The sequence below is a fragment of the Myotis myotis genome, unplaced genomic scaffold (genome assembly GCF_014108235.1).
Source record: "Myotis myotis isolate mMyoMyo1 unplaced genomic scaffold, mMyoMyo1.p scaffold_m19_p_17, whole genome shotgun sequence".
Classification (NCBI taxonomy): Eukaryota; Metazoa; Chordata; class Mammalia; order Chiroptera; family Vespertilionidae; genus Myotis; species Myotis myotis.
Genome location: NW_023416321.1, coordinates 7,859,980 through 7,920,927, shown reverse-complemented (window position 1 = coordinate 7,920,927; position 60,948 = coordinate 7,859,980). Strand labels below are relative to the sequence as shown.

At 52.9% G+C, this 60,948-nt stretch overlaps 1 protein-coding gene and 1 long non-coding RNA gene across 9 annotated transcripts; one reads left to right on the top strand and one right to left on the bottom strand.

Moving 5' to 3' along the window:
• Positions 1-4,146: 4,146 nt before the first annotated feature.
• On the bottom strand, positions 4,147-26,550 carry TNS4 (tensin 4). Of its 5 annotated transcripts, none has more exons than XM_036339054.1 (13): positions 26,414-26,550; positions 22,447-22,974; positions 15,946-16,369; positions 14,336-14,760; positions 11,387-11,473; positions 10,987-11,112; positions 9,722-9,814; positions 9,550-9,627; positions 8,155-8,235; positions 7,144-7,312; positions 6,566-6,634; positions 6,290-6,316; positions 4,147-5,777 (listed from the first exon to the last, which is right to left on the bottom strand). In XM_036339054.1, the coding sequence occupies exons 2-13, from the start codon at positions 22,877-22,879 to the stop codon at positions 5,636-5,638; spliced, it is 2,154 nt and encodes a 717-aa protein (XP_036194947.1). In that variant the 5' UTR covers positions 22,880-22,974; positions 26,414-26,550; the 3' UTR covers positions 4,147-5,635. The 5 variants fall into 5 exon arrangements, with proteins under 5 accessions (XP_036194947.1, XP_036194949.1, XP_036194950.1 ...); XM_036339056.1 differs by lacking the exon at positions 26,414-26,550 and adding an exon at positions 17,735-18,057 and having other exon boundaries at positions 22,447-22,582; XM_036339057.1 differs by lacking the exon at positions 26,414-26,550 and adding an exon at positions 17,807-18,057 and having other exon boundaries at positions 22,447-22,582.
• LOC118671207 lies at positions 23,820-49,399 on the top strand. Of its 4 annotated transcripts, XR_004972658.1 has the most exons (7): positions 26,528-26,621; positions 27,589-27,671; positions 34,332-34,407; positions 34,911-34,970; positions 45,964-46,040; positions 46,746-46,866; positions 48,605-49,399. It is a non-coding gene; the product is annotated as an uncharacterized LOC118671207 (long non-coding RNA). The 4 variants fall into 4 exon arrangements; XR_004972657.1 differs by lacking the exon at positions 48,605-49,399 and having other exon boundaries at positions 46,746-46,959; XR_004972656.1 differs by lacking the exons at positions 26,528-26,621; positions 46,746-46,866; positions 48,605-49,399 and adding an exon at positions 23,820-24,302 and having other exon boundaries at positions 45,964-46,225.
• Positions 49,400-60,948: the final 11,549 nt, after the last annotated feature.

The following is a 60,948-nucleotide window of genomic DNA, read 5'->3' as shown; positions in this document are numbered from 1 at the left end:
GTGACTGGGGATCAAACCCACAACCTTGGAGTATTGGGACAATACTCTAACCAACTGAGCTACCTGGCCAGGGCCCATAACCATAATTTTATGGGATGGGTATTGCAATTGGGGAAAATGGAGGCTCAATGTCCAGAGGAGTGACTTGCTCTTAAATCAGGCAGCTGGTCAATGGCACAGGTTCCTGCTTCCAGATCTGGCTGACTATAAAGGCTTCTCACTCTTGCTGCAGAAGATGGAAGGTGTGCATGTGCGTGCGTGGGTGCGTGTGTGCACAAGTACATGCACAAGTGGGAGTGAGCTGAACTAGGGATATGTCCCGCCTCAGTATTCACCCGGTGTCAAATCTGATGCTGTGGAGGACAGAGCATCTCTCCTGGGGCACATTCAGGCTCTCCTCCATCTCCTGGTCAACCCTGGGGTGCCTCATCCACTGTTCATCTGGGAGCTCAGCACATAGTTGGTGAATGAATGAATGAGCAAGTGAGTGACACTCTCCCTCTCCTCCCCGTCTGGTTCCCTCCTCCTGGCTCGTCTCCTTTTCCCAGAGGCCTGTTCCAAGCCAAGCTCCACTTGCCCTCCTTGGCAAGATCCGGCTGGAGAGGGGTAAAGGCTGAGCTGCCTTCCACAAAACAGAGTTATAATACAATTCCTGGCTGGCTCCAAGGGCCCAGAGTCAGGAAGAAGGTCTGCTTTGCTGTGGGTTGAGGGCCAAGCCTGGTCTGCACTGGGACTGTCAGGGTAGGAACATGGCTGGGGAAGGAGTAGGGGTGCTATGGATTGAGCTGTGTACCCCAGATTCACATGTTGAAGCCCTAACCCACAGTGTGACTGTATTTGGAGATAGGACTTTAAGAGGTAATTAAGGGTAACCTAGGTCTTAATATGGGTTCCTAATCTGATAGGATTGGTGACTTTATAAGAAGAAGGGAGAGATCTCTCTCCAGGACACACACTGAGGAAATGCTGTGTGAACAGTGAGAAGGTGGCCTTCTATAAGCCAAGAAGAGAGCTCTCACCAGAACCCAGAAAACAAATATCTGTTGTTTAAGCCACCCAGTCAATGGCATTTTGTTATGATAGCCTGATTAGACTAATACCAGGGGAAATGGGTAGAGTAATCTTGGTTATAGGTCCTTGCTGTTCATCACTTTGAATATTTCTTGTCACTCCCTTCTGGCCTGCATAATTTCTGTTGAGAAATCAGCTGACAGTTGTATGGGCATTCCCTTGTAGGTAACTAACTGCATTTCTCTTGCTCCTTTTAAGATTCTCTTTTCGTCTTTAGCCCTTGGCATTTTAATTATGATGGGTCTTGGTGTGGTCCTTTTTGGGTTCCTCTTGGTTGGGACTCTCTGTGCTTCTTGGACTTGTAAGTTTATTTCTTTCACCAGGTAGGGGAAGTTTTTTGTCATGATTTCTTCAAATAGGTTTTCAATATCTTGCTCTGTCTCTTCTTCTGACACCCCCATAATGCAGATGTTGGTATGCTTGAAGTTGTCCCAGAGGTTCCTTCCACTATTCTTCATATTTTTGGATTATCTTTTCTTTTTGCTCTTCTGGTTGTGTGTTTTTTTGCTTTCTCATATTTCAAATCATTGATTTGATTCTCTACTGTTGAATTCCTGTATATTCTTTATTTTAGTCAGTGTATGCTTACTTTCTAACTGGTACTTTTCCATTTTTTTGGAGGTTTCTAGAAGATTCTTGAGTAACCTTATAACTGTTGTTTTAAACTCTATATCCAGTAGTTTTCTTTCTTCCATTTCTTTCATTTGTGACATGTTTCTTTGTCTCCGCATTTTGACTGCTTCCTTGTGTTTGTTTCTGTGTATTGGGTAGAACTGCTATGTCTCCTTGAGTTGGTAGAGTGGCCTTGTGTAGTAGGTGTTCTGTTGGGCCCAGTGGCTCAGCCTCCCTAGTCACCTTATCTGGGAGCTCTAGGTCCACCCCTTTGTGGGCTGTGAGCACAGTCTTGTTGTAGTTGAGACTTGATTGCTGTTGGTGTCACTGGGAGAAACTGACCCCCAGGCCAATTGGCTGTAAGGACCAGCTGTGGCTACAGTGGGAGAGCTGCTGCACAGGAGACACCCTGTTGGTGCTCACTGAGTCTGCCTCTTGAGTGTGTCGCTTATGGGTGTGTAGAGTTGTAATCTGGTATGGTTTGATACTGACCACTGGGTACACTGGCTCTTGGGTCTCCAGGAAGGTGCAACGTCAGCCACTGCATGGGGCTACCTAGTGGGAACTACAGAGAGATCTGAAGATTCCTCCTCTTTGTATCGGGTTTGGAAGTGCCCAGATGAGGCCCAGCTATGAAGCAAGGCAGGCTGGTGCTGGTGCCAGGTCTTGGGTCTTTTATTGATAGGTTTGGGATTCCCTGACCCAGCTGCAGCTTGTCTGAGAGATTTTACCCTGAGCAAGAAAAGGCCATTCATATGCAAAAATTGCTGCATGCAGCTTGGGTGGGTGTTGTAAATTGGATGAGGCGGAGTCTTAGGGAATCACCAGGGTGGAGCAAACAGAAATGGTTGCCAGTCAGTCCTGCAACCGGGGAGATCCCAGGATAGGAACAATGATCCCTGTGAGCACCTCTGTTTGGGAGAAAGCTACCCTGGAATTCCTGCCCTGATGCCAGACAATCCAGTTCCTCCTCATATGTGTCTGTGTTCCCTAGAGCCTCACCCTGGTGCTGGAGCTCAGAGGAAGCATGACCTTGTAAATTCAGTTCATGGTGCTGGCCTTTTAAGAGAAATAGCTGGGTCTCCAGCAGCCTCTGTGTCACTGAGCCCCAATCTGCACTGGTTTTTACAGCTCATAGTTCTTACTGCCCATAGGGACTTCTTTTCCTATTTCTGGGACCCTGGACTGGGAGTCTGGTGTGGGGCTGGGACCCCTTACTCCTCTGGGCGGCCTCTGCAGGGACCATCTCCCACTCAAAAAAGTGGCACATGTGGATGCTGGACCAGCCCATTCAGTGCCTCTGAGCCTCCTACCAGTCTCAGTGTGCTTTCTTCTTTACTTCTCTATTTGTAGGATTTCCATTCAGCCAGCTTTCCAGTGGTTCTAGCCCAGCCGTGGGCAAACTACGGCCCGCGGGCCGGATCCGGCCCGTTTGAAATGAATAAAACTAAAAAAAAAAAAAAAAAGACCGTACCCTTTTATGATGTTTACTTTGAATTTATATTAGTTCACACAAACACTCCATCCATGCTTTTGTTCCGGCCCTCCGGTCCAGTTTAAGAACCCATTGTGGCCCTCGAGTCAAAACGTTTGCCCACCCCTGTTCTAGAGGATGGTTGTTCTGTATTTTAGTTGTAATTTTGATGTGGTTGTGGGAGGTGGTGAGTACAGGCATTTACCTATGCCGCCATCTTCCAATCAGTACCCGGGGCTCTTGATGAGGCAGCTCCTGCCTCTTTCTTCTGATTCCTTTCACCGACTCCTTTGGGTACCATGTACTTTAGCTCCACTAAACGTGATACCCTTTCATACCCGTGTGCTTCACACACAAGTTCATCTACCTGCTTGTCTGAGAATGCTGAGACAGTAGAGTGGGTACAGCTTTGGAATCCTCTTTCTCTGCCATTTCCTAGCTAGGTGAATGTGGGCAAGCTAACCCTAGGAATCTGTTTTCTAATCTGTAAAATGGAATTAAACATACATGATGTGTCTCACATTGTACTTAGTACACAGGACTCCCCCGCCCCCCACCTCCCAATAAAAGTTGATTTCTCCCCTTCTTTGCATGCTAAACTCCTCTTCATCCTTAAAGACCCAACTGGAATGTTGTCTACTTGGTAACATGGCCCTCATTCTTTCCAAATGGGTAAAGTCTATCTTCCCTGTTTCTACCCTTCCTGCCCCGGGACACAGGGGAAATCCCAACTCTGTCTTCTTGGTGGAGTGACAGGAAAGGGGTCATGAAGAACAGATGTGTTGGACACGTGCGGGACACGACATGGTTTGAGTGATGGTTTATGAAGTGGATGCCAGTGGAGACTGTACCGCTGTGGTCAGGGGTGTGGGAGGGAGTGTGGCACAGGTGGTCTTCTCTAAAACACAACTACCACCTGCCAACTCAGGCTCCCTTCTCTGTTCAGGTCTCCATCTCTGGGGGAACAGTCTGAATGCCTCAGAACCAACTGTTATGCAAAAACAGACACTTTATTTTCAGTGCTGGGAGCTACACAGGCACCCATGGGTATATGGAGGGCTCTCTTCCAGCCCCCAGGTTTTGACCTTGAGAACTTGAGCACTGTAACCTTGAGAACCTTGTCTAGCAGCCTGCAATCTCCAGGGGTGGGGCAGTGCCCGACCACAGGTTGGGTGGGCTGGTCTCAGCCGGTTCCGCCAGCACAGGGCCGCTTCAGTCCAGTTTGGTTTCTTGGGTTGAAATCATAATCCCCCAGGCCCAACTTTGGCCAAAGATAATGATGCGCTGGCAAGGTCCACAGCTGGGAGGGGGCAGGTACTTGTTCCTCATGGAGCAAAAGCAGGCTTCTCCGAGCCTCCCTTTCCATCCTCATGGCGTGGTTTCCTTAGAACCCCAGGCCTGCTAGAAAAACCATCCCAGCTTCTGGAGAATTCGGAGGGAGGGGGGTTGGGACTGGGGTGGGAAAGACTGCCCAGTTTCTCTAAGGCTCTTGGAGTGGCTGCCTGTTTGCATTCCTGACGCTCTGCTGCCTCTTGGTGGCTGTAGGCCTAGTTGATGCTACACCACTATAGAGGGCGCCCGCGTGCGTGCGTGCGTGCGTGCGTGCGTGCATGTGTGTGTGTGTGTGGCAGGGGACTCGGAAAGAGGGGAGCTGAGGCAGAACTAGAGAGAGCTGACCCTTGTGTCTGCCCTGGAGAGCAGGGATCTCGCCGTGTCCATGACAGGTGTGGGTTACACAAGCAACACTAGGGCAGCTGTGACACCAGTGAGAGGACACTTGCTTACCAGAATGCAATAGAGGGGATTAGACATCAAGGATGCGAGGAGGGCTGTGTCAGCTCTGCCCACAGGGGCAAGTTCTTGCTAAGCTACTCTAACAGCCATGGCTACTTGGCCTAGAGAATCCTGGGAACAGCTGCCCAACAAGCCTTTAGGGAAATGGGGAAAGGAACAGCTATGGAGGGAAAGAGAGTCAGTCCATCGCTCCTTTGGCCCGAAATCATTGCATCCATCTGCTCCCAGACCAGCCCTGGCCAGGGCCCTTTGGTCCGACCCAGCACCTGCTGTTTGCCATGAAACAGGGCCAGGTCTCTAACTCAGGCTGCTGTGTGGGTAGCGTCCAGGCTGTGATGGAGTCAGGTGTCCTCAGAGGTTGTTTTCCTGTGGGGGTCCTCAGATGAGGGTGTGCTTCAGAATCACAGGGAGCTTGTTCGGATCCCCCCAGAGTCTGAGAAGAACAGCTGACCCTGTCTACTGGCCTCCTTTCATGGATGAGGAAACTGAGACGGGGGGGAGCGGGGGGGAGGGCCTGGATGAAGGTCACTGATGAAGGTCATATTGGGTTTCAATGTAGTATCATTCTCCTTCAGTTCAATGCATCGGTCTATCAGTGGGGCTACGACCACTTGTCCAGGGGGTGAAGGGGATTTCTGAGCAATTCCCTTGGGATATCTGGGAGCACGTGCAGGGAGAGCCCCCCTACATCCTTTCTGTGTCCTGCAGCAGGGCACCCACCAGACTGATGACCTGCGAGGCTGGCTGGACCGTGTCATACTCCGCGAAGAGGTGGCATACATTCTCCTGTGAGTTGGTCTGGCTCTTGGCCACAAACCCAAAGATCCTGATGGGAGAGGACAGCCTGAGTGAGGAGGGGGCCCCAGAGAGGCACCAGGTGGGGAGGGGGAAACTCAGCCCACAGTACTCCACCCTGTCCCTTCCCTAGCCAAGTGGCCCCGGCACCTCCCTACAATGGGAGCTCTCTGAGAAGGGGTGTATGGGTCTCCCCGGCCAGACTGGGAGATCCCTGCGTTCAAGATCTGGGTTTTCCTCATTTTGAAATTGGGCCCCCTGGGCACAGAGAGGACCTGTGTATTCCCCATTAGAGTGGGGAGAGCAGAGACATGTTTTGGCCACCAGACAGGAGCCTCCCTACAGATTAAGGGTCCCCGAAGTCAGAGCCGTGCCTCCCCCATCAGACTGGAGACTCCCTGAGGGCCAGGGCCTGTGCTGCCCCCATCAAAACCATGGGCTTTTAAGGGAAGGTGGGGCCTCCCTCCTTCTCTAATTCCCTCCCCATGTCGGGTTGGGGGCCCTGCCTCAGGGAGACTGACTGAGCAGACAGGAAGGCCTTACCAGGAGGGCTTGCAGTACTTCTGCCATCTGTGGGAGGGAATGCGGACAGTAGTGAGTACTGAGGCTTTGCTCCATGCCATGGACTCCAGCTAGCAGGGGGAGGATGGCCAGCTGTGTCCCCACCCCCACCGTACCCCGCCTTCCCCTCCTCCTGTTGCTCCTGGCCCCTGAAGTTCACAGGCTCTGTCTGGGATCCCAATCTAGAGCCAGACAGAAGCTTCAGCGGGCACCTCGGCCCTGTACAGCCTTCTCCATTTGGTCCAACCTTGAACTTACTTGCGTTGCTCGGGGTCCATGCCACAGAAGCGGAGGGTGCTGAGGGGGTAATGGCGCCGGAAAAACACCCTGGGAGAAGGCAGGAGAGAAGGGGAACTGGTAAGAGCCCATCCTAGGGTGTTCTAGCCCTTTCTGCTCCCCACCCACTATGTCTGAGGATAGGAATTACATCTTGGTCATCTTTGTTTCTCCAGCCCAGGACCAGGCTCCTGCTCTAGACTGTAAATCCCTGCGCCCAGGGAAGGCAGCACCGCATCCCACTGAGTCCCAGTGGTCAGCCAGAGCGGCTGGCGGATGTTCTATCCGTGGGGACAGACTTAGTCAATGACCAATGAATGCTGGTTGAGTCCATCTGCATCAGTCACAGTGAAAGGACACTTTGGTGGCAGGAGGTCATGGGAGGGAGGCTCAATGAAGGCAGAGGGCTTGCCTGGAGTCACTCAGCATGTCATGGACCCCGCCGCGTCCCGGACACTGAACTCTGCCTTCCTCACTGATCCATAACCACCTTGGCCACCCCCTCCAGCTCACCCTGCCCAGCCCCGCCCTGCCACCCCAGGGGAAGGGAAGTCCCTTACTTCCTCTGGACGTCGGTCAGGGTGATGCCCTGCTCCGTGACTTTGAAGTGGACCACAGTGGGCGTGGGGAGGACGTCCCTCTCCAAGATGGTTGAGATGGCCTTCTGCACAGCCAGGGCTCCGGTCAGGGTCTCCACACTCACAGAGCTCAGGTACAGAACATGGCAGCCTGTGGGATGCAGATATTGCTCTGGGGGTCTGCCAGGATCCATGGGATGGGCGAGGTCACCCAGGCCCTGGTCCTTCCTCTGCCCAGAGCCAGGGGACAGGGTGGCCTTTCTTCTTCAGAAATCCAGGAGGTCTCCTCTTTGAGTCACCAGGCAGATGGACAGAGACTGTGTGGGTGATTGTGATTTGTGGCCAACCCCAGAGGATGCTGGGATCATTTGTTGCTTAGCATCGCCCTGGCCCCCGGCCTTCCAGGTTGGGGAGTGGGTAAGGGAGGGAATGTTGCCTGGGTGTAGGATGTCCAGGCAAACCTTCCTTCTGTCCTGGCCTGTGGCTGGTGCTGCTTCCACCTCCACCCACCCTTGGAGCCCTGGTTCATTGTTGAGAGAAGCAAGAGAAGGCAAGAATGGGGAGGGGACCATTGTGCTCAGGGGCACAGAATTGGAGCTGTCACTCAGACCAGTGCTGATCTGTGATTGGCCTCTGGATGTGAGGAAGAGGGACCTTCTATGGAAACCCCAGGACCCCACAGAGGATGGCAGACACAGGACAGCCTCCAGAGCAGCACTGTAGAGACCCCAGAACATCTGCATGTGCCAAGAGTGTGGAGGATGGGGTGTCAACCTCGCCAACCCCCTCCTCTCGGGCCCCTCTTCCCCTTGGCCCACTCCCTGCAGCCTCTGATCTCCTGGTTTACAGAGAGGGGAAGGAATGTGGCACCTTGTTAAAGATGAAGAAATACAGCTGTGATGGGAAACACGTGTGGACATGCGTGTGCGTGCAGGGCTGGGAGGCGCCCTCCGGGGGTACAGCCAAGCCTGGAGCCTCCCACACACCACTTACCCGCAGATCTCGCAGATCTCTTCAGGCTGGAGGCCCTGCTGTCTGTAGTGGGGTCTGAGGCTCCCTCTCCGCCTCCCAATTCTGAGCCAAAGTAAAGGAACAGGCCCCAAGGGGCCGGGGGTGGGGTGAATGGACCCCTCTCAGAAGAACAGGCCTCACAATCCCTTTGAACATCTCCACCCCCACCCACGCCTCCAGGAAGTGACTGGAGGAGAAACCAGGTGTGATTACCGTAATCAGGCAAAGGGGGGGGGGGGGGGGGGGGGGGGGGGGGGGGCGCCACTTTGGGCTCCCCAGCCAGCGCCCAGCTTGCAAGCCCTTTGATCCTGCTTCCCCTCCTCACTCCTCCCTCCTCCCTCCTCACTCCTCCCTCCTCCCTCCTCCCTGGACAGCTGCAGTGACCCCCCCCCCCCCCTCACTTCTTTCCGGTCCACACCAACCCCAGGCCTTTCTTTGCTGAAAGTAGGGAGAATGTCGCCCTCACTCCACCAGAGGCTCCCTCATTCTTTCTTTTCTTTCTTTCTTTTTTTTAAATATACTTTATTGATTTTTTACAGAGAGGAAAGGAGAGGGACAGAGAGTTAGAAACATTAATGAAAGAGAAACATCAATCAGCTGCCTCCTGCACACTCCCTACTGGGTATGTTCCCGCAACCAAGGTGCATGCCCTTGACTGGAATCGAACCCGGGACCCTTGAGCCCGCTCTGTCCACTGAGCCAAACCGTTTAGGGCAACTCCCCCATTCTTGCTTCCTCTCCCAGCAGCCCCCTTGCTGCTCCCCCTGCACACCCGAGAGGAGATGACCTGCTCCATCGGGGGTGCAGCTGGGCTCTGAACTCTGGAGGGGGCTTCCTGATCTGGGCGTGAGGTCTGACTCTGTGCCTTTGAGTGAGTGACTTAACGCCCACCACCGGCTTTTCTTATCTGCGAAAGGGGAGTAACAGCAGCATCTACCCACAGTGAGCTATGGGTGAATGAGGGAGCGCTCAGTAAATGTTAGACCTGGAAGGAAAAACCCCAAACCTCCCCAGACCGGGGGATGAGTGCTCCTTTCATCCTCTCAATGAAAGCTGCTTTCTCTCAAACATCCACTCGGTGCCAGGCATCGTGCTAAGAGCCTGCCCTGAATGCTCTCGTTTTATCCTCACACCAGTCCGATAGGTAGGTATGATGATGGCTGTCCCCATTTCACAGATGAGAAAACTGAGGCTCAGAGAGAGAAACATTCTCACAGCTAGGAAGCGGAGATGTTGACGGGCCGCGGAGCACGCGCCGCCGTTAACTGTGACACTAACATCATCCACGTGTAAGGAGAGACGAGCCACTAGGAGCCTTTCTAGTGAGAACAAGCAGCCCCAGTGCCCTGATGTCGCCTCCGTGGGGCCCAGACCCACCTTTTTGCGGGATGGTGAGTTTGCAGGGCAGGGCCAGGGGCATGATGGAATGCTGGCACACAAAGGCAGAGAGGCTCCCTGCGAGGAAACAGGCGGCCCTGCGTGAGAAGGCCTCTCCCACCCCGCTCCCAGCCCAGGACGGCCGGTCCCACCCAGGGGCCCGAGGGCTCACCAAAGTAGGGCTCCTCGTCTGCTCCTTTGAGATGCACCCCTTTGGCGGAAGACTCGATGAGGAAGTGGCGGATAAGGTCACTGCTGTCCTCTCCTGGACAAAGAGAGAAGAGAGCGTGCAGGTGGGTGAGAGACCCAGAGCCCAGTGGTAGCCCTCCTGACCCGCCTCCTCCGGGTCCATCCCAGGTTAACTGCCCGTCCTCCTGCCTCTGGGAAGCCCATCTCTGAGGCCTCCCCTCCCGCAAAGGAGGTGCCAGCCCTTCTGCTCAGAGGCTCCCGCATTCAGTACTGGTCCCTTCAGCAGACCTTTCTCTAGGTCTGAAGAGCTCCCAGGGATGGTTTTCGATGACTGTTTAGGTCAAATCTCTTCAGCCTGGGTCCTCTCTCCCCATCCGCACTCCCTCCCAGGCCCCATTATTCTCCACCAGATGGTCCCTGCCCGAGCCCAGCCAGTCTGGGAGGCTGAGCAATGGCCCCTGCTGGGACTAGAACCCACCTCGCCCGCTGGTCGCCTCTCTCTGGCTCCTGGGCAAGGCTTCCTTGATAACCAACACCACCCGGGGGGCACACCCTTATGTAGTCGGAGAGACACAGGGTAGAGAAGTCCCGGTTGGGTTTTCATCCTTGGTTTTTCACTCTCTCACTTACTTGTTCTGGGGGGGGGGGGGGTCACCCACTAACTCTTGGTGCCTCAGTTACCTCATTGGTTTGCTCCCCCATCAGACTGGAGACTCCCCGAGGGCCAGGGCTGCCATCCTGGGGTTTAGGGAGGGGCTGCCACCCAGGAACCTCACACTGTAATGACCTGTTTGTGGTCTCCTTCCCCAGGGCGGTACCCTGGTGCCTTCCACGGTGCCTGGGGCAGGTGGATGCCCACCGATGTGTGCTGCGCGTGTGAGACCCCGGGAAAGTAGGCCATAAGCTGTCACACACGTTTTACATTAGTTCCCCTCGTGATAAATCCGGTCTGGGAGGAGGTGGGCTCCCAGAAGGGAGCAGCCGGGAGAGGGCCTGGGTCTTCCTCCTCCTCTTCCCACCATGAGATGATGGGGAGGCGGAGGCAGCTCAGATCGCTGTGAAAGGAGCCGCTCCCAGAGCCTGGGGCGCTGGAAGGCAGCTGGGAGGACCGAGGCGGACCCTCCCCCAGGAGTCACTGTAGGCCTGGCCCAAGGACACCCGGCAAGCTAGCAGCTGAGCTGGGACTAGAACCCACCACACCCCCTGGCCTCGGAGAGGCCTTGAGTGAAGACAGAAGCTGGTGCCTACCTGGTCGGTTCTGGGTAGGCGCGGGGGCCTCCTGCACCTTCAAGGCAAGGCCGAAGGAGCCTCGGAATGAAGAACTGTCCCTCACGACGAAAGCCCCCGGCTCCTCCTTCCTCAGCAGCTCGATTGCTGGAACAATCCTTGGGTCAGAGACAGTTCCCGCCCCACGTGCACAGCCCCCGTCCCCTGGCCCAGAGGGTCATCAGACAGCATAGGTGACAGGATCACCTTTTGTTCTCAGGAAGTCCCTTCTATTGTCTAACTTCCGCCATTGCTGCTGCATGAGGTCTGCAGGACACTGCCCTTCCCTGGACCTGCCACGGGCCATCCCCTCTTCTGCCCCAACCCAAGGCCCTGACCTGATTCCCGAGCCTCATCCCCTGAAACACTGTTTTTCCTTTACCTTGCTCTCGGGTGATGCTTGGCTTAAACCAGTACTTAGAGGTGTCCATCACAAACTTCATGGTGGGCTGCATGTCCCTGGCGGGACCTGGAGACGAACAGAGAAGGGGAACCCTGTAGGCTGGACAGAAGGGAGCTGAGAGACCCTCCTCCATCCCCTGCCCATTGGCCCCATTCAACCCACCCTCTCCTACCCCAACCCCATTGTATCTCCAACTACCTAACGAGCCAAAATCCAACAGATGAATTTCAGGGCTTGGCGCATCTAGGATTTAGGAGTCTTCCCTTGTATCCTTGGTATCAAAGGCAAATAGATAAAAATCTCAATTTAATGAGCAATAGTTTCTCACATCTAGTGTTGCCTGCCGGGGACTGAAGTAAGGGATTAATAGGTGAATCTGAGATGCATCATTTGTTTGACTTCACACTGTCTTCCCCCTTACTAGCCCTATAACTTGCTTAGGGGTAGATTCAGTTTGGGAAAGAAAATGAAAGAAAAGGTGAAGGAAAGGAAAACAGCAGATCTGGGCAGATGAGCGTGTGCTCAGAAGCCAGGAGATGGATTCCTGACTCTGATTTGGGACAAGTGTTTCGCCCCTAAAGCCCAGAGGGGACTGAGTGAACCACAAAACCTCTGAGGCCTGGCCGGCGTGGCTCAGTGGTTGAGCGGCGACCTATGAACTAGGAGGTTACGGTTCAATTCCTGGTCAGGGCACATGCCCAGGTTGCGGGGTCGATCCCCAGTGTGGGGCGTGCAAAAGACAACTGATCAATGATTCTCTCTCATCATTGATGTTTCTCTCTCCCTGTTCCTTCCTCTCTGAAATAAATATATTTAAAAAAAACACCCCAAAACAAACAAACAAAAAAACCCCTCGAGGTTCTTTTATGCTCCAGTAGCCTATGAAGTTACAATGGGTTTTGTTGTGAGAATATATTGCAGAATCTGATAAGATCCCAGGGTTTAATTAGCGATATCCTGGGGCATCACCAAACCCGGATGGGACTCTCACCACACTGAGTACATGTGCTCTGTGAGATGCCAAAATGCCCATTTTCTGGGTCCCGAGGGCAGAGAGCCGTGGTTCTTAATTTCAACATCTTGAAAATGTGTGTTGTGGCCAGTTGAGCGTAACTCACAAAAACTGTACTAAAATCTGCAAATGATTTGTCTTAGGAAAATGGTCAGAGCAGATTCAAGGGCATATGTGTCGTGTAATTTGCTTGCATTGACATGGCTTCATGAGTGGGACTGAGCAGCCTGCGGGTCAGAATCCCCCCCCCCCCCGCCCCCTCCTGCCAGGAGTCACCTTGACACCCATCCTGTGGCAGAGGGAGGGCTGAGAAGCAAGCCCTGGGAGGGTGATGGCTGAGCGAGGAGCGACAGTGTCCCCGGGGCTTGGCAGGGGGCTCTGTTCACGGGAGAGGAGCCCCCGGGGTGCTAAGGCTCAGCCTGTGTTTACTGCTTTGGGTTCTGGTTGGTTTTGCTCTCTTGGATGCCTGCAGTCACAGACTCCGGGAAGTAGGGTGTTTGCTGGTTTGTGGTTTTCGCTGTCTGAACAGAATGCATTGTCTCCGTTACCCTGTCCCCCCCCTCGATCTGCTCTGCTCGTCACCCACCAACGTCAGCGTTACGACTGACTGACTCTCCCTCTCTCTCTCACGAGTTAGTCATGGAGCCTGCTGCTTCCCTATCCGGAGGGTCTCCTGGCTCTGTCCCCTCTCCTCCACCCCTGCCCCGCCCTGCTTCAGGCTCCGTTTCGACTTGTCTGGATCACATCATCATAAAAGTCCAAACAGAACCAAATAGAAACTGCTCTCCCTGCCCAGGCCAGGCCCATAATTCATCTGCCATGCAGCTGCCAGCATGATCTTTTGACCCCATCAACTCTCCTGTTTGAGACCCTCCGATGGTCTCCCGTAGCCTACAGGGTAAAATCTACTCTTTAGGCCTGGCCAGCGTGGCTCAGTAGTTGAGCATCGACCTATGACCCAGGAGGTCATGGTTCAATTCCCAGTCAGGGCACATGCCCGGGTTTCAGGCTCAGTCCTCAATGTGGGGCGTGCAGGAGGCAGCTGATCAATGATTCTCTCTCATCATTGATGTTTCTATGTCTCTCTCCTTCTCCCTTCCGCTCTGAAATCAGTAAAAATATATTTATTAAAAAAAAATCTGCTCTTAAGCTTGGTGTTCAAGGCCTGTTGCAATCTGGCCCCAAATTACTCTCAATGGCCTCACCCTGCACCTTAAATCCCAGTCATTTCCTCAACGTGCCATGTGCTCCACACTTCCCGACTGCGAACTCTGTTCCCTCTGCAGGGGACCCCCTTCCTCTCCTGCTCTGGCCACGGGCTTGTGATCTGCTTTCCAGATCCAGCGAAGATGTCACTTCCTCTGCGGAGCCTTCCCAGCTCCCCAGACGAAAGGGATCACTCCTCCCCTCTGTGGCCCCATAAGACTTAGAACATTTCTTTACCCCCGTGTTTATCCTACTCCAGTGATGGCGAACCTATGACACGCGTGTCAGAGGTGACACGCGAACTCATTTTTTTGGTTGATTTTTCTTTGTTAAATGGCATTTAAATATATAAAATAAATATCAAAAATATAAGTCTTTTTTTACTATGGTCGCAAATATAAAAAAATTTCTATCTGTGACACGGCACCAGAGTTAAGTTAGGGTTTTTCAAAATGCTGACACGCCGAGCTCAAACGGTTCGCCATCACTGTGACCTACTCTATAGTTATCCTTGATTTTGGCCTCTCTTTCTATCTAGCCTGTTTTCATCCCTATGTCCCCACCACCTGGCACCGTGCTGGCACACAGTAGGTACTCAGTCAATGTGCTGACTGGCTAGTGCAGAGACCACGGGTGCTTGTCTGCCCCCCGCGCTCCCCGCCCACCCCCCCCAAACCTTACAGTGCTTGAGGGATTGGCTTACTACGTACCATGTAGGGATGTGGTGGGAGAGGCATCTGGCAGGGTCTGGCTGTGGCTCCTGGTGGCTGGACAAGGGTTGCTGGCAGGAGCAGCCCCAGGTCTCACAAAGTCCTGGGGTCCTGGGGTCCGCTGGGGTGGGGAAGACCCTGGTTCTGGGCAGCCGTTGATCAGCACGATGGGTATGTCCACCATGGAGTTGGCGATGGATGGGGGGCAGCTGCTGGCATGCTCCTTGTCCAGTGGCGGGGAACAGGCTGCTCTGGGCTGGCCCCTGCTTGGGGTGGTACTGCTGGGCACCTGGTTGTCACTGGCTCTCGTGCACAGGGACCCTGGGCCAAGGCTGTGGAGACTGGAGGAAGAGCTGGCTGGGCTTTCCAAGGACCTGGAGGATGACTGTGGGCTGGAGATGCTGGAGCGGAGGAGGGACTGGCTGCTGCAGGGGGAGAGAGCACCAGATGGGCAGCGTGTTAGGGTGGTGAGGTGGACACTCAGGGGCTGGAGCTGGGCCCTGTCATTTAGTGACCTGGGTGTCTATGGCTTTGGTCAAATAAAATATAGGGTGTCCCAAAATTCACGCAAGATTTGAATTTTGCGTGAGCATTAACAACAACAACAACAAAAAATAAAAGCCTAATTTTACTTGGTTTATTGAATCACATTCTAATATCTGTTGCCCTTTGATTTCAATCCCTTCAATTTGATAAGCATTACCAAGTACCAATTATGGCCCAGAAGCAGGGACAATGAAGACCAATGAAGACCACGGCTTTGCGTATGTGCCAGCAAAGCCATGGAGGCCGTTTACCTGATGTCCTATTCCATACATAACCCTATACTGTATACTTTATGAACCAATTAAAATTTACAATTTTTAATTATAAACCTGTGTTTTCTATCAAAATTACTTCTTGCGTGAATTTTGGGACACCCTATACTATAGACTCCACTCCCTATAGCCCAGAGCAAAAGGCATGCCTACCCCATCCCCAAGGGGTGCTGAAAGATACAGAAATGTCCCTGCACTGTGGTCTTTGGTCAATTAAAGTAGCCAAGTAAGCTGACCCTTCACAGGTCATGTGGCCTGGACAGGTTCCCTCTGCTTTCCCAGCGAGGCAGGTCTGACTGAGCTGTCACACCAGCCTCTCCATCACCCCATCGCCCCCAAGATCCCTGCACACAGGCTGGCCCTGGATCGGACCACGTCCGCACTCATGCAGAGGGAATTCCCTAGCTGGAGAAGGGGAGGAGGCCAGCTCTGCCTCCTGCCAGACCTCTCCCTGCGCTCAGAGGCCGGTGCCAGTGGGCATGGCTGTGGGATCCCAGTCTCCTTGCCAGGGACTGCCTTGGCACAGTGGCTTTGGAATTGGTGTGGGGGGCAGAGGTCCTGGGCAGGATGAGTGTGTGTGCAGCTCTGCTGTGGGGCCTGCAGAGACCTGGGCGGTGATGGCACAAAAGAGAACAGCTACTTTTACTTTTGGTGCATGCCCAGATTTTTGCTGACAGAGCAGGCTATCTCTCTATGATGCGTGTGTGTGCGTGTGCGCGTGTGTTTGTGCGTGCGTGCGTGCGTGTGTGTGTTGTGGAGGCACCATCAGAAGTCATAGAGAGAGTGGCCTACCTTCCAAATACGTAGCTGACATCCGTCGCTGGGTGGGCTGACACCATAGAGACTCCGTTGCCTCCAAGTGTGGCTGGGCCTCCCAGGCCCTTCTCCAGGCCTGGAGAAGCCATCAGGGGGGAACCAAAGCCATGGGGGCCTGAGGCCTTGTTCCTCGTGCAAGGGATGGAGATGCTGGGAGAGGGTGGGGGATGAGAGGACAGAGCCCCAGGCGGGGGAGGAGGGCGCTGGTGCCCAATGCCTTGGTTCCCAGAGAAGATGAGGCTTTCACTGCTGCTTCGAGTCTCTCGGGGGATGTCTCTGGAAAGGAGGAGGCCACCATTGCGTGGGGAGCCGAAAGGCGGGGTGACAGATGGGCTGGAGCAGCGCTGGGGGCCATCGTGGCACCTTGATCTGGCGGAGGTCACCTCGATGTACTTTATATCTTTGGGGAGAGAAGCAGAGTGTTGGTGAAACCTGGGAGCCTGGACTCACAGGACGGGAATGCTGGGAGGGTCCTGAAGACCAATGGTCCCCCCTCTTTTATGTTGATGAGGAAACAGGGGCAGAGAGGAGGAGCTCATTGGACGCAGAATTAGCATCCAGCTCCACCTTCAGGGCCCAGTGCCAGCGTCACCCTCTTTGTGACATCTTCCCCTGGGTGGGGAGATGCAGTCGAATAAGCAGGCCTCGGAGTCAGACAGACCTGGGTTTCAGATGTGGCTCTGCCCCTTACCCTCTGAGAGAGCGTGGCCAACGCCTTCGCCTAGAGAGGCTCAGTCTCCACACCTGGAAAATGGGGGTGGCTATGCCAAACCTCTTGGTGGTACAGGGAGGAGGAAAGGAGATGAACATAGGGGGCCCAGCACTGTGCCTGGCACATAGTAAGCCCTTTAAAACGGACACATAGGAAGCCCTTTGTGTATGTCCCACACTATAGGCTGAAATGCCCGCTTACCAGAGTGTGCCAGTCACGTCGTCTGATACCTCTCTTGCTCAGGGTGTGTAAAAGCTGTTTCTATGTCTGTCCCTACAGCGAAGGCTCGGTTGCACCCTAGGGACACCCAGTGAGCATTTAAAGTCATAATGCCCAGGCTCCACCCCGAACCGATGGGACCAGCATCTCCCGGGTGGGCTCAGGCCTCAGGTTGTTTGTTTGGTTCCCCAGGTGATGCCAGCACGCATGGAGCATCATCACTGTGTTCCTGGCCAGCAGGACCCAACCCCCGCCCCCCCCCGCGCCGCCCCCCCCCCCGCCCCCGCCCCCCCCCCCCCCCCCCCCCCCGTCCCGCCAGGAGCAGGTCTGATGAACAGAACCTCAGGCTCCAGCCCAGGCCTACTGGACCTGGATCTGCAGTTTTAGCAAGAACCCCGGGGGCTGGGTCCTCCTTAGAGTTTGGGGACTTCGCTTTGGAGCAGGAGCTCGCTGAGGGCAGGGCTTGCGGCATTGCTGAGCCGGGGAGCTCCACAGCCGGGCCACGCTGGGAGCTGGTGCACAGTGATTGGTGATCACACCGGGCCCAGGCTGCAGACTCACTGCAAAGCTCTCTCTATTCCCTAGTGGGGGCGCCCAGGACTCTTGTCCTCAGACCATGTTCCTCCCTGAAGTAGGGTGCCCTGTGGTTCTCCCCAAGGTGAGGATGGACACCCAGCAAGGGTGGTGGAAGGTGGGGGTTCCCCAGCCACTTGTTTCTGGAGGGCTGTCCTGCCCCTGCCTTCCCAGGTTGGAAACTGGGACAGAGTCAGCGGGAACTGCACCCTCAGCGCCTCTTTTCCAGCCTCCCACCCACTTGGGTTCTGGCACACGCACCTCGCGGGCTGTGACTATGGAGTCCCGGCCTGCCCCAGCCCGCTCTGGGGCAGGGCTGCTGGCTCTGCTCACCGTTACTGCCTCTGTCTGAGCCTGCTTGGGCCAGGGTTGGGGTGCAGGGTTGCATCAGATGAGGGGCTGGCAGGCCGACCTGGACTTGCTGTTCCAGGGGTGGAGGCACAGGCCTGGCTTTGTCATCAGGCAAACCTGGGTGTGAGTCCTGGCTTTGCCACGTTCTCGCCAAGAGGCATCGGGTAACTTTCCTAACTACGTGGAACCTCAGTTTCCTCATCTGCGAAGTGGGCATCTAAAACCAGCCTCCCCTGGTTGTGGTGAGGATAAAACACAGGGATGAATGGAGCCTGGAGTCTGGCCCAGGGTGGGCTCCTGGGAACAGCTTCTCCCTGCCTGCTTTTGGGGGCAGATGGCTCATACTCTCTGGCTAAGGTGTGGGTCCCTCTGTGGAGGGCAATAGGAGACTTTCTGGCACAATGTACTGTGGGCTCTGAAAGAAATGAGGTCTTGGAATGGGGTGGATTCTTCTGGAAGGTTGGCAAGCGCAACTTGTATTTTTATAGGACTTCATAGTGTTTACACCCATAATCCTTTCAAGCTTCACTACAGCCGTTATGCCCAGTGTCAGAAGATATTGCTTTTAAAGAGGAGGAAACTGAGGCTCAGAGAAAGGTGGGAGTGGAACTAACATTTATAGCACAATTTTTAGTAAAGTTGGGTATTTCTTAAGTGCTTTGTGCCAGCACTATTACCTGTATTAGTTTATTCAGCCCTCACGATAACTCCATTGCAGTGGGAAATATTATCAATTCCATATAACAGATGAGAAATCAAGGTTCAGAAAGGTTAAGTGAGTTATCCAATGCCACACAGCCAGGGAATAGAGGAACTCTCCCTCCTGCTCCTTTGCTCTGATTGGGGGCCTTTTCCGGAAGGAGGGGTTCCTTGGGACCCTTTCCCAAGGCCTTGCTCTGTGAGAAGGTACTTGGCTGCTTTGGGGAGGGCCTGCTGGTCTGGGGAAGCTGTGGGCCCCTTCCTTACTGGGTCCCCAAACACTTGGGAAAGGCCTTGCTGGCGGGAGGAGCAAGCAGCAGGGAGAGTGCAGGAGGAGTCCTGGAGCCTGAGTCACCTCCTGCTGCTGCCCCGAGGTGGATGTGGCTAGGGGAGGTGGCTGCCCCCACCCATCACCTGGTGCAGTCACTGTTTACAGCCCATGGGGCAAGTCTGAGCAGTGCTCAGTGGATCCAGGCACCAGCGCTGGCCGGGTGGGTGGGTGGGTGGGGTCACGTGGGTGGGGAGAGGAGAGACAATTATTAGACACTTTTCACTTGAGATTGGCAAACAGCCTTGTTTGGCAGAAATTGCTGGAAAATGAAATAGGGGGGCCTGTTCCAAAGATGGGGAGGGGTGGCAGAGAGGATAAAGAAAGGAATATGGTGGTGGCTTCTAGGAGCCACATCCTCTGTGGGATGGGAACCTGTCCCTCCAACCCCTCCTCTCTCCCCGCAGGGTAAGCCTGAAGGAAGGTAAGCAGGAGGCTGGGGTAGGGGAGCTGGGGGAGGTTTGGGGCACTGGGGAGATGGGGCCTCAGAAGAGGGATTTATTCTATCCCTCCAAAGGGATTTATTCTATGCAGCCCTGGAGGGTAGGAAACTAGCTCCAAGGAAGAGAGAAAGGCTAGGACATGACCTTGAAGCCCAGAAGCCTGGGCTTTTAGGCCTGACCTATACCATCACTAGCAGTGTGACCGTGGGCCATTGCTTCCCCGCAGTGTTCTCAGCTGTAAAATGAGGCTATCACTCTTTCCTTTGCAGGGTAGATGCTGGGATCATGCATTACCAGCACCTTTCTGTATACACAGGGTGAGCAAATGTAAGTTTATAGTTGTTCATATGCAAAACAATACAATAATTCTATATGATAAAGAGCTAATATGCTAATTAGACCAAACAGCAGAGTGACTGTCCGGACGACCTTCCGGACGAAGCCGGGGCTGCGAGGGCTGAGCCCTTTGCATGAATTTCGTGCATCAGGCCTCTAGTTAATAAATAATAATATAAGAGTAAACTGTGTTTCACGTACTCACAACTGTAACCCTACTTTTGCCCCAGCCTGTATTTAGAGGAGGGATCAACATAGGATCACCCATGTTTAATTTCAATTTTTTAAACATATTTTTATTTTTTCAGTGAGGAAGAGAGAGAGAAACATCAATGATGAGAGAGAATCATTGATTGGCTGCCTCCTGCACACCCCACCCTGGGGATCCAGCCCACAACCCGGGCATGTGCCCTCACTGTAAATTGAACCGTGACCTCCTGCTTCATAGGTTGATGCTCAACCAATGAGCCATGCCGGCCAGGCCCAATGTTTAATTTTCAATTTTGCCAAATTAGGAAAGAGGAACAGGGAACGTCTGCTGGCACCGCAATTTTAGAATGTCTTCCCTTCAATACCCCAAAAGCTGGAAGGATGTGTGCAGAGGAAAGGGAACCCTCTTCATGGCATCCAGGGGGCTGGATGAAACTCCCCCTGGTGCCCAGAATTAGTTACACTGCCCTGGGCCGGAGGTGGGGTGGGGTGGGGAGCTGGTTCTGTCCCCAGTAGTGGTGGTCTGAGTAGAAGGATTTGGGAGGTCAAGATGCAGGAGGAAGTGCAGCTCAGCAGTGATCGCACAGCAGAACCTTCTAACAGGGAGCTGACCAGGCTGGGCCGAATCAGGAGGTAGTGAGTTCCCAGACATTGCAGGTATCCAAGTGCAGGTTGGAGGAGAGGATTTAAAAAGAAAAATGCCATCAGAAGGGGCTGGGACAGAGCTAGGCAGCTCCTTTAGGATGCTGCACCACTGCTCAGAATGGCAGGTCGTGCCCAGGGCATTTGAGAGTACAGACTACTCCCTGCCCATCACCCACGGAGGAAGAGCCTGGCTGTCAACACCCGCACCCACATGCATGTGGCTGCTCCCCAGAGACTTGTCTCACCCCCCACTGGCCTTGCGTGTGTGGAACCCCTGCCCTGGGGCATGAACATGGAAGCCCAGGGCTTGCTCCTGCCAATCGTAATTGGGCCCAAACCACCTTCCCTGCAGGGGCATGCCCAGAACTGGCCTTTGGAAGCAGGTAGACTCCTGAGGGCTGGAGGCAGTGCTTTTAACAGGCCTGGCAGGCAATGCTGGGTGGGAGGAACAGAGGCAGGTCAGGATCCCGGGCGCCAGAGGACCTGGGTGCTGGGCTCACTTTCACCCCAGAGCCGGAACCTGTCCTGGGGCTGGTGCTAAACGCAACCCTGGTGTTTAATGAAGCAGCCACCATTTATAATGACTCACAGTGTACCGGGATTTGCGATAAATACCCAACCAGTGTTATTTCTTTTAATCCCTGCAACACCCTTTGAGGTAAGAGCTCATTTATATTTTACAGATGAGGAATCTGAGACACGAAGAAGGGAAGTAAACAGCTTGTGTAAGGTTTGCCCGGCCCCAGTGACGAGGCTAGATTGGCTCCTTACTCAAGTCTATCAGCCTCGATTTTCTCATCTGTAAAATGGGGCTAAAACGGTCATCTCCTGGGGGTCAATTGGGAGCATTAAAGGTTCTACTATCAAATGCTCAGAACAGTGCCTGGATAGAGTACGTGCTCCAGGAGTAGAAATTCTCATGCCTCCTATTTCTAATCCCAACCACACCCCTTGACCCTCATTGATTGTTTAAATCCCTGGAAGCCTCAGTCTTCCAGCCTGTCTAATGGGGCTGTTGCTCCTTGACCTTCATTTTCAGAGTATACTGAAAACTGTTTGGGAAACTGAAGCCAGATGTAGGGATTTCTAGATCCCCGAGGGTCAGTGGTGTACTGGAAGTGGCCTGTACCAGCTAGGGAAGCTGGTTGTTAAATTTTCAGGATTTTGTACAGCTGGTTGCTAAACTCAGGCATTATTAAAAATTAAAGTATATAAAGTTACAATGAAATAACTTACATTAAAAACAGGAGTGATAAATACTAGGTGTCAATACTATACAGTGGTTTGCTACTGTGTATCTCTTTCTAATGCCACATTCAGTGACAACACGTTGGCAGCCTGAAACTGAGTGGGAGTGGGAGAACTTACACCGTGGAAATTGGTACCTGCTTCATAGCAGGGCTCTCCCCCACCCCACCAGGAAGCCGGCTGTTAAACATTTACCAGCACCCTACTGCTTAAACACAAGGGGCTGAAATCGGTGTCTCTCCAACCCTACTCCTTCCAGCCTGGGCCTCCCCAGAGCAATGCTCCCCTGAACAAGGACAGGGGTTCACATAGAAATCCTACAAAACATGTAAGGGGCCCAGGTTAGGACCCAAGGAGAGACACCATGCAGTAGCAAGGTGCAGGGACCCCACATTCATCGCGCTCCTATGTATAATGCATGGAGTTGTAGAAAAAAATATTATTAGCTTATTTACATTCTCTGGAAAATCCCACAAAACAGGTGTCCATCACTTTCCAAACTCAGGAGCCAAAAGGAGGTGGAGAGTGAGGGACACTTGTATTGTCCCCTTTTGTATGGCAGAGAAAACAGAGAAGTTCAGTAGGTCGCTAAGGCTGCATGTCATCTCCCCCCCAGGACATGGCCTCCTGCTCCTCTGAGTCTACAGAAAGTTCCTTCTTCACGAGGTCTGATCCCCAAGCCCCCCTCCTGGCACCGGGCCCCTGGTCCTTACCCAAGGCTTCAGGCTCTTCTTTCTTTCTCTGCGAGGTAGTGCTCTGGGTGGGCTCTGCCCAGGGGCCACCGGACCCTGTGGGGAGCAGCTGGAAGGTGGGGTCCAGTTCCAGAATCATCTGGTTGAGGCTCTCCAGTGAGAAGCCAATGTAGGAGTCCTCCAGGGCCCCTGAGGGCTGCTCACCAGGGGACCGCAGGAGGCAGCTGGCTTTGGCTCCAGCCTGGGGGGCCTGCTGGAGCCTGTTGGGGGGCTCCTTGCAGGGCGTGGAGGCCATCAGGGCCTGGGCTCCCCAGCCTTCCGTGGTGTAGTAAGGATACTGGGGTGGCAGGTTGGGGCTGGGTGCTGGGTGCAGGGCCCTCCTGGGTTCCTCGCAGGGAGGCAAGAGAACGGCGTGGCCTCCTGCCAGCAGGGGACTGGGCATCACCTGCGACATGGCGGGGGCAGCGACCCGGCGGTGCAGCTCTGGCTTCTCACCAGCCTCACTTAGGTCCCAGAGGTGTCACTTGCCAACCAGGAGCTTTGCAGGACCTGAAAGAGGCCAGGGTGGCAGCTGAGTGTCTTTTGTAGATGAAGCCCCTGCCTTCCCCCTCCAAAAGGAAGGCATATCCATTCATTCATTTCATGGATGCTGGAGCCACACTGCCTGGGTTTGCATCCTGGCTCCACCCCTTACTAGCAGTACACCACTGGGCAGGTTAATTCACTTCTCTGTGCCTCAGTTTCCTTCTCTGTAAAATGAGTTAATATTTGTAACATGCATAGAATAGTGCCTGGCACATAGTAAGCATTATGCAAGTTATTGTTAAATATAATAACGTCAGTAGCAGTTTATTAAATATTCTCTATGTCCCAGCCTTATTTGTTAAATAAATACTAGCTAATGTTTACTGAGCAATTTCTGTGTGCATAGGCACTGGTGTTTACACACAAAGTCTTTTAAAACCCTCTTAACAACCCTCTGAGGTCACACTATAATTACACCATATTACAATGTGAGGATGGAACACAGAGAGGGGAGGAACTTGCCCAGGGGTGCGTGGCCGACCAGTGTCAGAGCAGGGCCGGACCCCAGGCTGCCTGATGTCTGAGCCCCTGCCTTTAGCTGCTACTTCCCAGGGGCCAGTGTGTGAAACCAAGTGAGCAGGTGAGCAATCATAAGCAGTGTCACCAGGGAGGAGGGGAAGCAGAGGGGACTCGGTAGGCACTGGTGGGGAGGTCAGGGAGGACTTCCTGGAGGAAGAAACATGTAAAGGGAGGCAAGAAGAAAAAGCAGGAGCTAGCTGGCCAGGTAGGTGGGGATGAGGCAGGTGTTTTCAGAAGCTTGACAGTCAGGGGGGATCAGGAGGCACTATTGAGCGCCCGGGAAACAGGGAACTCCTAGGGTAGATGGAAGAAAAGATGGGGTGGGAGTGAGAGGGGGCAGACTGGCCAGACCCTGCAGAGCCTTACAGGCTGGGCTCAGTAGTGATGTCTCAACCCTGAGGGCAAGGGCGAGCTACAGAACAGTTTTGAGCTGGGGAGTGATATCATCAGATGATATTCACCCCTGGGGGCCCATCCAGGAAAGAGATGTTTCAACTTCCTCAGTTCCCTTCCTGTGGAAAGTTCTCCCTGTTGTCTCACCTTAATACCACATGTCAGTACTTCCCTGCAGGCGGGGCTGGGTAGGAGGCAAGAGGTTCTAGGACTGAGGCTGCCAAGAAAACTGTAAGCAGCGGGGACACGCTGGTCACACTACACTGCATGCCCCGAGCCTCACCACTTGCCCCCCAATATTCCTCAACTCTGCTCCTCCCTTTTTCCAAGACGCTGTCATCACATCCTGCTTTAGAGTCGGACCCCCAGTGCTGGAAAAGGTACGGAGATCAGCCTGGGCCAAATGAAATGAGAACCTGAAGATTCAGATTCGATTCCCAGCTCATACAGTTCCTTAAGGTGTAATCTGACCTTAGTTTCTTCATCTGTGAGATGGGCAGAGGAACTCCTGCCCTGCACCCACCCCCGGCCCCCACCAGAGAGCCACACGGAACCAATGAGGTGCTGCTTGAAAAAGCAGTTGGGTAACTCGAAATACTACTTAGAAATAAGGGCTTGTCTAGAGTATAACAACTTCATAAGAAAAAATAATAACAGCTCCCACTTATCGAGCATTCACCACGTGCCAGGAGCTCATCTATGTGTGTTACATCTGCTCACTCGCATCTCACACTCCGAGGAAGTTCTGCACCCCTAGTACCAGCCCATTTTACAGATGAAGACACCGAGGCTCAGAGAGGCTAAGAAAAGTGATAGAGCTGGGATTCAAACCCCGGCCGCGGGACTTTGGACTCTTAACTCCTTGTACCACATTGAGTTCAAGTGCAGAGGGACCCCTGAGGTCCAGAGAGGGGTTGTGATTTGCCCAAGTCACACAGTGAGTGAATGAGGAAAGCCAGGCCCCTGCCAGACCTCTCCTTGGCCGGGTCCTGGAGCGGGTGGCACAGCCCAGGCTCCTGCAGCGTGTCTATAAATGGCAGTGGACGGGAACCGGCCTCTGAGCTTCTTCCTGGGGGCAGCTGAGGACACGGAGCTGTGGCTTTTCCCTCACGTGCTCCCAGAGGCCTGGCTTTGCTGGGGCAGGATCTCGGCGTGCCCTGCAGGGTTTGGTCCGGGCCCCGCAGAGGAGGCTGGGGTATTGACTTTATGGAGGACATCGGGGGGCCTGGGTCTCCCCCCCAGGAGGAGAACCCAGGATGCCTGCCTACTGATTTGGAAACTGCTTTTGTGCCGCCCTGGACTTCACTTGTCCCATCTATATAATGGGGACAATATAATGACAGATACGTACTTAACACCTACTCGTTTCATTTTCTCAGTGGTCTGTGAGGCGGGTACTCTTCCTGTGGGGCTGGAGAGGCTCCGGGATTTGCCCGAGGTTACACAGCCCACAGGACCCGGTGGTGGGATTGGGACCGGAACCTGGGTGGTCGAGGCTCCCACGCCCGATGCCTGCGCTTCGTAGATTTAGGGCCCCTTTCACCTCTTTCCATCCTGGGATTCTGGAACCTGAGGGACAAGGCTGGGAGGCTCTTTTTCACTGTTCTCACTTTGAACAGTCCCCGAATCACCCTGGACCTCCCCAGGCAGGGTCTGGGCTCAGTGTTTTATCCCTGGACATCCTGCCCACCACTAGCTCTCTTTCCTGCTCTGAGAGGCAGGGGAGGGTGCCTGGGGCTCAGGGCTGTGTGTGTGTGTGTGTGTGTGTGTGTGTGTGTAGGGGAGGGTGGGGGTACATGGTGGGCACGGAGGGCTCCAGCCAGCTCAGGCCTATTTATAGGTCCCTCCCACCCACTCCCCCTTCAGATTTTGACTCAGATCTTTCTTTGTTCCCAAGGGCTCAGGAGGCGGGGAGCACATCTCCTCTGCTTCATAGCCAACCTCCCCCAAGCCCAGGTCAGCGAAGGGAGCGGGTAGAAGAGAGGGACGCCCGAAGCTCCCCCAAAAGCCCCTTGCCTCAATAGTCCAACCCCTACTCAACCCTATCCTGGTAGAGTGGCTTCCGGTTGTCCCATCCCCTCCACCCAGACCCAGGGACCGCAGGACCAGCGAAGGCCATGGTCCCCCCCCCTGGGTGCCCAGCAGCCTGAGGGGCCCAGCACCGGGGCTCAGGACCAGGCTGGGAGGCAGGAGGCCTGGTTCTGTGCCTGTCCCTTCCCGAGTCTCCGTGACCTTGGGCAAACCTCTTCCCCTCCCTGCACCTTGGTTCTCTCATCTGCACTCAGAAGGGTACAGATTTGCTCCCTCAAAGCGTTAAACGCCGGGGTCTGTGGTCCTGAGACCATGTCTCTCAGCCACAGCCACTTCCCCAGTTCTCCCCACCTGCGCTCTGAGCCCGGGCCCCAGAAGTGGAGAAGCAGAGGATACAGGGTTAAACGAGTCCGCTGGGAAGGTGATTGCATAAAGCTCCTTGCAGAATAAAGGCACCTACCTGGGGTCCAGGGCAGGCAGTGGCTGAGTTCACTTCTGGCTCCTGGGATCAAGACAGCTCAGAGGCCAGGTGAGGAGTGAGGGAGGCGTAGTTCACTTCAGACTTAAGAGCACCCACTATCCTGCCCTCCCTCCTCCCCTCAGGGCCCTACTTGTGGCTGACAGCCGCCAGGCCCCACCCCTCCCTTGTCTGTGGGCTCAGGACTCAGGTAGGGTTGGCTCCAGCACAAGGAAGGGAGGCCTCGGGTGGGGGCCTGGCCTGGCCTGGCCTGGCCTGAGGGGGGCTGGGGCTGGGCTTGTGTGAAGGGCTCCCAAACTCCCTGCTTCCCCGGCCCTCGGCCCCTGCCTTGGCCCCACAGGCATCACCTGATCAGGGGAGACCTGCTTGGCTGGGCAGGGACTTGTTAAGACCAAGGTGCGCTGGATCTGGGCATTCCTCTGACCATGTGCCAACCAGGGGCGGGGCCGTGGGTTGGCAGAGCTTGCAGGGAGTGAAGTCCTTGACCTTGGGAAGGCGGATGGCCGTGGGCAGGCGACCCTTCCCACAGCCGCCTCCCGGGCCCGTCTGGCTGGGGCCATCCGGGGCAGCACAGGGGCTCCTTGGAATGGAGGCCGAGCACAGCTTTTGTCTTTCCTTCTTTTTCTTTTTAATCTGGGAACGGAGCTTTGAACTCAGGCTGGCGCTAGGCTGGAGGACCTTCTCCAGGGGACTCACTACCCAATCACCGCTGCGTCTGTCAATCACAGAGCATATAGCCTTTGCTTTCACACCATTTCCTAATGTGCTTCCATCATGAACTCTGTAATTTTCACGTCAACGTATGGCCTTAAAAAATCTGTTGAAACGGTGCCATCCCATAGGGCCCATGTGGCTCTTCTGAAGTGAGATGCTGTTATAGGTGTAAGATGCACATCAGATTTCAAAAACCTTGTATGAAAAAAGAGAACGTAAGCAACCTCATTCATCATTTTTTATATTAATTACACGTTGAAATGATAATATTATGTTGATATTGGGTTCGATAAAAAATAACCAGGGTAGAATGTGGTCCTTGCCTCTCCCACCTCCTGAGGCTGCCCCAGAATCCCTGGGCTTGTGGCCCCATCGCTCTAGTCTCTGCCTCCTCTTTGCTTTGCCTTCTCCTCTCTTACCTCTTCTTGCTTCTCCCTTGTCAGGGCGCTTGTGATGGCATCCAGGACCCACCTGGGTAATCCAGGGTAATCTCATCTTGAAATCCTTAACTACAGCTGCAAATCAGGTAAGCGTGATAGGGGCTGGGATTTGATATTTTGGGGCGGCCATTATTCAACCAACCACATGTAGTTCCTAGAAATGTAGAATTACGTAAGCGGTTGGCATTATGTTTCTTTGGACAACTTTGGGCTGCAGTAACCCCGGCCTGAGGGAAAAGCATCCCAGGCTCTTGAAGGACATTGAAGTGGAGGGGGCTGGTGACCAGCCTGGGGGGGATCAGAGAGGCGAGAAAGAGCCTGGGGTGTTCCGGGGACCCTTGGCGAGGTCTCTGTGGCTGGAATTCAGGGTGAGTGAGGGAAGACTGTTGGATGAAGAATTTGGAAAGGCAGTGTGTGTCTAGCTTCGCCTCTACCCTGTCTTCCCCGCTGAGCCTTCCTGGCCCCTGCATTTCTCACCTCCCTTGCCGCTGGAATTCTGGCTGGGCAGCGTGGCCTGGGGAGGTGGCTTGTTGCTGCCTCCGGTCTGCACGGTTATGGAGACACTGGGTTTTGGGGGAAGCTGCCTTCCAGCACCTAGCACACAGGTGTGGGTTGTCGCTGAAATGACTTCCTGACCCTTCTATTAGTTAAGTGATGGTTCTTGAAGGCAACAGAGTCTGGGTGGCTCCTGATTCCTTATCTTCTTGATGATGCCAGAGGGGGCAGTTCCAAGGTGGGTCCTGTTGTCCCATCCCCTCCACCCAGAGGGTGTCTCTGGGAGACATTCCTGCAGGTGCAGCCAGCTGGTCTAACCCTCCCAGTGATTTAGTAAGTACCGAATTACCTGCGTGAAATTCCTTTCCGCTGAAATTAGCTCATGTGGTTTCTGCTTCCTGCCGGTGACTGATGCAGGTGGGCTGGGTGGGGGGAGAAGGACCTGTGGGTTGCCCTAGGCAACCTGGCTTTTCTGCTGTGAGCAATGGAGATACAGAGGAAGCTTAAGCATTTTTTAAAAAAAATTATTTTCATTTATTTATTTAAAAATTGTTTTAAAACTTTCCATTACAGTTGACATGCAATAAATATTAGTTTCAGGTGTACAACATAGTGATTAGACATGTAAATAACTTACGGGGTGACCACCCCGATAAGTCTAGCACCCATCTGACACCATCCATACACAGTTGTTACACTATTATTTTTTTAAATATATTTTATTGATTTTTTTACAGAGAGGAAGGGAGAGGGATAGAGAGGTAGAAACATCGATGAAAGAGAAACATCTATCAGCTGCCTCCTACACACCTCCTACTGGGGATGTGCCCGCAACCAAGGTACTGGAATTGAACCCGGGACCTTTCAGTCCGAAGGCTGACACTCTATCCACTGAGCCAAACCAATTAGGGCTATTACACTATTATTGACTATATTCCCTATGCAGTACTTTACATCCCCATGACTACTTTATAACTGGCAATTTGCACATCTTAATCCTCCCCTCTTTTTCACCCATCCCCCCCAAGCCCCTCCCATCTGGCAACCATCAGAATGTTCTCTGTATCTATGAGTTTGTTTCTGTTTCGTTTGTTTATTTTTTTTAGATTCTGCATATAAGTGAAATCATATGTTATTTGCCTTTCTCTGTCTGGCTTATTTCACTTAGCATATACCCTCCAGAGGAAGTTTCCAAGCAGAGCAGAGAGGGAACGGCATGAACGTATTTGTGCCATAGAACAACAATTCCTTTGCTCCAGGCAGGTGATGAGCCCCCTATGAGGGTAGCAGCGGTGCAGGCCTGCTTTTTCCTGCGACTCTCTCTTCTTTGGGGTAGGGACAGATACAAAGATTGGGGAAGGGATGTTCTTTGCTACGATGGGGCAGAGAGCTGACATGGGTGGGTAGGCTCCTGAACGTCCTTGGCTCTCTCTGTAGCACGTGAGGCAGCGATTCCCAGCAGAGAGGAGAGTGAGAATGTTGGTGACCAAAAACCAGGCTCTGCATCCAGGTGCAGAGAGAGCAGAGCAGGTAAAAGGCCAGACTGCACTCTGGATGCCTGCATGTACACTTACTCTCCACGGCCGGTTTGCTGGGCCCACCAGGAAAGACCCTCTCAGGGCCACCGATTCCCTCTGAGCAGGAGGGGAGTCTCGTTTTCACTCTCCTGTGGCAGTGGGAGGGGTGAGGAGGAGCGTGAGGGGATTATCCGAGGGGAGGGGATGCTGGTCTTTATGATGGGGATGCCGATGGGAGGTGGAACACGTCTCAGGTTTTACTCTTCTGCATCTCTGACGTCTTAGCTGTAAAATGTGCATGCCTGGCCCTGGCCGGTGGGTTGGGCGTAGTGGGCGTCCTGTGCACCAAAAGGTTGCTGGTCTGATTCATTCCCTGTCAGGGCACATGCCCAGGCTGCAGGTTCATTCCCTGCATGCAAGAGGCAGCCAGTTGTTTCTCACATGGATGTTTCTCTCTCTCTCCCTCTCCCTCTCTCTCTCTCTAAAAAATTGACTAAAAAAAACTTTAGAAAAGTGTGCATGCCTGAAACTCTACCTGTGTGATAGGTGAGGCCCAATCTGGGAATATCTTTCTTATGAATGCCCTACCTATACAGGGTGGGTCCCCTGCAGACTCTAATACCAGAGCTGGAGGGGCCCAGAGGTGCTCAGTCGTCCTTGAACTCAAACTTGATTGCTCATACATCATCGGTAAAAAATGTTAAGCAGGCACCCCTGGTATCTATGTATTTATAAATTACATACATAGAGCTTTATAAATTATGTACATGAACTAGATACATGAATATACATTAGTATGCACATTTAAAAATATATGTACATGATCAGATACATTATGCTTATATAAATAAATTATATATGTATGTTATATTATGTACATTATAAAACGATATAAACAAAAGTGACAAATGTAATAAGTACAGTTTTAAAGTAATTTTTATGGCATTTCACTTAATAATGGCACAACATCCCTTTTTGTTCTGACAATGAGAGCCATGCCATTAAATGTGCTTCTTTATTTTTGAAAATCCTGGTTTAACACTTTGTGGAAGGGCGACGTGAAGGCCTGGGACTGAATTTGGTTTATTGCAATATTCAGTGTGAAAGGCTGTCACAGCTGAAGAGGGGGCCTCATGAAGATACCTAGCCCCAGACGGATGCCACGCATTGTGGGCCTGGCTCATTAAATCATGACATTTAGTTTTCAATTTTCAATGCCATCTACCCATTATGCAAAAGTTTTGTTCAAAATTGACTTTCAAATTTCCACCTTCCCTCATGTCAATCAGTTGTCCTCACAACGAAATCGGAATATGTTGCATTTTAATGCTTTTTGCAAATGGGTTTAAAACCCACTCAAACACTTCATTTGGAAGAGTTTTATAAGCAAGTTAAAAAATTCCTTTTTGTTCTGTGTGTGTGTGTGTGTGTGGGTGTGGGTGTGTGTGTTTAAGGGTAGCTATAAAAGATCTTGGGAACACACAAGGTTTTCAACAACAAAATCATATAACGATGAGAACATTTTGAAACGTTACTTCCAAATCATACTATGTTCCTTCCAAAAAAGGTCCTCCCCCAACAGCTGTTTAAACGTCACCTTGACCCTGATGAAAAGAGATGTCATTTCTGGAATGACATCTGCTGTAACTCTCAACAGACAACCCTGTCTCCCCTCCCTGGAGCATCAGGTGAAATCACATCCTAGGATTAAGGTGAAGTGCTGCTATTTTCTTGGTGTTTCTTTGCAGAGATCATTTTAGGCCACTTGTCTGTTGAAAGGCGGATTAATTTAGTGCGAACCACACTACAATCTGCAAATTCCACTGAACTGGGCCTATGTAAATGGCAGGATGTCACCATGTGTTGAAAATTGAGCAAGAGAGTGAGGAGGCTGCCCCCAAGTTCTCTGCTCCTCCCCCTAGACGTTGACTAATATGGGGGGACACAATTGGCCAAAAACACACCCAGCACCCAGGTCAGTCTGGATGTTAAATATCGGTAGAGCCGAACTTCCCTACTTTAGACAGAAATGCATGTAAATGTGTACATTGAACTTTAACATTTTCTTTCCACGTGCCAGCAGGTCCTTCTGTTGCCTGAGGGCATGTGCACTTCACTCTGGAGGTCAGATCTCACTGGACCATGGGTCAGCTTGAGGCACAGAGAGGGAGGGGGCTTAGGGCCCATTGCAAGTGGTGACAGAGCCGGACTGAAACTCAGGTCCTTGCCTTCAGGGCCTCCCCTGACCCCCACAGAGGTGTGTGGAGGCAGTGCAGGCTGGTCAATGCGGCCCCCAGAGGGACAGGTGTTCTGTGGTCCCAAGAACCAGTGCTCTCTGGGGAAGCAGGTCCATGCCTAGGACAGGTGTGAACATGCTTCTTTCTGTTAATTTTTGTTAATCCTCACCTGCATTGATTTTTAGAGAGAGAGGGAGGGAGGAGGAGAGACACAGAGAGAGGAACATCAATGTGAGAGAGACACAGAGATTGGTTGCCTCCCACCGGCACCCTGACCAGGACTGGGGATCGAGCCTATAATCGAGGTACATGCCCTTGACCAGAATCGAACCCACAACAACCCTTCAGTCCGAGGGCTGACGCTCCAACCACTGAACCAAACTGGCTAGGGCGAACATGCTTCTTAATAGTGTTCTGTTCCTTCCTGGCCCCTTCCTGCCTTATGACAGGCCGTCTGGATCACTCTGCTCAGGGGTATGTCGTGTGTCCTCTCTGGACAAATTTATTTGTCTTTGGCTTGGGGCATAGTTCGCTGTTTCGTACACCTCAGAGTTAAATCTGAAAAGAAAACCAGCCGCCTGTGTCCCAAACCAGACAGGATGGGGCTCAGCACTGTCACCCTCAGGTGGCCCTGCTTGGGCCCTCACTGTCCCTGAGAGAGGGAAGGTATAGGGACACACCTAGGGACATCAGCGCCTGTGTCCTACTCCTAACCAGGAGCAGCCGTAGCCCAAGCTGCTGGGCCATCTGCCCAGGGCCTGGCCTAGAGAAGGGGGTCCCTGGCCAGCTTGGGAGAGGGGGTGAGTACTGTGTGTGATCCCGAGTACCCCTAAGCTCGAGTTGAACTCATTGGATACCCAAGGCCTCCTGCTGAGCCTAGCAGGTGAGTAAGAGCACACTCACTGCTCTCACACCTTTCTGGCCCCGCCTGCGTGCACACCCTTGTTTTCATGTCTTGAGCTTAGCTCTGATGACATTGGCTGCACCTGCAGCTCTTCACACACAGCCGGCCTGGAGCCATGTGGTCAAAGGGCGTGGCATCCATGGCCGTGCCTATGCTGTCTTTCCCCCAGATTCAAATCTCCTTTCCTTCTGGGCACAGAGTGTGACTATATTTCCCAGCTTCCCCGGTAGTTAGATGGGGCCGCGGACTGAGTTCTGGACAGCGCAACGTGGCCAAAGAGATGTGAACCATGTCCTAGTCTGACCCTTAAAACACCCCCTTTGGCTCACTCTCTTCTCTGTCCGATGGACTGATGTGAAGGGCTCAGGGGAGATGTCAGGGCCCTCTCTGCAGTCAGTGGAAGGAGCCTGGGCCTGGCCCACGGCCATTGCACCTGTGGAAGAAAGAAGTCTTTATATGGGAAGTCACCAAAATGTTGGAGAGGGCACAGCAGTGGCAGCCTGATTAACGCAGTGTCTGACCCCAGATGGGGAGTCAGGGGACTTGAATTCTTTAAGATTTTGTCAGGCAGCAGAGTGTAGGAGTTAAAAGTTTAGACTCTGGCCCTAACCGGTGTGTCTTGGTTGGAGCATTGTCTCATGCACCAAAGTGTCCTAGGTTTGATTCCCGGTCAGGGTACATACCCAGGTTGTGGGGTCGATCCCCGGTTGGAGCATGTATGGGAGGCAATCAATTGATGTTTCTCTCTCTCTCTCCCTCTACTTTCCTCTCTCTCTAGAATCAATGAAAAAATATCTCCGGGTGAGGATAAAAAAAAAAGTCTAGACTCTGGAGTTGGACTCCCAGGAAATTGGCTAATGGATTTGCCTATTCTGGATATTTGATACAAGTAGAATCATACAATGTGTGATTTTTTTGTGATTGGCTTCTTCCACTCAGCTTCGTGATTTCAAAGTTCACCTGTGTTCGGCATGTGTCAGTACTTCATGCTTTTTCGTGGCTGAGTAATATTCCATCGTGTGGAGACTACATGTGCAGGGCCCTTTCTTAACTGGCTCTACGATGGTGCTGGGCTGGGAACTGGGGAAGTCAGTGGGTGGCTTTCTCTGTGCCTCTTGGGGTCTGTCACTCTAGAATATGCTGCTGGGGTCTGGGGACCCAGGGAGACCGCCAGTCTCACCACATCTGCTAGTCTTTGCCACCTGATCCTGAAATCCTCCCCCGCCCCCAGCGGCAGTGGCAGCACCACCTACAGCTGGTGCGGACTGGTCCCAGGGGGATGCTCCTGTTTCAGGGCTCCCAGCTGTCTCTGGTCAGGGTCTGGAAAAACTTGGAGCCCTTCTCTGGTGACAGTTCTGAGGTGACACAGGGTGGGGAGGTGGGGGGAAGGGGCGCATGGCCTCAGGACCTGGGATTGCTCAACCACGGAGCCTGGACGGCAGTGGGAGTCCAGCCTGGCACCAGTGACGTGGGCCCTACGCCCAGAGAGATGCTTAGGTCTTCACTTGTGGAGCCTTTTTTTCCAGAAAATTTAATTCCACATTGTTTTTCCAGAGAAATTTAATTCCACATTGTTTGTTCTCTGCCCCACAGCCGCCTCAGCCGAGGAAACCACGGGAATCTCATTTGAAGAAGAATCTGGCCCAAGGAGCCCCCTCCCCATGAGCTGGTGAGAGGGTGCCCAGATTTCAGTCGCAGCCACCGCACCAGCAAACCCCAGACCACAGGAATGCACAGGGTCACCTGGGGACAGAGGGAGGGTGGCTGGACAGTGAGTGAGCCCATGGGCCTGCACCACATGGGGGTCTGCTGTTTGGCCACACGAGCACTGGAGTCCGAGCCCCAGACCTTAGTGTGACTCTGGACTCTGGCACTCTGGCCTGGGATCTTGGTGGTCACATGTGTGGCTAACCACGCTCACCTGGCCACTCCGGCCCTCAGCCAGACTCAGGCCGGGAGCCGAGCTTGGCAGTAAGAGAAGCCACATAGGAGGCCAGGTGAGTGAGGGTAGAATTTTCTAGTCTCCGGGCCCTGCAGGCTGAGCTGGAGAGGCACCCAGCACTCCCAGGTGCCTCCCAGCACCCAGGGGAGGGAACCACAGACTCATGGCATCGGTTACGGGAAAACACTGTGCCAGGCATGTCACATAAGCCATCGCTTTTCTTCTTACAGCTGCTTGATGGTGTGGCTGCCATTCCGCATTCCCTTTTACAGAAGAGGAAACCGAGGAAGGTAAAGGGACTCAGCTAGCGTAACAAGGTACCCAGGGTAGAGGCTGGGCGGAGGGCAGCCGTCCCCAAACACCGTGTTCTTTCCACACGGCATTCCTGGTCCCTGGCCCTCAGACTTGTTTCTTGGTGGGATCAACGTTGAAATCACACATTTAAGTGTTTTTTGAGCTGGAATGGACCTGGTGCAAGTTGCCATTTCGCAGGTGGGGAAATTGAAGCCCAGAGAAGGAAGGCGTTGTGTCCCGAGTCACCCAGGCCTGTCCCCCGATGCTCACTGGCCACTTGGTTCACATGGGTAGAGCCAAGTGTCCCCGAAGCCAAGGCTGTCTGCAGTGGCCAGTGGGACAGAGACTCCCAGCGCTGCAGGTTCAAAGCCTGCCTGTGGATCTGATCCCGCCTCTGGTCCTGAGAGTGTGGACGGCTCAGTGCACCTGTCCCCACGACCGTGACAACAACCCCAGCCCCTGTTGACAGGGTTCAGGAGCATCGGGCTGGTAGGCGAAGGGCTACCCCACGCTGTCTCTCACCTTAACAGGTTGTGTCCCCTACATTGACACGAGGGTGGGAAAGGGTCCAGCTTCCCATCTCAGCTCAGCCACTGAGGTTGGCCATTACTTACTGAGGATTTTCTGGGAGCAGTCTGGCTGTCTGTGTGCTCGGTGCCGGGGAAATGAAGATGAAATCATGTCCCTGCCTTCAAGAAGTTGACGGGCTAGTTGGGGAGGCAGATCTTCAGTTAAACCATGACTAGTTCATGGAGTCTTTGCTCTAAAGGAGGATGTGTAAGGTACGGTGGACGTGTGGGGGAAATCAAGGTGGGCTTTCCAGAGGAGGCAGGGCTGAGCTGGGACTAGAAGGTTATAGGCCAGGTGAACAAAGCAGAGGTTATTGAGTTTCGAAAGTGGGTCCAGCAAGTACAAAGGAATAGATGTGTATAAGGGGATTGAGGACTAACTAGAGTAGTTGGAGCGTAGGAGGTGGGGTGGAGGTAATGATGGCGTGGGGAAATTAAGTGGGCTAGGGGGTGACACCAGATGTGAAATCCTCACGTAGAGGTGTTTGGACTTCATCCTCAGGGAGGGAGGAGGCATGAAGGATCATGGGACTGACACAACCAGATCTGTGTTCCGGAACGTTCTCTGGGCTGCATCAGAGATGGCCTGTTGGGGGTGGGGAGGGCAGCCAGGGAGCCAATGTAGTGACCTGGGTGCCAGAGGGTGAGGCACCCTCAGGCTGGGCAATGATGGAGAGGATGGAGGGGCGACAGGATGGGTGGACTGTGACTGATGGCTTGTGAGTGATGGGGAGAAGGGAGTTGGTTTCTGGCTTTGGTGACTGGGCAATGGTGGTGCCATTCATCCCAAGCGTAAACTGGATTTGCAGACTTGGTGGCGGGGTCGGGATTCATATGAATTAAGTTCAGGGCCTGATGATTTGAGGTGCTCATGGGACATCCAAAAGGAGACATCTGGGTGATGGTTGGTTTGATAGAAGGATTTGGAGACCAGAAGAAAAGTTAGGACTGAAGTTAGAGATCTTGTTTTATCACTCTAAATCAAATGCAGATGAGTCAGGGGACTACGGAATGCTCTGGAAACGGTGTAGGCTGGATTTGGCAGAAAGGGTCAGTGCCCTGTCCATGTCCCCTTGGCCCTGCAACCCTGCAGCTCTGCCAGAGGACTTTCTCTGAAGCAGGAATGTGCCATAAAATGAATCCCACACATTTTTTGGTTCCCACTGCATATAAAATTTATGTCGACACGACGCTGTAGTCTATTAAGTGTGCAGCAGCATGATGTCTAAAAGATATGCATACCGTAACTGACAAATACTTCATTGCTAAACAATGCTAACGGTCCTCCAAACCTTCAGCAAGCCATAAGCGTGTTTTCCATGCCATTCCATTGCACTTCATCCCACCATGCATTGCATTTCTTAACATTCTGGCTGTGGCTCACCAAATGGGTTGAAGTTTGAACACTGGCCTGGACACTGAGCTGGCTGCCTGTAACCTCCGGAGAGTTTTACTCCCCGCTGAGTCCCCAGGCACAGCACAGTGCCTGCCGCACAGAAAGGCGCTCCCTCCATATTTGTTGATATTTGTTGCATGGCCGTGCAAATAAGTGAATGAATGGCCTACCCCACCCAGACAGGAAAGTGTGGCTTTGATCAGATTCTTCCGTTGCTGAAAAAAAAAAACAGCCCACTTCCTGTGGCTTTGATCTCCGCTTTCATTCTGAACTGCCCTGCCTCGGCCAACAGCTGCCCGGAACTCATTTCCTGCTCTTGCGCCACCTTATCTCTCTCTCCAAATACTCCTGAGCTTTCTCTTTCAGGGTGCGTAGGCGCGCCCCCAGGCCCTCCTCCCCACACCTTTTGGCAACAGGGTGGGGCTGACCTCTTGACTGGGTTAAGTACTTCCCAAGTCTCAGCCCCGCTGGGGTGCAGGGCATATCTGGGCCAGGTGTGTCCTTCTGCCAGATACAGGTCCACATCCTGCTGATGGTCTTTGGGGGGCAGGAAAATAGGGGTGGGGGATAGACATGGATGAAATAACCATGAGAAGTCTAATGATCAACTGTAAGAGATGTGACAGAGGAAAATTCGAGGCTACCTTGAGAATGTGTGCCCTTGGGGACCAGGGAGGGCTTCCCCAAGACCGAGACAACCTGAGACCCGAAGATGATGGGAGTTAAAGAGGCAAAGGGGGTAAAAGAGAGAGAAAGAGCTGACAGGAGGTGAGAACTGCAAATGCAAAGGCCCTGAGGTAGAAACAATAGCATCCACTTGAACCAAAGAGAACTAAGTGAGCCTGGCTGCTGTGGCTCAGAGGCTGAGCATCACGGGTTCGATTGCTGGTCAGGGCACATGCCCGGATGCGGGCTCGATCCCCAGTGGGGGACGTGGAGGAGGCAGCCATTCACTGTTTCGCTCTCATCATTGATGTTTCTATCTCTCTCTCCCTCTCCTTCTCTGAAATCAATAAAAATATGTAAAAAAAGAAAAAGAAAACAGAAAACTAAGCACTTCTGGTGCCCAAAGAATGAGGGGCTTACAACCACCGAGGCTGGAGATTTTGGATTTATCCCAAGAGCAGTGGAAAGCAACAGTGTTTGAAGAATGATGATGACACTCTTTAGAAAGCTCATTTGGCTGCAATATGGCTGAAGGATGGGGTGGTGGTCCAAGTGAGGAAGCTGGGAGACCAGTCGTGAGGCTGTGGTAGCTCCAAGGGGCAGCCCCATTTAGGGGGGTGGTGGTCAAGGTGCATCACGTGACTGGCCTTAAGAAATACAGTATTTCCTCCGTCATTTGTTCCTTCAATGCTTTTAAACACCTACCGGGAGTCTGCTCTGCCTAAGTGCCCTGGGGAGCCAGAGTCAGGCTGGGCTCTGCCTTCAGGCAGCTCGAATCTCTCTGGGAGGACAAACTAGGGCCAGGGAGGCCAGAGTGTAAGTGCAAAGCGCTCTGGGAGGTTCAGATGGCACATGCCCCAAGGCACAGGCCCAGAGGGAGTGTGGGCACCTGGAGCGGGTGCTCTCCTGCAAATGCTGTTGGTGAGAAGTCAGGAACCGTCATTTGTAGGATTCAGGTGGGGTGGTGGGCATGGGGGTGGGATACAGCGCTGTCTCCTCCTCTTGGGCAGCGGGGCAGCTGCAGGGTGTGCTGGGGGTCAGGAGGTCCAGGTGGAAGCCTGGCTCTGGCTTCTCTAGGGCGGTAACACGTCTCTGGGCCCCGGGAATCTCCCCTGTGCCCCGAGGGCCTGTCTCCCTTTGCAAAGGCTCTTTTCCTGGGCGCAGTGGGGTGTGAGAGGGCACATGGTCTTCCCAGTGCCGCTAGGCCAGGTGAGGACGTGTCCAGCCCCGGAGGTGTCCCTTTCCTCTTCCTGCCTGAGTCACCTTCCTTGGAAGCACAGTGACCCTGCTTACTCAGGGAGTCCACTCCCCCTCCACCCCCCGCCCCCGTGGCCCTGCCCTTCGCCGGGGGAGGGATCGTGGAGGAGCCCTGAGATGTGTCAGTGAGCAAGCCCAGTCCCACACTCGCCCCCCAGGTAGGGCCTGGGTCTCCCCCTTCGGGTGGGGATGGGATGTTTCTTTTCCTTGAAATGGGCTCCTGAACAGCTGTGAAGAGTGCTCCCTCCCAGAGGCCTTGTTGACAGTAACCTCCCTGCCCCCCAAGCCCCTCAAAAGGCTCTGAGGGCCCCTCTGGATGTAGGGGATGGCACATGGTGGGGCTGGTTTGTGGGGCTGCAGCTGCTGCCTCCCCATGTGTCCTCCTGGTGCCCAGGGTGTTGGTGGTTCTAGCAGGGCCCCCATCTGTGTTCTCAGACGTCAAGGTGCTTCCCCATAAGGCCCCTGGCCCAGGCCTTGCTGTGCCTGGGAGCACGGGCAGGATGTGTGGGGCTCCTAGGGACTCATGGAGTGCAGGCCTCTGATGTCGGGGCTGGTTTTCCTGTCCGCCTGCCCGGGTGCTGACAGCAGGGCTCCCTCCCTGCCTCTTGCCTGGCCTCAGGGTCAGCTTCACAGACCAGGCGAGGACGCTGTGCACAGGAGGAGGAGCTGCCACTGTCGGGGGGAGGGGGGTGGTGTGCAGGGGGAGAAGGGGCTCTGCTGGCCAGCACCAGGGGCTCTGGGCAGCCCCACCACTGGCCCCCACCTAGGGACCTCCTCCTAAATTCCAATTTAAACACGCACAACGGAAAAGGATTGCAAATAAACCCCGGACAAAGATATTCCCAAGAAATTCCTAGGATGCCAGGCCCTTTGTGCACACAGACGTTTGCCAATCCGTGTAGATTAATAAAACAGATAAGTAGAAGCTAACCCAGTGGAAGGGGTTGGGCACTGAGGAAAGGGATAAGCACCCCAACGGTTCAGCCCCTCCATCCTCCTGCCCCTCACTCTTCCCCCAATCCCCCCAAAAGCTTCTATCTAGATTCTCACCTCCTCCGGGGCATCGGGGAAGGCCGTCCTGTTGTTGGTGATGGGTTGCAGGAAAAAGTCCCTGAAGGACACCTGCCAGTCAGCTGTCATTGCCCGAATCCCTCCATTCACTGAGTTCCCTGTCCTACCAAACCCCGAGGAGGGAGCCAGCAGGACCGATTTCCCTGGGTCCATCCGAAGGAGCCCAGGTCCAGAGTCGCTTGGTGGCCGCAGAAAGAAAGGAGAGAAGTGTCAAGGGCGTGTCTGAGGTGTCGTTTTTGGGTGGGGTGGGGTGGGGGGCATGGGGGTGGGATACAGCGCTGTCTCCTCCTCTCCGGCAGCGGGCCGGCTGCAGGGGGTGCTGGGGGTCGGGAGGTCCGGGTGGAAGCCTGGCTCTGGCTTCTCTAGGGCGGTAACACTTCCCTGGGCCTCAGTCTTCTCACCTGTAATAGGGGGCCACACTTCCTGCAGCCTCGAAGACAGAACCTTCAGGTCTTGTGACAAGATGCCCCGAGTAAGGGATACTCTCAGCCCGGCCCGCAGGAGTCCCCTGGCCCAGGCTGACCCTCGGTGGGAGGCCCTGAGTGTCTTTCTCAGGGTTGTGGGGGTCTTCACAGTCGTTCCTGAGCCTCTTCAGAAGGAGTGGCTCCTCGTGGAATGTCCCCCCGCACTGTGAGCTGTAGGCAGTGGACCAAGGCTGAGAGGAACTCCCTGTGGTCGCCTCACCTACCTCCCAGACACAAACACAAAAATGTCCCGAGGTGCCGAGGCACTCGCCACACCCTGGAAAATGTTTTCCGCAGAGCATTCCCTCAGCGTCCTGAGTCACCAGCCCCTTCTCTCCCGGCGCCCTGCGAACTGGTATTTGTCTTTTCCATGGACATTCTCCCCAGGGACGGAAGTCAGAGTCATGGGTTCAAGTCCCTTTTCCATCACCAGTGGTATGCCCTGGGTCACGTGTTACTTGCTAAACTCTGTTTTGCTGTTGTTTATGGAATAAGGAAAATAGCATCAACCCTGTCAAGAGGCGGTGAGGCTTCAATGAGATAACACATGTGTGAAAGGACGGAAATTATCCGTGTGTGAATGTTCCTCTCCAGTTGCTCCCTGCTCCCTGCCTCTTGGAGCAAATTCGGGTTTGGCTTCCTCGGTGTCACTGCGCCCCTCAGCCTCTAAGGAGGGTGCTGATGGTCAGAATCATCCTTAGGCGAGTGGGATGCAGAATTAGGAGGAAAGAGAAGAAAAAGGATCAGGGGCGAGACTAAAAGGGGAGGGAGGTTTGAGAGCAGCAAGAATGTGTGAGCGAGGAGAGGGAGTGAAAGATTTAAGGAGCATCACTGTGATCTACAAATCCATTTGTTAGGGTTAAGGAACTCAAGTACACTGAGTTATTTTGAAATGACTATTTATTGGTTGCCATCTTGGATGATAGCTCTGGACCACTGGGTGATGACCTGGTAAGTGGCAGGTGCTTGGCACACAGTAGGCACCACGGCTGGTGCTGTGTCTGCTCAATGATGGAGGGTGCTTGTGTGTTCGGTCTCCATATCAGACTGGGTGCGGGTGTGATCACTTTGGCCTGGGAGCTACCAGAGGGCTGGAACTGTACTTTGCCTCCCCACCCCCACCCCCATTAGACTGGGGGCTCCTTGAGGACAGGCACTTTGCATTCTTCATTAGACCAGTGACTCCCCGTGTGGGCGGTGTGCTTCCACCCCTAGGTCCCAGGACAGGGTCCTGCTCACAGTGTGTGTCATATCTCTAGTAGCCTGACTAAGGGCCTGACCCTGTCTGGGTGGGAGGTGAAGGTGGAGGGAGGAAGCGGGGAGAGGTCAGGGCCCAAGCTGTTTTCTTCTGCCATGTGCTACCCAAGAAGCGAAAGAAAAGAGTAACAGAGAAAGCATCCTGCCGCAGCCCAGCCCCAGAGCTAAACATTCATCCTTAAGAATGAAAAGCTCTTCTTCCCGCCCAGTGGGTTCCCATAAACCCAGGTGTGCTCTGTCTGGTCCTCCTCACTCTGTCTCATGGGGCGGGACCAAGGCTGAGCCAAGCCAAGGCCGTGTCTCGTGGAGCTGAACGTGTCTGCTCGCATTTGGCAAAGCGGCGGGGTTGGGGGCGGAGGTCATGATGACAACAGCGCAGAAACTCCTGCGAGAAAAGAACAAGGTGTTTACCCCGCGGACAAGTTGGGATCTGTCTGTTTGGGTCATGGCTTGGTTTTTGTGTCTCAGCCTGGCAGTTGCTTCAGGCTTTCCACAATCTGGGTTGGTTTGCTGCAATTCGATTAGATTCCATCATTTCCTGCGTGCCTACTGTGTGCCAGCCACCGTGCTGGGTACCGGAGGGCCCCTGAGGGGCGAGATCAGGATGTTGCCTTTAAGGAATCCTTCTCGCCCAGAGGGACAGAGGTGTGCACAGCTCTCTCTGTTGCAGAGACTGGAGCTACCACAGATGTGTGAACAGGTGTCAGGGAGGCACAGAAGATAAGACAATGAATCTTCTGGAGGTTTGGAGAAGCCTTTTTTATAAAAATAATGTATTTTTATTGATTTCAGAGAGGAAGGTAGAGGGAGAGAGAGAGAAACATCAATGATGAGAATCATTGATCGCCGCCTCCTGCACGTCCCTACTGAGGATCGTCGAGCCTGCAACCTGCGTATGTGCCTGGACCAGGAATCGAACTGTGACCTCCTGGTTCATAGGTCAACGTTCAACCTCTGAGCCACACTGGCCAGGCTTGGAGAAACCTTTGTAAATGTGGGAATGTCTGATTTGAAACTTGAAGACCAAGCAGGCACTCAAGAAGTGGCTGAGTGCCCTAGCTGGTTTGGCTCAGTGGATAGAGCATCGGCCTGTGGACTGAAGGGTTCTGGGTTTGATTCTGGTCAAGGGCACATGCCTGGGTTTCAGGAGACAGCCGATCAATGATTCTCTCCCATCATTGATGTTTCTGAGTCTCTCTCCCTCTCCTTTCCTCTCTGAAATAAATAAAAAAATATTTTTAAAGAAAGAAAGAAAAGAAATGGCTGAGAGGTGAGGTGGAAATAGCATGAACAAAGTGGGGGCATGGCGAGTAGCTCAGTATGAAGTGTGTGTGGGGGGGATAGTGATTAGCATTTATTGAGCACCTACTGATCACCCGGTTCTGTGCTAGGTGCTTTGCCCGTATAGTATCTCATTTAATCCCCTCAGTAATGTAAGGAGGTGGGTATTGGTGAAGAAACTAACATTTGCAGAGAACAGATGGCTCTGCACCAGCATCTGAACCAGGCTTGTCTGACTCCAAATTCCATGCTCTTTTTACTAGACCAGTGGTTTCCTGAATATATTCTATGAAACTTTTAGGACTCTGAGAAGGGGCTTTAGGGACACGTCTGATTTTAGCTTCGTATTTAAAATGTGTTTTAATCAACACACACGCTCAAACCTTGTTATGTAATAAAGAAAAGTTTTCCTTCCATCTCTGTGCATATTTCTGAATTTATTGTAAATGTGTCACTGATTAAAAAGACTGCACAGTCTGCTTGGGTTTATCCGTGGAAAACAGGGATAGAGCACACACCCCTGCCAGCCGCCCTCCATCACGAGGCCAGTGGGACTTCTGTGCACCGTGGACAATTAAATGCACGGGGTTTTATCTCTTCTTTCTCTGGAAATGTCTTAGGAATAAATAATACACGTATAAATCTTTGGGGGGAGGGGGTTGAGCCCTAGCCAGTTTTGCTAGAGCGTCAGCCAGTGGACTGAAAGGTCACGGGTTCGATTCCGGTCAAGGGCATGTTCCTTGGTTGCAGGTTTGATCTCCGGCCCTGGTCGGGGCTCATGTGGAAGGCAACCAATCAATGTCTCTCTCTCTCACATCGATGTTTCCTCTCTCTCTGTCTCTTCCCCTCGCTTCCCCTCTCTCTAAGAATCAATGGAAAAAAATATCCTTGGGTGAGGATTAACCAAAATAAAGGGGGGCGGGGTTTGAGGGTAGGGCATCTGTGGACCAGAGGAATTTCAACAAGTTTTTGGAGGAGCTTGGGGTTTGAAGGAGGAGTGGTGACGGAGGAAGCAGGACAGAGGGAGTTGCAGTCTGTAATGCACAGGGCAGGGTCTGCAGCCAAGGCGGGAGCTGGTCTGCTCACAGCCGCTTGAGCCTTGGATATGCTGGGTGCAGTGGAGGGTGGAAGGGAATATGGGGCTGGAAATGGGGGCTTAGTTGAAAGTCTACAAATAGAATCATAAACCTCCCTCACCCTTGTATACAGAGTGTTGAGATATGACCCTTTACCGCCCTTTCCCCCTAAAATGGAGGGTCTCTGAAGACATTAAACTGTCTAAACAAGAGTAGGAGCTCTGGGCTTTAAGGTGGCCTCCTAGACTATAAAACACGCTGCAGGCTGACATTTAGAAGTTCCAAAGCACAAAGATCAGCTCCGTCTGAAACAAAGCCTGCCATTCATCTCTTATCTGTGTACACAAAGCCTCCAGAATACTTGTACTGCCTTATTCCAAAAGATGAATGGGCAACCATAAGCCAGAAGCTATTTGAAGAAACCTGAAATATGAGATAGAAAGACTGAGATAAACAAACGGAAAGTAAGACCCCTGAGGAAACAGGAACAGTTTATAGGTAAGAGAGAACTTAAAGGCACTGGATCTGTGAGACAAGGTTATGAAAAAGAAACAAGTAGAGAACAAAAAAGCCCCTGGCCATAAAAAATATAATGAAAACTCGGTGGACATGTTGGACATTAAAGTAATCACCCAGAAAATAAAGCAAACTATGAAAGAAAGAAAATTTTATCAGAAAAAACATAAGAGATGACAGAAAATAAAACTACAACAGAGGTCCATTTTCAATTAATAAGTATTTTAGGAAAAAAGAGAGAAAGCAGGGGAGATAATTTTCAAATAAACAATTAAACAGAATTTTCCAGACCAAAAAGATTCGTCTTCAGACTAATAGAGCACCTCAAGCCCCCAACATAAAGAAAACACAAAATATCCAGGGACATGAGAAGACATCTCCTAAAAGTTTCCAAAGAGAGAAAAAAAAAAATCACCTATAAAATAATAAAAACCAGATTTCTTACCAGCAGTGCTGGATGCCAAAAGACAATGGAAAAATAGCTTCAAAATTCTGATGGAAAATGACTTTTAATTTAGAATTCAATACCCAGATGAACCGTTTGGTACTAGGCCAGATCAAAGACATTTGTAGATCCATAAGGACTCAGTAAGTTTACTTCTCACATATTCTTTTTTTGGGAAGTTATTTGAAGACGTGCTGCATAAAACAAGGAAGCAACCAAGACAGGGGAAAACATGGGATTTTTGTCAGCTTGTCCCTTAGCTTGGTGTGCAGTTTTACTAATGACTTTGTGTATTTTGGGTGTGTTTTTTCCTTTGTTAGGTTTAGGTACCAGGATTATGTTCGCTCTGTAAAATGAACAAAATGTTCTATGTTTTTATTATCTGAAAGTGTTTGCACAGGGAATAATCTCTTTCCTCAAGGTTCACCCAAAAGAATAAAACAAAACAAATCAACCCATTTAGATCTTTTTTTTTTTTTTTTTAAAAAAAGGCAAGCAATTCTTTGACAATATTTTCTGTGTTTTCTTTCATCATTGTTTTGTGACCTTGTGGCAGGTCATTCTGCTGCCCAACATTCATTCTTATTCTTCCTTTGTTTGAAATAATCCAATGTGCCAACTTAGAAATTACATTTCATAGGCTCTCTTGCAGCGGTGGGGGTGGGGGGCAAGTGTCACAGTTCTGGCCATCGAGGACACACACGTGTACTGAATGGAGTTTCCAGAAAAGGGACTTAGCTGTCCCTTTTCCCTTCCTCCTGCCCAGAATGTAAATAGGACGCCTAGAAGTGGAGGAGGGAAAAAATCCTATGGGCATGAGGACAAAACCCACTTGCTAATGCTGGTGCAACAGAAAGCCAGAGGGAGCGTTGGTCCTGGGTGGCATCAACCCAGCACTGCTTCCCTCTGCATTTCCTGTTTCGTAAGAAAAAATATGTCCCTTATTAGTGTGATTACCAATTATTTAATTTTCTGCCTTTCTTCCCCCCAGCAAATTCACCTTCGATGACGCAACCTTTAACCTCAGAGCTGCTTGCTGGAACAGAAGCTTTTCGATTCTGTGAAAAGGTGTTGAGCACATTGAAGGCCGTCATGAAGCTCTGAGTCCTCTCCCCCTCCTCCTATCAGCCCATGAAACAGGAACTTACACCCTCTTGGAAGCACTGGGGAGAAAGCAGTCCACTTTTTTTTTTTTAATATATTTTATTGATTTTTTACAGAGAGGAAGGGAGAGAGATAGAGAGTTAGAAACATCGATGAGAGAGAAACATAGATCAGCTGCCTCCTGCACATCTCCCACTGGGGATGTGCCCGCAACCCAGGTACATGCCCTTGACCGGAATCGAACCTGGGACCTTTCAGTCCGCAGGCCGACGCTCTATCCACTGAGCCAAACCGGTTTTGGCTCAGTCCACTTTTTGGCACCGCCTCCCTGGGTCCTCCCTGGGAGAGGAGGTACCGAGTACGCACTGCCCAGCCCCCTCCTGGCTCTCTCTCTGGGACTGACCTGACCCATGTGCTCTCGCTGCTCCTGCCTCCTCTAGGCAGTGAACACAGGGCAGCCTTCAGTCGTCCAGCTGCTCTGCTGTGAGTGGGCGGGGGTGGGGGGTGGGGGGTGTGGAAGGGGTGGGGGGTAGGGTGGGGGCCAAATCAAGGGAGAAGCAAAAGGAAGCCCGTTTGGGCCTTGGGTCTAAGCCACATCCTCCAATCCATCTGGGCCAGCAATACAGCTGACATTTTAATCCCTCCTTGTCTCCGGTGACTATTTCTCAGTTGGACCAGAACTTGGAGAAGCGAGGGGTGTGATTAGCACCTGCAAACCCCAACATCTGCTGAATACGTACCCCCCGTGGGAAAAGCCACCGTGAGAGGAAAACAGAAGTTTAAAGTTTTGGTGATTATTAGACAGTACTTCTCTGTACCTAACTGATTCTATGTCTTTTCATCTCACAATAAAATGCGTATCACGTTGTGTGTTTTTTTCCTAGATAAGAGCCTGGATTGAGAGCGAGGAGGTTCTTCTAGGCTTCACTACCACTATTTCGCTCTGGGGCTTGAGTTTTCAGGACTTCAATCTTATCAGTTATAAAATGAGTGGGTTAGACTAGAACCAGTGGTTCTCAACCTTCTGGCCCTTTAAATACAGTTCCTCATGTTGTGACCCAACCATAAAATTATTTTCGTTGCTACTTCATAACTGTAATGTTGCTACCATTATGAACCGTAATGTAAATATCTGGTATGCAGGATGGTCTTAGGCGACCCCTGTGAAAGGGTCGTTCGACCGCCAAAGGGGTCGCAACCCACAGGTTGAGAACCTCTGGACTAGATGATGGAGAGGGGCCATCCCAAGCTTTGATAGTCTTTCAATCACTCCACACGCTTGTACCACGTAGCTAGTACATGTTGAGCCTGTGCCGGCGGCTGGTTATATAATATTGTACAAAACAAACATGACCTCACCAACCTGGAGTTCAGAGTCCAGTGGCCGAGAGGGACATCAAATAAACACATAAACAGATCTCTAATTACATTTCACTCTCTAGTTTAATAAAATGCTCATCGGTGAGCGGGAGGGTTGTGCGTAGCCTTCCTACTAGTCCTCGCTCACCCACACCGAGGGAAAGCCTTGCTGGTTGGTCCAACAGCCACGCATGGTGGTGCCACTGAGTCAGAGCCACGTGCTCAGAGAGGCATAACAGGGAAGCTTTCAAAGGGCTGGCCTTTCGGATTGCAAACAGGTTAAACATAATAATAACACGCTTGCTATAAAGATTCGAGCACTGCAGAAAACAACACATTAAAAAGAAAATCTCTTTTCCTTTTCCCCTCCAAGCTCCCTTGGAAATAGAAACAATGGCTAGATGCCTGTCCTTTTAGCGGCCTGCGTACTCAACTGCAGGCTCCAGGAGGGCGGGGATAGGACCTGCCCGGTTCATTGCAGTATCCCTCGTGGGAGCTCAGTAACCATTTGTTGACTGAATACATGAATAAGTAATAATCGCACATAAAGGCTCAGAGGAAGTTTTTTTAAGATCAAAAAAGGAGATCATGGTTTTTTTTGTACCTTGCATATATATATATATGTTGATTTCAGGGAGGAAGGAAGAGGGAGAGAGAGAGAAAAACATCAATGATGAGAGCAAATCATTGATCGGCTGCCTCCTGCATGCCCCCTATTGGGGATCAAGTCCATAACCCGGGCATGTGCCCTGACCTGGAATCGAACCCATGACCTCCTGGTTCATAGGTTGACACTCAACCACTGAGCCACACCAGCCAGGCTACGTTGCTTTTTTTTTTTTAACTTAAAAATCCAGCCCTAGCTAGATTGGCTCAGTAGATAGAGTGTCAGCCTGTGGACTGAAAGGTCCTAGGTTCAGTTCTGATCAAGGGCATGTACCTCGGTTGCAGGCTCCTCCCCAGCCTGGGCCCTGGTCAGGGCCCATGCAGGAGGCAACCAATCGATGTGTTTCTCTCACAACGATATTTTTCTCGGTCTTTCCCTTTCTTTTCCACTCTCTAAAAATCAATGGAAAAATATCCTCGAGTGAGGATTTAAAAAAAAAAAAATCCACAACAGACATCCTCCTATGTATCAATGTCTAATTTGTCCATTCTGCTTGTTTTAGGTTGGATTGTTCCCCACACCCCACGCCCAAAAGATACGCTGCCGTCCTAACCCCTGGTCCCTGTGCCTGTGGCCTTATTTGGAGACAGGATCTTTGCAGATGCGATTGAGTTCGTGTCTGATTAGGGTGGGCCCTCATCCAACAGGACTGGTGTCTTTAAAAGAAGACAAGAGATGGCGACACAGGAGAATGCCACGTGAGGAGAGAGGCGGAGCCTGGCACCACGAGCCAAGGACCACCAAGGATTGGTGGGCAGCGCCGGAAGCTGGGAGAAGGCAAGGAAGGATTCTACCCAGAGTCTCAGAGGGAGCCTGGTCCCGGCTGACCTTCCAGCCTCCAGAATCGTGAGACAATGAATTTCTGTTGCTTTAGGCCCCCCAGTGTGTGGCATTCGGGACAGCCGCCCCAGGAAACAAATATATTCCCCTAAAAGGCTGTTCAGGTTGCTTCCAATGTCGAGCTGTTATAATAATGAAGTCTGAGCAGTGTGGCTGGGCCTGGCCGGTCCGGAAACCCCTGGGGACAATCATGGACCCAGCCGTGGTGCCTCAGCCTCCGCTCGTACCTTGGCAGGGTTGCCAGACAAAACACCAGACGCCCGTGTCATATTTGGGACATATCTAGTCTAAAAAAAAAATCCTTTGTTGCTTAGTTGAAATTCAAATTTAACCAGGCCACCGTGTTTTGATTTGCTAAATCTGGCAACCCTGACTCTCAGGTTTCCCAACTGTAATCCCAGACAGTGGGGTTGTGGGCCACCCGCCCTGTACCCGAAGGCGGGCAAACACCCTGGTTTTCTGCAGCAGCTCTGCAAGGTCTCTCCTCGTCCCGGGCCCCTGCCTCTCCCCTAGCACCTAACTGTTGTTAGTACCACCTAGATGCCCTGCAGTGCCTCCTCCCCGGCCCCAGCCAAGCCAAACCTCTCCTGCCCACATCAGACGCGACGTGCTCATCCACTCCACCCCACTTTAAACTGGCCCTGCATGTCCATCCCCCTCCAGCCTGTCCTCCCGGTTAACCCGCCCTGGGCTTGGACAAGACAGATGTGGGCCCGGCCCTTTAGGGAACTAGCTAATCAGTTCCAGGTGTTCCGAGTGAGAAGGGAGAAGGAAGAGAGCTATGAGAGTCTGTGACAGCTGTGAGGAGGGTCTCCCAAACTTTGCTTAAAAAAATCACCTGGGGGGAGGGGAGTTGGTGAAAATGTTATTTCTGGTCAGAATCAGAAATCTCCAGGGAGGGGACCTGACCTCGTCTGGAGGCGCAGGGAAGGCCTCTGCAGGGAGGTGATGTCCAAGCTGAGGCTGAAAGCTCAGGAGTTAGGGGAGGCTTTGGGAGGCTGGATACGGGCTTGAGATGACTACAGCCCCGGGCAATACCTTGATTTCAGCCTGAGAGACCCTGAAATACAGGAGCCAGCTCAGCTGCTGTACCTGGATTCATGACCTGCAGGATCTGGGAGATAATAAACGTTGTTTTAAGGCACGTAAGTGTTAGGGTTATCAGCAGCAATAGGGAACTAATACAAAATACAATTTGGAAAAGGCCAGGCGTACTTGTCATTATCTAAATACACACTGACCGGCCAGATTATTGTGACCACCCCATCAGTACTTCGTTGGGTCACCTTTTGCCTTCAATACTGCGGCGATTCTTCTTGGCATTGACTCCACGAGATGTTGAAAGGTGATGCGAGGAATCTGACACCATGCCTGATGAATAGCCCTGTCCAGTTCTGTGAGATCTGATGGTTGTGGAACCAGCTGCCTGATGGCTCTTTTAACTTCGTCCCACAAATGCTCAATTGGATTGAGATCTGGTGATGGTGGGGGCCACCTAAGCAAGGTAAAGTCTCCCTCATGTTCTTGAAAGCACTCCTGCACAATACAAGCACCGTGGCATGGCGCATTGTCTTGTTGGAAGAAGCCATCTCCATTGGGATACGCCATCAACATGATAGGATGAACTTGATCAGCAATGATACTTAGGTATGTTGTGCTATTCAGACGTTTATAATGATCTGGCCCTCTAGCAACTTCAGCGCGCAATTAGAGCTAATTTGCCTACAAACGTCAGGTGGTCATAATAATCTGGCCACTCGGTGTATATTCCTGTAAGTTGAAATCACGGCAGGCATACTAATTTTGAAGTCTTCTTTTGATCCCTTATCCATATGGGGAAGATATTGTACATCAGGGTCCATGCCTGTGTATGTGTCCGTCAGGGTCCATCAGAAAACGGAACCCACCCCAGCTGTCTTTACAGCATTTAATATGAAGAATTGTAGCACAGAGCAGGGTGAAAGGTGAAAACCACTGGTAGCCAATCGTCAAAATCCCTCTCAGAAAATCCTGTAGATCAGTAGGACCCGGAGCCTTGGAAACTCAAAAGCCATGAATTATTTCATTAGATATTGTTGTGATTGTTGCATTTAAGCTTTTCTCCCATTTCTTTGAGGGCAGTGGAGCTTCAGAGTCTATTTTGAACGTGAACAGAATCCCCCCCCCCCCCCCCCCCGATAAACACTCTTCGTTGAATTAGCTGGTTAGGTGGGAGTGCGAGGGTGACACATCGTCTGAAAGCATTTCCCCGTTCCCATCAGGTCCTGCAGCTGTGGGTCGCCAGGCCTCTTGCCCATTGTGTTGATGTCTTCGTTTACTCGAGCACGTCCCTCGTCTGGTTCCCAGTGCTTGACCTTTAAAGAAAGACTTCAGTGCATTCATCTGTGCAGATAACAGTTGGCTTCCGTTGGAATTATTTCCTTGGAATAAGTTCCCAGGAACGAAATGATTGGGTCAAAGGAAGAGGAGCAGCTTTATGGGTGTTGCTGGGAATGGCTTTATTGCTTCCAAAGGAGCAAAGCCAACTCAATAGCAACAATTTAGGGCATCTGAGGGGGCAGCTTCAGGGCAACCAGTTATTTACTCTTAGGAAATCAGCTTCGAGGCCCTTCCAAAATGTCCTGAAAGGGCTCGGAGATGAGGGAAGTGGGGTCCAGCCTGGAGTCCTGGGCTGAGAAGTGGGAGGTCTGAAGGTCTAATGCCAAGGTCACGGAGCGAGCAGCGAGCAGCGAACAGCATCAACTATGGACAGCCGGTCCTGAGTTCCGATTCTGGCCTTGTTACTTAGTCCTTCTGAGGCATTTGCTCGGTCATCTAGAAAACAGGAACTATAGAAACATGGAACCTCGCAGAGGTGAGATGAAGATTAAATGAGTGATCACATGGTAAGTGATTCTATTGGCCCGTGGACAGCACATGGTAAACCCTGAATAAGCATTAGAGCGAGTGTTCACCGCCATTCCCTCATTTAGCGCCTGAGTCTTGGTTTCCACCTCTCAGTCCTGTTTTGCCAGCGGCCGACCATCTCTTCCTCTGTGTTCCTGCACAGCCCTCCACCCAGGCGCCTCAGTTTCCCCTGTGGACCCTTTGTCTCTCTGACACCAAAGAGGTGGTAATCTCGGCTTTGAGACACCAAGTCAGATGGTCTGTGGATGCCCCCTTGTGGACAACCTGCCTTCTTTTGTTCTCCCCCAGCTAAGGGGAAAACCAGCTTTGCACTTGGGAGGGGCCAGGTGTGTGTGTGTGTGTGTGTGTGTGTGTGTGTGTGTGTGTGTTGGGGGTGGGGGAGGCTTCTGTTTCTGCAGATAAAACAGGAAATAGCACGTTCTGGCATCCTCCTCACTCCCTGGTCTATGTGTCTCTAAACATTTGTACACGTACATGGTTGGGTGCTGATGTGCTGGTTTGCGTGTCTACATGTGTGCATACATGTGATGCCACTTTTCTTGTCACAGGGGCGTCATGCGGCTCCGCTGAGACTCTGTGTTTTGAGAAATGGAAGCAGGGTGTGCTGTGAGGCTCTTGCTATGTGTAGTAGCATGTATGATCATCATGCTGTACTCAGCTTCTCCAGTCACTCATTTGAATATTCAGTCCCACACATTTTAATTGAGTGCCTGCTCTGTGCTCTGTGTCCTGAGGTCTGGAGAGGCAAGAGTGAGAAAGACAGAGTCTGTTCCCTGCCCTCCCCCAGTCCAGTGGGCGAGAGAGACAAGCGAGGGAACCACCGCAGGACAGGGAGTGGTGAGGATGCCGAGGAAGGCTGCCTGGAGGAGGTGGCCCCGGAGCTGAGCCATGAACCGGTGGGTGCTCTGGCCGCTTCCGGCTTTGAGGCAGAGGGGTTGGGGCAAAGAGCCCTGGTGGGGTTTGGAACGAGACTTTTAACCCCAACTCCCTGAGCAGGTCCCTTTCTTTGGGTCTGTTTCCTACCGGCTTAAACCAGAAGGGCTGGCCATGATGCTTAGGGTTTCTACGGACTTTGATGTTTTCTGATCTTTTCTTTCCTTGGCCCGAGGCATTCTCTTTCCTTCCACTCTTCGTCATACTCCACCCCCTCCCCTGAAGAAATGAAAACCAGATGGAGTGTTGGAAAGCACAACAACACTCATGTACTCATGTAGGACGTGAGCGTGCCTGTGGACACGCACACAGGCACGCACACACGCGGTCCTCCATCCCCGCCCCTGTCCGGCTCGAAACCCCCAGCTGCCTCCCAGGTCGGAGGTGGCCTGACGAAGGAGGAGTGGGAGGAAGGGGACCTCTCAGCAGACCAAGATGCTTCCACGCTTGGCTGCTTGGGCAGGTCACCTAGCTTCCCAGCTGGGTACCCACCTGGCGGGGCTTGTATGATGATCAGAGGTGACTTATGCGAAGTGCTCCCCACTCTCTGGGGCACGTAGTGGGCTTTCAGAAAATGGGAGCTAAAAGCAATTGCATGAAAAAATGTCTGGTGTGAGTCGGACACTTGTCTCTGCAGGGGGGAAGGTGTTGACTGGAACTCCAACCTTCCTGGTGACAATAATCCAGGGGAGGATGTCAGACATGCACCCAACGCGCTCCAGCTGGCTGTGCACTCTGGTTTCAGTTAGAATGCAGCTTATGCCCGGCCGGCGTGGCTCAGGGGTTGAGCATCAAGCTATGAACTAGGAGGTCACGGTTCAATTCCCGGCCAAGGCACATGTGAGGGTTGTGGCTCCATCCCCAGTACAGGGTGTGCAGGAGACAGCTTATCAATGATTCTCTCTCATCACTGACATTTCTATCTCTCTCTCCCTCTCCTTTCCTCTCTGAAACCGATAAAAACATATTTTAAAAAAGAATGCAGCTTATTAACTGGTTAACTTTGGCCAAGTCACTTAACCTTTCTAAGCCTCAGATTCTCATCTATGAAATGGGGACTTGACAGTAGCTCCCATGTACAATTGCTGCGAGGATTAACTGCGATAACGAATGTAAAAGCACTTAGTGTAGTTCCTGGCATATAAGAAGTGCTCAGTAAATCGGCAGTTACTTGTATTGGTCAGTGTAGGCTAACGGGTGTAACAAATAGGCCCAAGAATGAGCAATGGCTTAGAGATGATAGAAGGTTGTTTCTTGTTCCTGTCATGGTCTCAGGAAATACCAGTGGGGCTCATTCAGAGACCAGGTTGCTGACAGCTGTGCCATCCTCAACATGTGGCTTCCAAGGCCATTTTGGAATGTCAAGATAAGGGGTGGGAATTTGGAGTCATGCGTGGCCTTTCTGCAATGGGGTCCAGGGGAATGTGTAGTCATGGAGATAAAGGAGTGAGAGACGGGGGAGGAGGAGGCTAGGAAAGAGAAAGAGAAGGGTGTGTGGGGGGGAAGTCTGGGGTTCGTGGAGGAGAGAATAGAAGAAACAGAGAGGGGAAGGAAGGAGTCTTTGATTGACCGCTTCTCCATCCTTCTCCCAGGAGCCCTCAGATCCCCCATTTGTCACCTGGAAGCCTGGTTTCCCAGAGGTCTGCCCACTCAGGGCCCCAGCCCTCCACATCCTTTGTGCAGGGACAGGCTTAATCTCCTCTTTCTACTTTGTTTTCCTTCCAGGAAGGAAGTGGCTCCAGATGCTGTGGGCGGGACATTCCTTGGCTGTGCTCACTGTTCCCAGATTTCTCATGATTCCGTGACAGAGCTGGCACCTCTAGCCAGCCTCAGAGAGGGGCAGAGCCTTGCTTAAGAACACCCCGCACCCCAGGAAACCTGACTCTCGTTTTTAAGCCACCACAGCCCTCTAGGTGTAAGCTCTGTCTCCAGAGAGATGCTGTGACAATTCAATTCTACCCACATTTGCTAGGCACCTGTCTGCACCCCGGGGCTGGGGCTGGGGCTGGGGCTGGGGCTGGGGCTGGACCAGGACTCTGCACCCAGGAGTTCACAGTGGCCTGGGGCGATGAGATAAGCTTCCCAGGACTATAAACTGCCCCGCACCCCCCCCCCTCCCCGCCGTGAAGGAGGCCCATGGGAACTAAAGGAAGGAAAGTTCACCACTGCAATGTTGCTTGGGTAGCACCTGTAATGGTTCATGAGGGACACATGGAATCTGACAGGTGGTGACGGCTGGGACAGGACTGCAGGGGGGAACAAAGAACATATGCAAAGGTGGCGAGAAAGGGAAGAGCAGGCTTCACTGGGGGAACACAGACCAGTCCAGTTCGGCTGAAACAAAAGGAAGGATGGGAAGTCATGGGGCACTGAGGCTTGTATGGGGAGTGAGCGTTTAGAGGGACAGGCAATGTGGAGCCTGGTGAGGTTTCTGAGCAGAGGAGGGGTGAGAGGGTAACTGGTGGGCTGCTCTTTATGTGGGACACACTTGCCCAGCTGCCCTTGCCCTGTAGTGAGATCCCCCAGCCCTCGGGAGTCAGGCCCGAGTGGCACTGACTACGTTCCAGGGGCCAGGAGATTGGGAGCAGGAGACACAGCTTCTGGTCTCAAGAATCCAGGCAGGCTCTCTCTTAAGGGGCTGTGGTCCTGGAGGGAGAACCAGGGAGGCCCGGGCTGGCCTCTGTCCCCATAAGAGATGTCCAAACCCGTGCGAATTTTGGTGAGTTTATTTGAGCCAGCCTGGTGACAACGGCCAGGAAGCAAGCTCTCAATGGGCCGAGAACATGCTTCAGAGAATGACAGTTTTGCACCTTATCTTATACATTCCAATGAGGCGGAAGGGGGTTACATGAAATGCACTGGTGCTGGAGTAGGGAGGCAGGAGAGAGCCAAGGGGGAAATCTCCGAGACTGGATTAAAAGTAAAACGAACAGACACGCACTTCTTTTACATTTGTGGGTATCGGATTGTTCACGGCTAACAGTTAACGTGGTAACAATAGCCATGAAGGGACTTGCGGTCTCTGCTCTGGTTTGGCGGTTGTGCTTTGAGCGGGTCTGGGAAAAAGGAGATTAACTTTGACATTCCAAAGGCATGTTATTGTCGGTGTAAAAAGAGAACAACAGACGGGCTCGGTTAAGGTAAAGACTGACCTTTGTTAGAGAAAAATCCCAGCCTACGTTAGGATTACCCGCCACGAACGGCTTTTAGTTACCAGTTTCAGTTTCAGACCATCCTGTGTGGTTACGTTCGGTCTCTGAGTTTGGGAGGCTGCCCTGTAGGGTGTGTGTGGCCCTATTTCATCCGCCCCCCGCCCCCGCTGTGGGACTTGGGGTCACCTTGGTAAACTCCTCTGGGCCTCAGTCTCCTCAAAGTGACATGGGATCAGAGCACCCAGCGCTCATAGTAGAATGAGATAACCACCCTGGCTATCTTATCACTTTGTTCAATACATATTCGTTTCCTAAGTATTGGGGTCAGGCAGGGGTCAGGGGAGGGGCAGAGGATCAGATATTCGTTGCTGCTGACAGCTCAGCCTGAAGAGGCCACGCCTGTCCTTTTCAGTCAGGGGCTCCGGTTAGGGGCTCCTTGACCTGCCTCCCTGCTTGTCTGGCAGGAGAGAGAGAGTGGGGAAGAGCCTTCAGGATGGAGGATCATTTTGTCAGTTTTTGTCCAAAGTCCATGATGAGTGGCGTGTTTGAGCCACCCGCCTCCTTCCTCTGTCTCCGCTCTAGACCTGGCAGGGAGTGGGAGAGATGGACAGTTCTTGGTTGAAATCCTAGCTCCACTTCTTAGCAGCTAGTGACCTTGTGCATGTTAGTAACCTCTTCCGGCCTCAGTTTTCTTGACTGTAAAATGGGAATAATAATAGCACCAATTTAGAGAGTTGTGAGAACGGAATGAGCCACTGGTTACAGAGATTGCACAGTCGCCCACGCATATTAGGCGCCTCTTAAATGTCAGTCTCCCTCCTCCCTCCCTCCCTTCCTTCCCTTCCTCCTTCCTTCTCTCTTACCTACCTACTTTCATGGAGAATATTATGACTGCCTTACCAGCAGAGCTCTGAGTGGGAGACCCATGGGTAGGTTGAGGCAGACCCCCTCCCTCTTCATGGAACCCCTCTGAAATCCCAGGTCAGGAGACGAGAAAACAGGAAACTGGTTATTTCACCCCCAGGCACAGGACTCTGGGATGCAGGCTGCTCCAGCATCCCTTACCCTGGTGAGGCTGGGGGAGGCTGGGGCAGCAGGAGTGGCTAGCCTCAGAGGGCAGGAGGGGAGGGGAACTAGCTGGATCTGAGCTTTCTCCTTCCTGAGACCAGCTTCTCCTGTCAAAATAGCTCCATCCAGATGTCCCATCCCTCTCTCTGCCAGCCACTGAGAAAGACCCACTAACTAATTCACACTAGGATGCTAATAGCAATGAATGAATCAACCATATTCACACCCTAGGGGTGTTGATAGCTTTGAATGGCTTTCCAGTTCAGCCAAGCTGCCTTCTTCACCAACACAGTTCCCCTCCCTGAAGCCAGCTGGGGCTCAGCTGCAGTGCTGGCTGCCCATGGGGAGTGAGGCCCAGGTGTTGGCTGTAGTGGGGGCTGGAGAGCCAACCGAGGGGCTCCGGATCAGGGCTAACGGGGGAGGGGGGGTGCATTGTCACAAGCCTAGGCGCAGGGGCAGGCAGAACTGGAGCACTGGGTCACCTCTGACCGCCAGCTGTTAGAGAGTGGATGAGAGAGAGTAGGGCGGGCCTGAGACCTTGCGCCTGGCCCACTGCCCACCTCTGCCCCTTGCTTCAGGAAGGGCAAAGCCTGGAAGGTGGAGAGGAGTGGGGGAGAGGCAGGCTAGGGCGGGGAGCTTCTCCATGCCCAGGAGGGGGCTGTTGCCTCCTTCCATCTTTAACACAGGCAACCTAGGACGCTCCAAGGTAATGATCGCCAAACGCCAAACTCACCGGACCCTTTTGTCTGGGGAAGGAAGGCAGTGGTGACGAGGTGGGCTGGCTATACGCTCTCTTGGGCAGCGCTGTGGGCAGAACATATCTGCTAGGAGGCCTAGGCCTGGGCTGAGGAGTCAACTAGGGGTCTTGTCAAAATGCAGGTTCTGATCCCGCAGGTCTAGGCCCAAGCGTCTGCCATTCTTACAACTCCCGGTGCTGCTGGTGCCGTTGGTTGAGGACCCCGCTCGAGTGGCAAGGTGGTGAGTGGGAGTGCGGGCCAGGGACTCTCCAGGCCCCAGGCATGTCCCTAAGGAGCTGGCCTGTGACCTCTGCTGTCCCTTCTGGCCCTGACCCTGTGCGTCTCTAAGACCACACGGAGGTGGGTGGCCCCAGTGGCCCCAGTGCTGAGCTCATCCACTCAGCTACCCCTGTGGGTGCTGCCCCAGGTGGTCAGAGGAGGGCACGCCCTTGGACAGTGACGGAGAAGAAGAGCAGTTACCTCTCATGGAGAACTCGCCATGAGGCCTATACGCGGCAGAGTCAGGTTGCGAGGTATTTCTGAGGCCGGTGGGAACCTGGGTTTGGAGGAAGTGCAGGGATAGGAGACCTTCGTTTATCTGGCAAACATTTCCACCCAGGACTCTCAGGCGATTTGGGGAGTTGAGGTTCTCATTGATCCCATTGTCGGGGCTCAGCACAGTGTGAGAGCTGAGGGATCGTGGGGTACACGGTCCCACCCTGCCTGAGCTGACGGCCCAGGCGGGAAAGCAGACAGCTCAGAGACGCAGATCAGGGTAGAGGCGCTGTCCCAGCAGGGGAGCCCTGCCCAGCCACAGGCAAACACTGAGCTTTGTACCCCAGGAAGCTCCTGGCACAGAAGCTTCACCCTCCCCCGTTACCCCCCTCCCTCAGGGCTGGGTTCCTGTCAAGGAAACAGAGAAAGTTTCCACTGCACGGTTGCATGTGTGTGTGTGTGTGTGTGTGTGTGTGTGTGTGTGTGTGTGTGTGCGTGTGTGCGCGCATTCAAGTAGACGTGCCCCATTATCTTTTCCTTTATGCAGAAAATCAGGTCAGTGGTTTGACTGTTGTTGCTAACCGCACAGTGCCATGGGGAGGTGGCCGAGCTGCCGTGGCCTCCAACTGCTCCCGGCCAAGGGCAGGGGAGTGAGGGCAGGGTCTGTGGCCACCAGGCCTCCACGGTTTGTCTCCCAGGCCTCTGGGTCCGCAGGCAGCAGTGGCCATGGCTGCCCATCCGGGGAGAGCCACACCCTGTTTCCCTCTCAGCATTCCTCTCCCTTCCTTGGCCTGAAGCCTCCCGGGTGGATGCCGTTGAGTAATCGGGGAACTGGGCCCGAGGAAAGGCAGCTGCCCGCCTTGTGGCTGGGGCTCCGCGTGGAGAGCTCTGGGGTTAAACTCGGGGTGGAGTGAAACTCTCCGCACAGATAATAATAACAACAACAACAAGGGCTCCCGCTGCTGAGCACTTTCACACCAGTTTCCTCCCCTCGCCCACGGCCCCTTGGAAGAGCAGAGAGTGGGCGTTCGCGCTGACGCCGGTGTTCGGTGTTCGGAGAGAGAGTGAGGTCAGGAACCTAGTTCAAAGGCATCCAAACTCCAGCCCTAGCCTCATGCTCCCCTTCTGGGGCCCTGGGACCCCAGGGGCTGAAGAGGGAACTTTCCTTATGGCCTGGCAGGTGGCAAGAGGCCGAGGCTGCAGCCACAGCGCCAGGAATCCAGCACCTTGGCTGGGTCCTTTGGCTCTGAGCCTCCTGCAGGCTATATCACCTCTGGGATGGAGGTGATGGGGGAGGGGAGGGAAGGGGGGGGGGGAAGGACCCTCCTCCCAGCCTCTAATGAATGGGATGGGGACAGAGAGCAGGGCATCTTCTAGGAAGGGCAGCCCCTCCATCCTCTTCTCATCCTGGCTTTTAAGTTCACCACTGCTTTTTCTTGTAGTTCCCACCCCCCCCTCCACCCCCTCCTCCGCGCCCCCCACCCCCAACACACACACACATTCCCAAGCCCTTCTCCATCAGCTTTTGCTTCCCTGGCTCAGACAATAGAGGCTGATGTTCCAACTGCTGAGAGCACAGCCTCCCCTCCCCCTGCAGCCAGAAATCATCTGTTACGGATCGCTGGGGCCCAGGCTGCCAGACTCAGACCTTTCTTCTCCCTCCCACTTCTTACTGGAAATGAGCCCCTGTCAGTCCCCCACTTCTTTCCCTGCCCGCCCCACACCTCCCTCCGGGATGGTCAGACTCCACTCTGGCTCCACCCCTCTGGTGGGCACCCCTGTGCAGTGGGGTGGTGGGGGGTGAGGGGTTGGGGGGGACTGGTGCCCACAGCCTCTGGAGGCCCTTTTGGGAGGGGAGCCTTGTTGTGGCCTCTCGGGGTCAGCTCAGCGAGCGGCCTGGGAGGAGCAGCTGGCCCGAAGGTTACGAGGCTGGATGCTGACATTGCACAGGCTGTGCTGGAAATTACAGAGCGCCTTGGAGGGAAAACAAACTGGGGTTTCATTTCCTATGGAAACAGCATATTTGCAGAGGAGTCCACGTCAGAGCTGGACCCTGCGCCTGGGGAGGGGGCAGACATCGGAGGACAAGGTCATCTGTTTACCGTCTGAGGCGCTTCCAGGACAGCACGCCTGTCTGAAAGGGCACCCTTACTTTTAGCCTTGACTCAGTTCTTCCCAGAGAGGGACCCAGCCGCCTGGGCATGCCTGCCATGCAGGACTTTTTGGGTAGATTTTAAACTATGAGTCAAGGGTGTGGGAAGACCCCAGATTCGCCATTCAAGCATTGCTTGCACAGATGTTTTTCTGACCTGCTCTGTGCCAGGCACTGGGCTAGGCCAGCCAATCAGGGGTTGGTCTGTACCTACGAAGCTTGGCGGCTAACGTTTCCTTTCCTGGAAGGAGTGTGCTCAGAAAGGGCGCAGTGAGGACCGGCTGGGGACCGCCTGGCACAGGTGCAGCAATGCCACTCCCTCGCTCTGCAACCACAGCCAGTGGCTTCTGTTCTCCCGTGTCAGGGAGCTCATTCTTCCTTCTGGGGGAGAGTCAGCCCCGAAACGGTCAAGGCAGGTACCTATGAGAGGGGGGATGACTCCAGTCATGGTCACTGGGAGGATGTCTGCATGACCCTCCCCGAAGACGATGTCTAGGCTGGAGGCCTTTTGGTCTGGTCACCACCGAGATGAGGCCCTTGCTCTATGCTAATTTCCCACTTG

What these genes read in the sequence shown, in the direction of transcription:
- TNS4 (XM_036339054.1), bottom strand. Translation starts at nt 22,879, where the DNA reads ATGTCGCAGGTGATGCCCAGTCCCCTGCTGGCAGGAGGCCACGCCGTT. An exon ending in TCCCACCACATCCCTACATG is followed by an intron (nt 11,474 to 14,335) that starts GTACGTAGTAAG and finishes GTTCGTCTCCAG; the next exon opens with GTCCCGCCAGGGACATGCAG. An exon ending in CTGACCGACGTCCAGAGGAA is followed by an intron (nt 6,635 to 7,143) that starts GTAAGGGACTTC and finishes GCCTTCTCCCAG; the next exon opens with GGTGTTTTTCCGGCGCCATT.